The sequence below is a fragment of the Mauremys reevesii genome, unplaced genomic scaffold, assembly GCF_016161935.1.
Source record: "Mauremys reevesii isolate NIE-2019 unplaced genomic scaffold, ASM1616193v1 Contig4, whole genome shotgun sequence".
In the NCBI taxonomy this organism is placed as follows: domain Eukaryota; kingdom Metazoa; phylum Chordata; order Testudines; family Geoemydidae; genus Mauremys; species Mauremys reevesii.
Window position 1 is genome coordinate 845,293 of NW_024100851.1, and position 70,121 is coordinate 915,413.

At 53.7% G+C, this 70,121-nt stretch overlaps 6 non-coding genes across 6 annotated transcripts; 3 read left to right on the plus strand and 3 right to left on the minus strand.

Moving 5' to 3' along the window:
- The first annotated feature begins 22,582 nt into the window (after positions 1-22,582).
- On the plus strand, positions 22,583-22,655 carry TRNAK-UUU. The gene has a single exon. It is a non-coding gene; the product is annotated as a tRNA-Lys (tRNA).
- Positions 22,656-29,343: 6,688 nt separating this feature from the next.
- Positions 29,344-29,437, minus strand: TRNAI-UAU. The gene is made up of 2 exons: positions 29,400-29,437; positions 29,344-29,379 (listed from the first exon to the last, which is right to left on the minus strand). It is a non-coding gene; the product is annotated as a tRNA-Ile (tRNA).
- Positions 29,438-30,199: 762 nt separating this feature from the next.
- TRNAN-GUU lies at positions 30,200-30,273 on the plus strand. The gene has a single exon. It is a non-coding gene; the product is annotated as a tRNA-Asn (tRNA).
- A 2,390-nt stretch (positions 30,274-32,663) lies between these two features.
- TRNAN-GUU lies at positions 32,664-32,737 on the plus strand. Its single transcript has one exon. It is a non-coding gene; the product is annotated as a tRNA-Asn (tRNA).
- Positions 32,738-33,507: 770 nt separating this feature from the next.
- On the minus strand, positions 33,508-33,579 carry TRNAM-CAU. The gene has a single exon. It is a non-coding gene; the product is annotated as a tRNA-Met (tRNA).
- A 10,185-nt stretch (positions 33,580-43,764) lies between these two features.
- On the minus strand, positions 43,765-43,858 carry TRNAI-UAU. Its single transcript has 2 exons — positions 43,821-43,858; positions 43,765-43,800 (listed from the first exon to the last, which is right to left on the minus strand). It is a non-coding gene; the product is annotated as a tRNA-Ile (tRNA).
- Positions 43,859-70,121: the final 26,263 nt, after the last annotated feature.

Sequence of the window (70,121 nt, forward strand, 5' to 3'; positions counted from 1 at the left end):
CTCTGCCTAGGGCATGTAAGAGTCTAGTCTCCTGGGGGCTGCAAGGCTTTGGTCTCACTCCAGCTGTTGGGTTTAGTGGGCGGGTGCTGGGGGGTGTTGGCAGCCAGTGCTAGACAGGAGGTCAGACCAGATGATCCAGGGGTCCCTTCTGGCCTTAGACTTTATGACTCTATGACTGGATGTGGGCAGGTTTGGGAGCTTCTGACCTCCGCCCCCCCTCCCTCACTTATTTCTCCTTCATTTTCTGACTTCTGTTCCCCCCCCTCCCCCCTCTGCCTGGGAGACTTAGTGACCAACGATCCCTGGGTTCCTTTGCTCTCCTGCGATCGCTGACAGCACTCAATGCCAGTTTGAATCAAAACTTTCTGCCTCGTCCCCATTTCTACTAACCACCGCAGGGGTTTCAGTCTCGCTGGCTGGGATACAGGCAATGAAAGGGTTACTGTGCACAGCTGCAAACTGCCTCATTTCACAGCTGAGATAAGTAAGCAAGTACCTCTTAGTGGCAGTCAATTTTTTTCTGACCCCTGTATATTTACTATAAAAGTAAGAATAAAACATGTATCCCTGCTGAGTCTATATATCACTTGTATATTTCTAGAGGCTGGCAGAGAACACTGACCACAATGAACAGGGGAGTGCAGGAGTGGGGGAGTGAGATTTTCTTTGCTTTAGATCATAATGAAACACTCAACATCTCACCGCCTCCTGACTGCCTTTCCTGACCCCCAGGGGTCACAAATCACCAGCTGAGAAACACCAGCCTAGATCATTCTTTTGTATCGGCATTGACTACGCATGGGGAGAGAGTGCTACATGGTGTGAATGAGCCCAGTGCAATGACATACATGGACCAACCCTGGGAACTGTTAATTCCAGTAACACCCACGTTTTGAACTCTCTGCCTTACTTCACTGTAAAAAGAAGACAAAAGTTCATAAGATCTTACAATACCCTATAGCAGCAAGTTGATGAAAAGTAGGTTAAATTCTTTCAGCCATGAAGGCCATGCACAGGTGCAAGACGACCAACGACAGAAAATTCAATTAGTCCAAACAAAAGGGGGCTAATGATGTCGTTCAGGGCCAGCACTAAGCTCTGTGCTCGGTGAACAAGAAAACGTGGCAACAAAGCTACCTAGCCCAAATTTGGCCTTAGGGACATGGATTTAATTAGTAAACAAAATAATAAAAAATTAACTATGCCACCTACATAGAGATGGGGGGGGGGAGAGAAAATCATCTCCCACCTCACCCCTGACATGGCAACACTGCTACTAAACTGATATATTTCCTTTCTGAGAGGCTTTGTTTTCATTATATTTTAATTTGTGTTCCTTCCTCTTCTCATGATGCACGTTTATTAATTTGCACTTCATTTTGACCATAGTTCTATCCTGTTTCTCAGAAAGGCTCTAAGGGCTTGTCAGTTAAAATATGTTCCAAAGAGACCCATTGCTCCCGTGATTAGTGACTTTCTTAAAGTCTCTCAGTGCTTCTAAGTTAAACTAGTTTTCTAAAAAGAGCCCTCTTTTTAAGAGCAGGATTAGTAATGAAACTTACCCTCTTTCCCACAAGCCACTGCCTCTGTGCCGCCTTTACTGTCTGATGCAACACCTTCAAATAATTCTGCTGAGGATATTTCCCAGAAATTAATCATGGCTAGGAATGTATGGGGAGAAAAAAAAATTAAGATTCTATCTTAAATGCATAAAATTAATTTAAGGCATAATGTAAGTATAAAAAAAAAGTTTAGAGCAAAAAGTTAATTAAAAGAACCAAACAAACGTTGCATTCTTAAAGTAGTGCAGGTTATGCAAAAAAACAATATATATATATATAATTGCTGTTTTAACCAAATTAGATGCTAATAGCTGTTTTATTTATTTAAAGTGTAAAAATCAGCTACAACCTGTGTCACAAGAGGTAAATAGTGCACTAAAATAATTATAAGTTAAAAATGTGACTACATTACCAATTTAGAGTCACAACAAAAAAAGTCTATTTTTTTTTAAAAAACTCTAACTATACTAACAAACTTTCAAATAAATAGTTTTTAAAAAAAGCTCAGCCTTTGTATTTTTTTTTTAAAAGTATCAAGCAGCCACTCAAACACAGGAAAAGTTGTCAAAGACCTTAGTGGTTTTTAAAAAAAAGCTTTAAAATCAGACTATGCAAACTTAATTAAAAACACTATTAATATTACTGAAATTAAAACTGCAAAATAAAATTCTTAAAATGAATGTAGTCAGTTAAAAATGCAATAATTAAAGAAAGCAAAGGTAAAAATGAGTACTAAAAACTGCAAAACACTTTAAATGCTTATGTGACATTGTTGAGCTAAAATATTTAAGAAACAATCAGTTGAAAATATAGTGGTGCAAGAACAAAGTAACATCGCTTCCCATTGTTACACAGCTTCCAGGAGCTGGAGGATGCGATCCCCTGTCGTTAACATGGTTATTGGTCTGAAATCTCCCCATGGCCAGTCAGAGACAGACACGTACCTGTGTCGCTCCCCAGCCCCCGTCGCAGCGTCTCTAGGGGAAGGAGAAGATGGGAGAGGTGAGAATTCAGGCCCTCACATTCATGGAGAAATCCCCATTGCTTATTAATGGAACTGCTGTTAACTACGAGATGGTGACAGAAATCAGAGGCCGATAACGCAGCCGCTGCAAGACAGAGCCAGCCCCACAGGGCTGCTCCATGGGGAAGGGCGACTCGCTGAGCTGCGCTGTGAGATGGAGCCCAGGATCAGTGACATCACTAGAGTCCCCGACTCCTCCCCAGGGCGAGGGTCGCTCTAACCAGAGGAGACGCCACCCCCAGACTCCAATTCACCTTTGAATCCCAGCAGCACCTCCTGCAGCACGGCACTTTGCAGAGAGAAATCGCTGAGTCTCTTCTCTAGCTCCGCCAACGACGGCTCTGGCTTCTGAAACGTCCCATCCTCCCTGCTGGGGAAAGGAGGGGTGAAAAATAGGCCTGAGCCCCAGACCTTGAGCCCAGCAACTCCCAAACTCCAGGAAACCTGGATCTGACCTTTGCAGCCTGAGATGGTCGTTGTCAGGGTGAGTCACCTCAGCCCCGTGCTCCCCAGAGAGACGGGAAGTGGGGAGACACCAGAGCAAGGAACGGAGACATTGTTCAGGAGCTTTCGCAGGGACGCTCTGGTTCTGTGGGGGGCAGAGCCGCCACCCCCTACGCTGGGTTACTGCAGTAACAAGGGGCACCAGCACGGGGATCATGTGGAAAGGGAGAAGACACAGACCAGAGTGGGCAGGTCCTACATGCTGACAGTGGCCACAGACAGAGCCCAGGGCTCCAGCAGGGAATGAGCCTGGGCCCTTAAACACCAAAACCCCCGAACCCTTCAGCTGAAGCAGTAACCCTGGGGCGTCCAGCTCATTCGCAGAGGGGGCCACATTGCCCTGTCCGTTACGGCCAGTGCATCAGGTTAGGACTCTGTGCCCTGCTCCATTCACAGCAGAACACCCACTGCTCCCCATGGGACACCCACGTACGAGGAACAAGGGGAGAATCTGCCCTTCGCATTGGAAATAAAATTTTAGTTCTTAGTATTTTGCCAAGTCTTTGTCTGTCACATTCAGCGTCACTGAGGAGGAAAACAGCCCCTTCCCGGACACCCTGTAGGGCCCTGCTGGTTCTTCCCTGTGTTTCCTGCCTCTCCCACCCTCCTTTCTCCATTTCTCTCTCGCTTCCTTGTCGTTGTGTCTCTCCTCTGTTCTTCCCTCCCTACAGCAACCCCCTGTTCCCACCCCACAAAGGCTTCACTCCCACCCTCTCCCTGATCCACCTGCTCAGGTAATCAGCCAGGGAACGTTGAATGTTGACATCAAAGTGTTGCTATTTCAGTTGACGCCCCGATGACATTAACAGGGGACAGGAGAGTTCACGCTCTCAGAGCTACGGCTTCAGGCTGCTGGCAGCCCCAGCAAGGCAACACTGTCTCCGTTTACACTGGGGAGGTGCTGAGGGCCAGCAACTCACTTTAACAAATGTGAAAACTGAGATTCTGCACCCTCGGAATACGTGAAGCAGCCACATCAGTCCAGGAGACAGGCCTGGTCTGTCCCATCCGCCCTGGGTCTAGCAGCCCTGCTGGGACCTCCTTAGCGATCAGACAGTAACCGGCTCGTCTCCTACCTGAGTCAGCCACTAGGGAAGACAGAATCACACGCTCCCAGGGCAGGGGGCAGCTTCCTATTCAGCGCAGTTATCAAACCTAACGGCCCAAGAGGGGGAGCGAAATGGAGCCCAGGACTTACCTGCCCCCAGCGCTCCCAGCACCCTAAAGAGGGGGAGAAAGAGGAGGCCGTCAGGGGGAGTGTCCCTGGGTGGGGAGGCCTCCTGCTCTGCAGGGGTCACCACTGAGGCCTCGGGCAGTAGGGGAATCTCAGGTTTCCATTCCCAGAGCAGCTGCCCCCGTCAGGGACTTTCCCCTACGCAGTCCCAGCAATCCTGCGGGCGGGTCGCCACTGCGGGAATCTTCTCCCCGGGCACTTTCCAGGCAGAAGTTATTTCTCTGCATTGAGAATCAAATTCCCCCCAGTGCTGAGAGACCCAGAAGGCCCCTGGCCCCACTAAACCCAATAACCTGCCATGTGAGGGGCCTTGGGCCTGGCTCGGGACCTCAGCATGGTGGGGGAGGGGATTTCACCCTCCAAGAGCAAATGCAGAGAGACATTTCCAGGAGAGAAGGTCTTGGGGCTGCAGCATCCAGGACTCCCAGGGCCCATCCCTGGCGCCGCTGCCAGACCCACTGGGTGACCTTGGGCAGGGCTCTGCCCCTCCCTCTGCCTCACTTTCCCCATTTGCCCCAGAGGGATAATGCCCCTGACCACACTCTGTAAAGTGCTTTGGGGTCCAGGGCTCAGAAGCGCCTACAGAAACGCTGCGTATGATCCTTGCAATGACAGCCTGACCTGCAGGGGTTGGCTCAGCGGCTGCTGCCCCTTCTCTCCTCCCCTCTCGCTGAGCAGGGAAATCTCCCAGGACAGGCTGCAGACGCCCTCATCCCTTCTCTGGACAATGGCTCTCTCTAGCTCCTCCAGCCGGGCCAGCAGCCGCTGCTCCTGCTCCTCCAGAAACCCTCGCAGCTCCTGCCACTCCCAGACGATCTTCTGCCTCTCGGCTGCCGTCTGTTTCTGCAACAGGGAGAGGGCGGCTCAGTAACAGGGGAACATAGAACATAAGAACGGCCAGACTGGGTCAGACCAAAGGCCCATCTAGCCCAGTATCCTGTCTACCGACAGTGGCCAATGCCAGGTGTCCCATGGATCAAGTGATCCATCCCCTGTTGCCCATTCCCAGCTTCTGGCAAACAGAGGCTAGGGACACCATCCCTGCCCATCCTGGCTAATAGCCACTAATGGACCTGTCCTCCATGCACTTCTCTAGTTCTTTTTAGAACCCTGTTAGCGTCTTGGCCTTCACAACATCCTCTGGCAAGGAGTTCCACAGGTTGACTATGTGCTGTGTGAAGGAATACTCCCTTTTGTTTGTTTTAAACCTGCTGCCTATTCATTTCACTGGGTGACCCCTAGTTCTTGTGTTATGAGGAGTAAATAACACTTCCTGATTTACTTTCACCACACAAGTCACGATTTTACAGACCTCTACCATATCCTCCCCCTCCCCCCCCAGTAGTCTCTTGTCCAAGCTGAACAGTCTCAGGCTTTGTCTACACTGGCACGTCTCTCCTGCCAACAAACAGCAGCTACTCTGTGCGCCTCTTAGCAGCACGGCTGTAGCGGCACAGCCGTGTTGCTAAAAGCTGCGGCGTGTAGCCATAGCCTCAGTCTTATTCATCTCTCCTCATACGGAAGCTGTTCCGCACCCTTCATCATTTCTGTTGGCCTTCTCTGAACCTTTTCCAATTCCAATGGTTGTTTTTTGTTTTTTTTTGTTTTTTTTTGAGATGGGGTGACCAGATCTGCAGGCAGTATTCAAGGTGTGGACATACCATGGATGTATATACAGGCAATACGATATTTTCTGTTTTATTGTCTATTCCTTTCCTAATGATTCCCCACATTCTGTTTGCTTTTTTGACGCCGCTGCACATTGAGTGGATGTTTCCAGAGAACTATCCACAGTGACTCCAAAATCTCTTTCTTGAGTGGTAACAGCTAATTTAGACCCCATCAGTTTATGTCCATTTGGTATTATCTTTTCCAATGTGCATTATTTTGCATTTATCAACACTGAAATTCACCTGCTCGGTAACTGGGGAAAATCATAAATGCGCCTCGGGGCGGGTGGCAGAGTCATTTACCAGAACACAAGATCTCTTGCGGTGGGGGATGGGAAGTTCATTTATCCCAGGAAGGGAGGTGGGATCAGGGCCGGGGTGAGCTGTACATCACCTACAGGAGGGACACTTCTCCCCGAAACCTCATCAACTTGCACTGAGCCAAATCCTCCATCTCTGCAGCCCACGTTTCATCTCCTTCCTCCCCATCCCCCCCAGGAGCTAGAAAGGATCCCTGGTCACTGTGACGTCCAGACAGCCCGTGGGCAGGGGCTCTGGGCTAACACAGACTGACCCTCTCCTGCCCAGCAGCCTCCTGCATCCTAAGGGCATCACGTTACCCCCGTGTCTGACCCTGCAGGCTCCCTGGGCTCCAGTGGGGATGGGTCCCTGGCTGAGGCGGGCAGGGTGGGCCCTGCACTCACCAGGTCATTCTTATGCCAGGCAAACCTCAGTGGCGGGGGGCTCTGGGCACCTACCAGCAGCTCCTCGCTCTGCCGCTGCTCCTCGGCTTTGGCTGCTTCTCTCTCTTTTCCCAGGGGGGCCGGATGCTTTTGTGGGGCCTCCTGGAAGAAGCAGGGGAGGGAGGGTTAGAAACTGCTGCAAACCTCCCAGCTGCCAGATTTCAGGGCCCGTCCTGCCCTGCAGACGCCTGGGCAGGGTCTGAACATAGAGCCACCGGAACATCCCCAACCCCCAGCCCTGACCCCCCAGCACACCCCAAACTCCCAGCAGCCCCACAGGCCCCCCCAGCTCTGACCCCCCACCGCACCCCAAACTCCCAGCAGCCCCACAGGCCCCCCCCAGCCGCTCCCCGCCCCAGCCCGGCTCTGACACCCCCCCGCCCCACTCCCGGGCCCAGCCTGGGCCTGAGCTCTGCAGCCGAGCCGCGCTCCGGCCCCTGCAGCTCCTGGCTCCGCCCCGCCTGGGCCACTCGCCCCCGCAGCCCCGGGCAGGGGCGAACCAGGCAGCCGGGCCCGGCCCCCCCGGGCAGAGCGTGTCCGCCCCACGCGTGTCCACCCCGCTGCCCCGCGGGCTGCAGGGCTGGAGCAGCCCCGCGCTGCGCGCCCGGCCCCGGCCATGGCCCCGCTGCCGCACACAGGGCGGGGGCCGGGCGGGGGCAGGAAGGGCGGCTCCTCCCGGGCCTGGCCCCGCCCCGGGCCCTCGCAGGGGTTGGGACCCGCGGGGAAGCGGGACCCGCCTCAGCCCGGAGGGGGCAGGAGAGGGGCCGGGTCTCCCCAGGGGAAAAGCGGGGGCGGGGCTGGTGCTGCTGAACCATCGGACCAAGGAGCCCCCGGCCGAGAATGCAGCGAGCGCGGGTCAGTTCAGCGCTGGGGGGGGGGACCCAGCGCGTGTCAATCACCTGCCGCTAAAGCGTCTAAATCCCCTGGGCACAGCTCGCCAGGGCACAGCTCGGGAGGTGCACTGGGAATCCATCCTGCAGGAAGCCCCCCTCCCCCCATAGCAGAGTGGCGCAGCGGGAGCTACTGGGCCAATAACCCAGAGGTCGATGGATCGAAACCATCCTCTGCTGGCTCAGGTTTTATTCCAGCCCTGGAAATAATCCAGCTGCCTGCGTGTGTTCAGAAAAGAAGAACAAATTCTCTCCCTGTTCACCCTTCCACGGTGATTAAAGGAAGGAAGAAAGCCCCGGCAGAGCCCTGCCCCACAGAGTCCCCTCCTGGAGGGCGAGAGATGGGCAGTGACTAGGGCTCCAGCTCAGGGTTGCCAGGTTTATATAACTTTTGGTGATGCCCAGAACGGGTCCAAGTCCTGCCCCTTCCCCTCCCCCCCCATCTCTGCCTAAGGCTCTGGGAGGGAGTTTGGGTACATGAGGTGCAGGTTCTGGGATGGGCAGGGCAGGGGAGGCAGTTTGGATGCAGGAGGGGTGCATGCTCTGGGAGGGAATTTGGGTGCATGAGGTGCAGGCTCTGGGCTGGGGCAGGGGTTGGGGTGTGGGGGGGGCAGTGGCAGACTCAGGGAGGGAGTTCGGGTGTGTGCAGGCTCTGGGCTGGGGCAGGGGTTGGGGGCAGGGGGCAGTGGCAGACTCAGGGAGGGAGTTCGGGTGTGTGCAGGCTCTGGGCTGGGGCAGGGGGGGCAGTGGCAGACTCAGGAGGGAGTTCGGGTGTGTGCAGGCTCTGGGCTGGGGCAGGGGTTGGGGGGCAGGGGGGGCAGTGGCAGACTCAGGGAGGGAGTTCGGGTGTGTGCAGGCTCTGGGCTGGGGCAGGGGTTGGGGGGCAGGGGGGGCAGTAGCAGACTCAGGGAGGGAGTTCGGGTGTGTGCAGGATCTGGGCTGGGGCAGAGTGTTGGGGTGTAGCACCTTAACTTGGGAAGCTCCTGAAAGTGACCCGCACCCACATCTGGCAGCAACTTCTACAAGGAGGAGGCCAGGGGGGGATCTCCTGGGGCCACTGCCCACAGGCACCACCTCTGCAGCTCCCATTGCTGCAGTTCCAATGGCAGAGTTGGTGCTTGGGGCAGGGGCAGCGTGTGAGAGACACACCCCGCAGGGATGTGCCAGGTGCTTCTGGGAGTGGTGCGCCGTGCAGAGCGAGGGTGGGCAGGAATCCGCTTTAGCCCCACGGTGCTGCCGGTACTAGTGGCAGGAGCCCCCAGGCCCTTTCAAATCGCCTGGGGCCAGCTGATCTGACTTTCTGATAGGGAAGCCACAGGAGTGGTCATGCACCCCTCATGAGCAGTTCTGGGGAGTCTTTTGGGGGCTCCTGGAGTAGGCAGCAGAGAGGTGCAGCCTCACCACAGAGTCTGTTTCCCTGGAGGGGAGAGGGGGTTGCAAGGTGATATCCCACCTCTGGGCATCCAGGAGCCTCTGCTCCCCACTGTCATGCTGGAGCCTCCACATTTATTTATTGGCAAATAAAATTTGCAGAATTCTAAAATATTGTGCACAGAATTTTTATTGGTGCAGAATTGACTCAGGGAACTTGCTTGGATTGTCACTGCTTGGTTAACCACTCAGCCACCACACCAATGCACAGAGAGAGTGCCAAGCCCTACCGCTATGTGGGTGTGGGGGTGGGGGTGGGGCTGGGATTGGGTCATACACATTCAGACTGTGCGGTCCCCCAGCTACAAACCGCTGCTGATTTCCCATTTAGGACCTTAGCCGTTACTGACAAGGTTTGTCCAGGTTCTTTTCTTTATCTCATGCTGCTAGTTAGAAGGATCAGTATTGATTTTTTTTTCAAAAATACACAACCCCCTAAACTACTTTTAGCAATCAGAATAATTTAGTGTCCCCTTATTTTTGCCTGCCCCAGTACAAAAGAAGAGGCTTTTGTGGGTTTCCTGACTCAGAGGATGAAGATGACCGTGTGTCGGGCCGCACTGCTGTGAATCGTTGTCGAGTGGAACCCCTTGTTGGCATTGGTAGTGTAGACACGGCCTCAGACTCGGTGCTGGCCAGGGGAAGTATTGCCCCTAGAGTCACCCAGGGGTGGTGTGGGATTGTCCCAGGTTACTGGGTGGGGGCTCGAGCGGGTTCTGTGTTGTGTTGTTTAAAAGGATCCCCAAGATATTGAACCCTGGGCCATGTTGCTGCCGACTCCCAGTGGCAGAAGGGTCACAGAGAGAAGCGGGGGGAGGGGAGGAGCACCAGTGAATTTACGCAGTTATTCAGGGAGGCAGAGGACTGGCAGGAGGAACTACCTGTGCCAGCCCCCTGGGCAGAGAGGGGATCTGTGATGTCCTCGGCCCTGGAGATACAGCCCAGGGATGGGGCAGTAACTGGAGCGGGGAAGATTTGTGAGCTGGGAACCCCTCTCCCCAGGGATTTCCCCTGCAGGCCTGTTTCAGGGTCTCTCTTTGCTCTTTCCCTGTGTAACCCAGTGGGGCTCAAACTTTTGGAACTGGTGACCCCTTGCACAAAGCAAGGTGCCGAGTGCGACCCCCTCCCCCCCATCAATTCAAAACACATTTTTTCATATTTAACGTTATTTGAAATGCTTAATTTATAACCCAATTCTTTAAAATGAGTTTAACTTTTCTCACCACTTTTAAATTCAGCCTAGAACACACGTCGATTGAATTATTGTTATAAGCAGAAAAGGGTTTTTAAAATAGTTCCTGTGTAACACTGGGGGTGTGAAGACATTTGTCAATATCACTTTTCACAGCAGACTTTGCTCCATTGCCACCCTCACTGCTGCTGTCTGCAGAGCTGGGCGGTTTGTGACCCCCACATAATAACCTCACCCCCCCCACGAGGGGCTGTAACCCCCCGTCTGAGAACTCCTGGGCTGCCCCCTTCCCCTCTGGCTGGGACACTTGGCCCCTGTCCCATTCCCAGGGGGCACCTGCTCTCCTGGAGCTGGATCGGCCACTCCTGAGGGGAGCCAGAGCCGGGGGGGGGGGGTAGGGGGGGATGTCAGTGGGGCCAGCAGCGCTGGGAGCCACAGACACAGGGGGGCAGAGGCCTGGTCTACACTAGGCATTTAAATCGGTTTTAGGAGCGTAAAACCGATTTAACGCCGAAACCGTCCACACTAGCAGGCACCTTATATCGATTTTAATGGCTCTTTAAACCGGTTTCTGTACTCCTCCCTAACGAGAGGAGTAACGCTAGTATCGGTATTAACATATCGGATTAGGGTTAGTGTGGACGCTGATCGACGGTATTGGCCTCCGGGAGCTATCCCACAGTGCACCAGTGACCGCTCTGGACCGCAATCTGAACTCGGATGCAGTGGTCAGGTAAACAGGAAAAGCCCCGCGAACTTTTGAATATTTCCTGTTTGCCCAGCGTGGAGCTCCGATCAGCACGGGTGGCGATGCAGTCCGAAATCAAAATAAAAAAAAGAGCTCCCGCATGGACCATGCGGATGTGATCGCTGTAAGGGCAGGCAAATCCGTTCTATCCGTTCTATCAGCGCTCCGTTAGAATCCTTTTTTAAAAATCTCCAGACAGACGCCATAGCAGGGACTCAGCGCACTGCAGCGTGACAAGCGTAACGGAAAGCCAAAGAATCAAATGGATGCGCATGGACTGGAGGACTGAAGCTATCCCACAGTTCCTGCAGCCTCCTAAAATTATTTGCATTCTTGGCTGAGCTCCAAATGCTTCTAGGGTCAAACACAGTGCCCGCGGGTCAGGGCATAGCTTGGCAATCTACTCACCCCCACCCACCCCCAGAAGCGAAAGGTAAAACAATCCTCTGACTCTTTTACATGTCACCCTATCTTTACTGAATGCTGCAGATAGACGCGATAGTGCAGCACTCAACACCAACATCCTTGCTCCCCCCCCCCCCCGTCATGGGCGGCTGATGGTACAAAAAGATGGAAATCCATCCTCATCATCATCAGCATAAGCTGATTGTGCAAAATGATGGAAATCTATCCTCATCATCAGCCTCAGCTGATGGTACAAAAGGACTGGTAACCATCCTCGTCATCAGCCTATTGGCCCTAATTTTTTCTGGTGGATGGATGGTGCAATATGGCTGGTAACCATCCTCATCATAGCAACAGGGGGCTGAGCTCCATCAGCCCCCACCCTTCATGTGTAAAGAAAAGATTCAGTTGCCCCTGGACTAGCAGTGGGATGCTGGGCTTCTCTCCTACACACTGCTTAATGTCCTGTCTGGACTATCATAGCAGCTGGAGGCTGCCTTCCACTCATTTCTCACTAACAAGTCAGTGTGTCTTATTCCTGCATTCTTTATTAATTCATCACACAAGTGGGGGGACAATGCTACGGTAGCCAAGAAAGGCTGGGGGAAGAACGGAATCAACAGGTGGGGTTGTTACAGGAGCACCCCCTGTGAATAGCATACAGATAATTTCTGCAGGCTCTGACACAGAGCAGGTGGTTCTCTAGCACACTTGCCTATATTAGGCAGCACAGATTCTATTTTTAGATACCAAAAAGGAGGGATTGACTCAGGGAGTCATTCCCACTTTTTTTGCGCCCCTGGCTGATCGGCCAGGGGCACTTATGACAGCAGCCAATGGTACAAAACGATGGAAGGTACAATATGGCTAGTAACCACTCTTGGCTTTTGCGCCCCTGGCTGATTGACCAGGGGCACTAGCAGCAAATGGTACAAAAGGACTGGTAGCCATGATCATCCTCAGTTCCAATTTATGGAAGGGTTTGGATGGTGCAATATGGCTAGTAACCATCTCTGCTGTCATGCAAAACAAAAGCATGCTTCTGTGTAGCGCTGCTGAATCGCCTCTGTGAGCGGCATCTAGTACACATACGGTGAGAGTCACAAACGGCAAAACAAGCTCCATGATTGCCATGCTATGGCATCTGCCAGGGCAATCCAGGGAAAAAAGGCGCGAAATGCTTGTCTGCCGTTGCTTTCCCAGACGAAGGAGTGACTGACGACATTTACCCAGAACCACCCGCGACAATGATTTTTGCCCCATCAGGCACTGGGATCTCAACCCGGAAGTTCCAAGGGGCGGGGGAGGCTGCGGGAACTATGGGATAGCTAGGAAATAGCTACCCACAGTGCAACGCTCCAGAAATCGACGCTAGCCACGGACCATGGACGCACACCACCGATTTAATGTGTTTAGTGTGGCCGCGCGCACTCGATTTTATAAAATCTGTTTTACAAAACCGGTTTATGCAAATTCGGAATAGTCCCGTAGTGTAGACGTACCCAGAGATGGGCTGAGGAGGGGCCGCTTGTGCAGAGTCACTTCCCTGCCCACCCCCAGCGCTTGCCCCGCCTCCATCCTCTGGGCCCTGCCTTAATTCAGACAGTCCCTTTCCCGTCATATCCCCAGCACATCAGTGATTGCGATAGCAGGGGGCAGGTTTTCTCTGGGGCACTGAGCTTTGCCAGGGGGTTGGTGGCTCCTTTCTTTCCTCACCCTGGATAAACTCAGCTTTTTCTTCCATCCCTGATGATTCATGGAATAACAACAGCAGCATGAAGAAAGAGGTGGGCACAGCGGGTCTCAGGGTGGGAGCAGAGGGTGGGCTGGGCTGGGCAGGGGAGGGGACAGAGAGGTGTAGGTGGCAGGCAGGATGGGTGTCACAGGAGGAGCAGAGAGGTGCAAGTGGTGGGCTGGTCTGGGTAGGGTAGGTCAGGGGAGGGGCAGAGAGGTGTGGGTGGCAGGCAGGATGGGTGTCACAGGAGGGGACAGAGAGGTGTGGGTGGCAGGCAGGATGGGTGTCACAGGAGGGGCAGAGAGGTGTGGGTGGCAGGCAGGATGGGTGTCACGGATGGGGCAGAGAGGTGTGGGTGGTGGTTTGGAGGGGTGGCACAGGAGGGGACAGAGAGGTGTGGGTGGCAGGCAGGATGGGTGTCACAGGAGGGGCAGAGAGGTGTGGGTGGCAGGCAGGATGGGTGTCACGGATGGGGCAGAGAGGTGTGGGTGGTGGATAGGATGGGTGTCACAGGAGGGGCAGAGAGGTGTGGGTGGTGGATAGGATGGGTGTCACAGGAGGGGCAGAGAGGTGTGGGTGGCAGGCAGGATGGGTGTCACAGGAGGGGCAGAGAGGTGTGGGTGGTGGGCAGACCTTGGGGCAGAGGGTGTAGAGGCACGAGCAGCAGGTAAGGAGGAGGGAGGAGAGGAGCGAGCAAGAGGTGGACTAACTTCTAGGGAGCTTCCAGCGCTCATGCCCAGCCTCCCGACATGCAAGAGTCATGGGCCACCTGTTCTCTGGGTCGTCACTAACCAAGTCCCTCCCCAAGCTCTGTTGATGGGAGAAGCCCTCCTGTTGACACAGCGCTATCTGCACATGGGTTAGGTTGATAGAATTGCATTGCTTGGGGGGGGTAAATTTTTTTACAACCCTGAGTAATGTAGTTAAACCGACCTAATTTTGCAGCATAGACCTGTGCAAAGAATCACACACCCACCTTGGGAGCAAAACTTCACCTGCTCCTCTGCTTTACAGAACCAAACACAAGCAAAGCTTGTCAGGCCCCAGTGGGGGTTGGCAGACAGTCAGGTTTGGGCAGACAGGATGCTTTGACTAACAGCAGGCACCATGGCTTAGCTGATTAAAGCACCTTTTTAGTAACAAGAGATCCTGGGTTCAACTCCCCCTGGTACCTTAGGGAGTGGCTTTTGGGGCACCTGGCATTGGCTACTGTCAGAAAACAAGATTCAGAGCTAGATGGACTATTGGTCTGGCCCAGTGTGGCTTTTCTTATGGTTTAAATTACACTCACAGGCACTGATAATAGAGTTACTGAAAGTTTGGGACTTAAGAGCTGATAGGTCAGTGGTCCAGTCCCCTCCCAGATGACCCCCCTCCCTCTGGGACAGGGGCAGGTCTGAGCTCTCGCACCAAATGCTCATTGTGGCTGCCAGAATCTGTGGGCAGCTCATTTAGTTTATGCTGAGGGTTGAGTCCTGCTTTGTGCATCGTGTGTGAGAATGAAAATCCTAAACCACCCTTTGAAATAACGAATGCAGCAGGACGTGTTATTGTCCCTGCCCCAGAGCAGACAGACCAATGGAGAAATGCCATTGAGTCCAAGGTGATACTCCACTACCATTTTACCTTTTTTGCTTGCTAAACTCCTTCTTCTCTGCCCGGCCCAGGCTGTCCTCTGCCTCAGCTGCTGCTCCCGGCCTGCTCTAGAGTCAAACACGCAGGGCCCCCAGGGGAACAGAGGCTGGGACAGGGCAGCAGCCTGTGCTGGGCTGGGAAGATGCTGGGAGTTCTCGTTCCCTGAGAACTGGCCTGGCTCCCTTCTCAACAGCAAACAAATCAATTCCACGTCCCCTCCCCAGAAAAACCAGCCTGGAGCCAAGGGCAGCAGGGGACGATTCCCTCCAGTTCCCACCGAGGCAGGAGAGAACCCAGGGTGTTTCTAGCAGAGCTTATGGAACTGATGTGGGGAAACCAGCCTTTAATAACAGGCAGTTCCAGTTTAAGCTCAGTGTTTTTAACAATTTCTACAACATTAAATAACCCTTCAATCGTAGTGTCACCATCCATAAAATTGCTTCAGCCTTACAGGTTCCCAAGTGCAAAACTAAACATCTCTTCAAATCCAAGGGAGTGGAGATCAGTCAATGTTCAGAGTCATCCCACATAAAAGAACCATGTTGTGGTACATACTGGCCCCATCATGTGGCCATCACCTTTCCCTCCTCCTCCAGAGTCAGAATGTGATCAGCTCACACCCAGGGGGTGCAACACCCCTGCCTTGGTCTCTATGCCAGAGCTCCTATCAGCTCAGTGTCCTTCCCACAGGAGTTGGCTGCTGAGAGGGTTGCAATGGGGTAAATGAAGGCAGAGGAGGATTGTTCCTGCTGGGTTTTCTTTGTGTTGCTCTGTGATCCTGCTGGAGGAAGCATCATTTATGTTTGTTTCAGTGGCTTGGGTTGGTCTCAGGTTGTGACCCTGAGTACAGGGATTCCTGCACTTTCTGCTCTTAGCCCCTCAGGGAGTGGACAATGGAGCAGCTTCAGAAATTGGCTAGAAAGTAGCCTAAGAAAGTGTAACATAAGTGAAAAGAAAAACAGTATCATCACCTCCCTGTTCCCTCGTGGTTAGGATTTGGCACTTTTACTGCCAAGGCCTGGGTTCAATTCCCAGTCAGGGAAAAGTGACTTTAAACCAAAAATACTCCAGTTATTCTTCACTTGCAGTGTAAACAAATCCGTAGTATTTTCCTGATTCCCCCCATCTTCCCAGTGTCTCCATGGCAGGGCTGGCTCCAGGCACCAGCACAGCAAGCAGGTCCCTGGGGCTGTCAATGGAAAGGAGGCTTCAGCCTTCTCAGTCCCTCTCGGAGGGAAGGACTTGCTGCCAAAAGTGGCAGAGGTAGAGCTGCCGCTGACTGCAGCTTTTTTATTTATTTTTTTCCACTTGGGGTGGCAAAAACACTGGAACTGGCCCTGCTCCATGGAAGACAATTTGTTAAATCCCAGATGAGTGGAGTTAAATCAGTTCTCAGCCTGAGTCCTTAGGTCTTAATCCTGAGGAAATTGTCCCACCATGGGGCCATTTCCCTCCTCTCTTCCTAGGGAAGCACAATTTTCCTTGCACAGACACAGGAACAGCAAGATCTTTCTCTGTCCCTTGTGCAAAGCAGGGGCCAAATTCCATGGAAACAATGGACAAGCAGGGGCCCTGGGCACATCCAGCCCTGGCCGTGAGATGTTCCCTCCCCTCTTTCTTTATGCCCCTGTTGTTATTTCATGGATGGTCTGGGATGGGGGAAAAGCTGAGTTCACTCCAGGTGGAGGGGAAAAAGGACCCTGAAAATCTCAGGCCCCAACCCCTGCTACCAGGATCACTGAGGTGCTGGGAATCTGCATGGGAAAGGGACTGGTTGAATTATCAAGGTGGGGAATGAATAACAATCTACAACTAGATCCACCTCATTAACCACTGACACAGGCTAATCCTGCCGCAGATAGAAGGGAAACTGGGAGTGATTCTTTGCTGTGCAGCCATGGAAATAGTGACCCAATTGCACCGCAGTGAATGTGCTGAGGAAAGCTGGACTTCACAGGCAGGTGGAAAGAGCAGATCCTAGAAACACCTAGAGCTCCCCACAGCACTTCTGCCACCAGGGTCAGGTGCTGAGTGACTCACAGTGCCCCCCTCCCCCCAACACATTACCTTCCAGTAGGGGGTGGCAGCACCCCCCACCCAATGCAGGGGAGAGGGCTGAGAGTATCTCTGCACCCTGAGTCCAGGGCACCCACTCTCTCTGCCCCACACATCGAATCTGGCCCTGCTGCAAAGTGACCCTAAGAAGCAGCAGCCTCCAGGACAGCAGGTTTGGCCCTCAGAGCAGGGAATGCGTCCCCCATGCTGCTTTTAGGCCACTAGGTGCTCTGGAAACAGGAGGGCTCTGAGTGCAACGTATAGCACACATGGTTCATCTAGAGATGTAGCTCAGTGGTAGAGCGTATGTTTTACATGTATAAGGTCCTGTGTTCAGTCCCCAGCATCTCCAGGTTCTTTTCACGCTGCTGCTTTGCTCATGCCCAGCTGGGATGTGGCCCAGCAGTCTCCCTGCAGGAGTTTTAATCCTGCTCAGTGAGGGGCAAGTGCCAATTGCATGGAAGGTCGGGGGGGGTTTCTGCTCCTAAGTCACCTCAGTACATGTAAGATTCCCACCCGCTGTGCTGCTTGGGACAAGGGTAGATGAGAAGGGCGAATCCTCCAGCACTGGAGGGAAAGGTCCCATCTGCACAGACTGAGAGGCAAGGAAACAGAGGGGCAGTCAGTGCTCAGAGAGGAGAGAGGTCAGTGATTTACACCCAACAGGGGACACTGTCTTTTTGAGTATCACAGGGGTAGCTGTGTTAGTCTGGATCTGTAAAAAGCAACAAAGAGTCCTGTGGCACCTTATAGACTAACAGACGTACAGGAGCATAAGCTTTCGTGGGTGAATCCCCACTTCGTCAGATGAATGTAGTGGGAATTCTGTGCCTGGCTAGCCAACTACAAAAGCAATTTCTCCTCCCTTGATGCTCACACCTCAACTGCTAGAAGAGGGCCTCATCCTCCCTGACTGAACTAACCGCCTTATCTCTAGACTGATTCTTACCTGCATATTTATACCTGCCCCTGCAAATTTCCATGACATTCATCTGACAAAGTGGGGATTCACCCAAGAAAGCTTATGCTCCAATATGTCTGTTACTCTGTAAGGTGCCACAGGACTCTTTGTCTTTTTGAGGCAAGTGCAGCTGGCTTGGGATGGTGCTGACGATGGATAGAAAAAAGGCTGGAGTCAATGACTGATGAGACCACAGAAGGGGAAGGGGAATGGCAGCCCCACAGAAGGTCCTGGGTGCTTAGATGCCCCAGTTATTGCACCCTGGCCTGTCAGAGAGAGAAAAGACACGGAGGGACCCAGCCCCCCTACAGTGATCCCATGGACAAGAACCTGGCTGGGAGTTGGGTGAAGGTTCCCTCTGGGCAAAGGGGAGCTGAAATCCCTCAGTGTCCTGGAATTTAAGCAATGGAAGCTTCAAACCCTGCAGGGGTGTGGGCTGAGGTGCGTCAGCAGAAGGTTGGGCTGGACACGGGAGGCAGGTTTGTATAATTTTTGGTCGTTCCCAGAATGGGACCAAGTCCTGCCCCACCCCACAGCTGTGTAAGGCTCTGGGGGGGAGTTTGGGTGTGGGAGGGAGAGGGATTGGGCTCTAGGAGAGAGTTTGGGTGCAGGGTCTGATCTCAGTCAGGGGATTGTGCTGCAGCAGGGTGTGTGGGGGGCAGGGTCTTGGAGAGAGTTTGGGTGCAGGTGTGGGGTCTGGGTTGGGGGTGCAGGAGAGGGTGAGGGGTGCAACCTTTACCTCGGGCATCTCCCGAAAGCAACCCGCACCCCCTTCTGGCAGCAGCCCCTAAGTGGGAGGGCAGGGGGCGTCTCTGAGCATGGCTGCCCGCAGACTCCACCCCTGAAGCTCCCATTGCCACAGTTCTCAGAGTTGGCTCTCGGGGCAGGGGCAGCACGTGGAGACCCCACCCCCCACCCCAGGGGCCGCAGGGACGTGCCAGCCGCTTCCGGGAGTGGCGTGCCACATGGAGCGAGAGTGGGCAGGAAACCGCCTTAGCCCGCTGGTGCTGGTGGTGGCAGGGGTCCTCCGGCTCTTTTAACTTGGCCGGGGCAGCAGGCAGGACCAGGGGGGACACTCCCAAGGGCCTAACGTTGCTTTGCACAACAATAAATCTTGGAACAGGACAGAAATGAAATGGCAGCAGAACCTAAGGAATTAAAAGCCTCCGGATTCTTGTGTGTGCATTGACTCCAAACGGAAACTGTAATTTGACTCGCTTTGTGTCTGCAGCTGGTAAAATATCAAGGCAAAATCATTGCAGTGATTGTGACCGTGGGTTTGAGGAGGCTTTGGTCTTATTCAAATGTAACTAGCATGTTACACTTGTGTTTTTAAAGGTGGCTTCCCCAAGCAATCCCAAGTTGTTCTTCCCACAGCTGGCTGATGGGGGGCAGCAGGGGATCTCCCCAATCTGGGGGAATCTCTCTGGGCCCCACTGTTAGTTCTCCATCCTTTCTCCTCCTAATCACAGACACCCCTCCCCTCCCCATTATCAGTGTTTTGGAGCGACCCCTCCCTCCCTTGATGGGATACAGACTCTCTGTGACAGAGACTGACTGGGGCTCCTCTCTGCACAGCCCCAGTGGGGAAAGAAAGAGAAGGGGTGGGGCAGGGCGGGGAGGCGGGGGGAGAAGATGGGCAGGAGTCAAATGGGACTAAACCAGAATCGAGGAGATTTTCTTCCTGTTAAAATGTCCTGGAGTCTCATCACTGAAAAGCTGCATCTTGAGTTAGGTTTGATGCATCAGCCTTTCAATTACCAGGCAAAGGTGTGAACCCCAGAGACTGATAACTGCCTGCTTCCCAGCTTGTTCTAAAAAGCACCTGCAGTGGTGCAATTGGTTGGTATAAAGGGGGCTACTGCTGGGGTTATGAGTTCAAGCCTTGTCTGAAGCACTGGGGTTCATTATCCATGTAGTTTCCCCAGCTTGCTTTGCCCAATGCATAGGGAAAGGAGATTGAGTTTTAACATGTGGCAGTGGGTGTACAACTTGGAAACATCCCCCCTGTGCTGCCATTAGCTCCAGTACATTATTCACTGGCAGGGAGAATTGATTTATTTGCTCCTGTGAAAGCCGCCAGGACAGGTCTGTGGGCACCAGATCTCCCTGCTTTTTCCAGCACACCCCTGGCTCCTTCCCTGCCCCAGTCACTGCTGTAGGAGGATCCTATATGTACTGAGCCTAAACATTTCACTGGGCAGCCTTAGCACAGCTGGCAGCATGTCAGTCTCATAATTTGAAAGTCTCGAAGCTCAAGCCTCAGAGAAAGAAATGGTTCTGTTTCCTGCTTTGGATTTTCTAAAGGAATTCAGAGAAAAGAAAGTAGAGGAAAGTGGTTTTTAGACACCCTCCCACCCATCTAACACACAGAGGCTTTTCCAAGGCATTAACTTTTCCTTCTCTGTGCAGTTTGTATTCTCCATAGAGCAAAATAAACCAAAAACATGCAAGTCCAAGCCTAATACAGTATGAAACTCAATACAGATCAAATCTCACCCTCAGAGATCTTCCAATAAGCTTCTTTGCAGACTAGATTTATTTCTTGTGTAAGCAGAGTCAGGATGAGATCTACCCTGACATCTGGTGGTACATTATGAGGAGTGGGCAAAGGAATTTTAGGAATGTGCATTTGCATTGGTAAACCCACTCCACTTAGCATAACACACAGCAACATGGGATGGTTATTTTCACACTGTGGAATCCCCAATTTCTTTGTTATTGGGGCAGGAAGGAAAAAAAAGTGCTGTTACCTTAATTAGGTGAATGAGGAACTATGAGACTGCTTTATGACAGAAATGACTCAACCTACATTAAATAGTACTTGCTAGACAAGGGACATGGGTTCCAAAACCCAGTGAAGGGAGAGAGGCTGGGAACTGGTGTGTGTACCTGATGGTATGGGCCCCTTTTGAGGGTCTGGAACACCAATTGTACATCCTCCTTTGTCCACTGTTAAAGAGCAGAGCTAATTTTGAATCCTTTAGGAGTCCATCTGGAGGCTGCTGATCTGAATTCACGTTGGGCCAAGGTGGTACTGGTGCTCCTCTACTACAAGTTGAAACCACTAAGAGCTGAAATCACTAAAAGAGCTAAGCTTACTGAGCTGAGATCACTGAGTGGGGGAGCCTGAAGATCGATCGCTAAGCAGCTGGCAGAGCAGAGCAGTCTGCAGCACGTTGGCGCAGCCCGTGGAACAGTGAGCAGTGTGGCGCAGTTCACGGGGATGGCTGATGCGGTTCACGGGTTGGCTGGAGGAGCAGCACAGCTGGTGGAGTGGAGCCAGTCGTGGTGAAGGCTGCAGCAGAACTCCAAGGAGAAGCGGGGCAGTCGGCCCTGGCCCACGTAAGGTGTCCTTTAACACCCTGTGTATGCCCCCACCATTTCCACCCAGGCTTGGGGGGGGGTGGTAAAACTCTGCAGATAAACTTTTGAACTCTGGGGTGGCACTGACCAGAGACAGAGACTCTTGGGTTGTTGGACTTTGGGGTGATTGGACTTAAGACTCTAAGGGGGAAAGGACAGTGCCAAATGTGCTTGGAGGTGGGTTTTTTTGCTTATGGTTTGTGTATAGTCCTGTTTGTGGTGTCTCTCCAATGTGATGCCGCATTGTTTCCCTCCTTTATTAAAAGGATTTTGCTACACTCGGACTCTGTGCTTGCGAGTGGAGAAGTATTGCCTCCTAGAGGCGCCCGGGGGGGGGGGTGGTAGGTAATTGTCCCAGGTCACTGGGTGGGGGCTTGAGCCAGTTTTGCATTGTGTTATTGAAACAGAACCCCTGGATACTGAACCCGGCCCTTGTTGCTGCCAGCTCAGAGGGGCAGAAGGGTTACACTTGTCTGGGCCCAACCTTTTCACCTGGTATAGCCCTTGTTCCACCTCAGGTGGTAGCTAGGGGATGTCTCATGACTGCAGCCACCTTTGTTCTGTTCCACCCCCTTATACAGCTTTGGTACAAGGCAGGAATCTTTTGTCTCTCCTGGTAAAAGCCCCAGGTTTAAGATGGATTCCTGTACCAGGTAACATGGTCACATGTCCTGTGAGACCCCCAAGCCTTCATTCTTCCTGGCCTGACTCACAGATGGTGCAGGACAGAGCCATCTCCAGTCAATTGTCCTGGTTAATGGGAGCCATCAAGAGTCCAAACCACTATTAATGGCCCACACTTTGCATCATTACAACAGGACCTCAGAGTTATAGTTCATATTTCTAGTTTCAGATCCAAGAATGATCGGTTCATACAAATAGGATGAACACACACAGTAGATAATAAGCTTTGTAATGATACTGCACAAGAGACCTTTTGCATGAAGCATGTTCCAGTTACATCATATTCACACTCATTAGCATATTTTCATAAAATCCTATGGAGTGCAACGTCACAGCAGGGAAAGGGTTTTACTGCGGCACTTGGGAGCAGTTGAGTTTCATGTTCAGGCTGTGGTATGAGTTCCTCCAGGTTTCTCGTAAGCACACAGGGACCTTCGCGGGTGCTCTCGATACAGGAATGGCCCAGACACGATAAAGTGATGGAAATTGCATTTTCCTTTTTTATTTTTGTATTTCCAATGACATTTCTGTTTGTGATTTTGTTTTGCTTTGTATAACTGTGTTTTCTCCTGGATTTGTTATTTAACTAAAAAAAGAATAAGGCCTCAGGGCACTGGATGGAGGAGCAGGCTGGGGCTAGGACTGCTAAGAGAGCCAGAGTAGCAGGTTTTCTGTATTGTTTCCCACTCTCATTTTCTTGATTAGTTTCTCTTCTGCATGGAATTTGCTTCTTTGAAACATGAGCCTGGCTAGCTCAGTTGGTAGAGCATCAGACTTTTAATCTGAGGGTCCAGGGTTCAAGTCCCTGGTCAGATGTAAAGTAACCCCTCCCTGTTGGATATTTCCCCCAGAACTGATGAAGGCATCTCTCCAGGATGTTATTTGAATCACTTTTTTCCCCCAGGAATTCACCTTTCACTAGGAAGGGCCATGTACTGCCTGGGACTGAAGGGAAAACTTCCTCACATGCCCACTGGCCTTTCACAGTCTGGATTAAGAAAGGCCTCTGGGAGCTGCAGCAAACTGCTGCATGAAAACCTGGTGAGCAAAGGCAGGGCTGCCCGCACAGGGTCATCCACACCAGAGCTCAGCAGAGGTCTGGGGGTTCCCTATTGGTCCCATGGTGTAAGGGCAGCACTCGGGACTTTGAATCCTGCAATCTGAGGTGGAGTCTCGGTGGGATCTGAGGACAATTCCTGTGCCACAAACCCTGCTGGGTCTTCCAAGGCTCTGTCTTGCTCTCTCCAATGCCATGAATGCCTGTCTTTCACCCGCTAGCTGTTGTGACTTGAGCACAAGAGGGGACGTTTGATCCAGAAGCCTGGCCATGCCTGGAGTCCTGTAGGGAGGGATGCAAGCTCCATTTCCTCTGAGTCCTGAAGCTGGGCTGCAGTCTGGCCTAGCAGGCAGCCCTGTTGGTTCACCTACTGGCCCAAAGTCACTTGGGCGGTGTTGGTGTTCCCCAGGGATGCTGAAGGGCCTAAGGGAGGGAAGCTCAATGCTCCCCCCTATTAGTCAGGGCGGAAGGGGAGGGCTGCAAGAGTGGGCAGGTTGATGGCTGGGCCTTCTAGCGTTCGGTTGGGGTTGAGGTGGGGAACACGAACTGGGAGAAATGGTTGCTGGCCTGTGAGGAATGGCTCAGCCGGTGGCGTAAGTGGACCTTGTCATTACCTACAAGGTTGTGATGCGCAAGACACATCTGTGGGGAATTTCCGCAGCCAGGTATCTCCCCCTGCTCCACGAGTGCTGCTGAGACCGAACACGATGGCCTTCCACTTCTTGTGGGGCCATAGGACGTCCCCACCTAGTCAGGAGAACTGTGGCTTTTCTGCCGTATTAGAAGAGGGGTTGGGCCTGGTGGGCTTTGAAGCCTTGTATGGTTCTACTGTTTTGTTTTTCAATTTTCAGTGGTGGCTCAGCTGGAGAGCAGGTCAAAGCCCAAAGCCCTGCCCCGCCCCCTCGCTCCTCCCTTCCCCAAAGCCCTGCCCCCGCTGTGCCCTTCCCCAAAGCCCTGCCCCTGCCAAACCCCTTTCCCCAAAGCCCTGCCCCCTTCCCCGAGGTCCTGCCCCGCCCCGCCCCAAAGCCCTGCTCCTGCCCCCTCACTCTGCCCTTTCCCCAAAGACCTGCTCCCACCCCCCGAGGTCCGGCCCGCACGCTGCCCCTAACCCCGAGGTCCCCACTCACATCGCCTGTTCCCCCTAATCCCTGCCCCTTTCCCTGAAGTCCTGCCCCGCCCCGCCCCGTCCCTTCCTCCAAGGCACCACCCTCGCATTGCCCCTTTTCCCCAGCACCCCACCTCACTCTGCCCCTTCCCCGACTCCCCACTCCCACATTGCCCCCAATACACCCTCCCTGCACCCTTTCCCCAAGGACCCACCCCACATGGCCCCTTCCCCGAGTTCCCACCCTTGAGCTTCCCTTTCTCCTCGAGACCCCGCCCCTGCACCGCCCCTTCCCCCTGAGACCCCGCCCCTGCACCGCCCCTTCCCACTGGGACCCCGACCCTGCCCCGCCCCATCCCCCTGGGACCCCGCCCCTGCCCCGCCCCTTCCCCCTGGGACCCCGCCCCTGCCCCGCCCCTTCCCCTGAGACCCTGCCCCTGCCCTGCCCCTTCCCCTGGGACACTGCCCTGCCCCTTCCCCTGGGACCCACCCCTGCACCGCCCCTTCCCCTGGAACCGCATGCCTGCACCACCCTTCCCCTGAGACCCCCTGCACCACCCCTTCCCCTGGGACCCCCGCCCCTGCACCGCCCCTTCCCTGGGACCCCGCCCTGCACCGCCCCTTCCCCTGGGACCCCGCCCCTTCCCCTGGGACCCTGCGCCTGCACCGCCCATTCACCTGGGACCCTACCCTCACATTCCCACTGAGACTCCGCCTCTGCACCACCTGTTCCCTCTAATCCCTGCCCCGCCCCTTCCCCTGAGACCCCTGCACCGCCCCTTCCCCTGAGACCCCGCCCTGCACCGCCCCTTCCCCTGGGACCGCATGCCTGCACCACCCCTTCCCCCTGGGACCCCGCCCCTGCACCGCCCCTTCCCCTGAGACCCCCACCCTGCACCGCCCCTTCCCCTGGGACCTCGCCCCTGCACCGCCCCTTCCCCTGAGACACCGCCCTTCCCCTGAGACCCCGCCCCTGCACCACCCTTCCCCTGGGGCACCGCCCTTCCCCTGAGACCCCGCCCTGCACCGCCCCTTCCCCTGGGACCCCGCCCCTGCACCACCCATTCACCTGGGACCCTGCCCTAACATTGCCCCTAGACTCCGCCCCTGCACCACCTGTTCCCTCTAATCCCTGCCCCTGCATTGCCCTTCCCGAGACCCCACCCACATGCTTCCCTTTGCCCCGAGACCCTGCCCTCACAGCGCCTCTTCCCCCCAGTCCCCAGTGCCACACTGCCCATTTCCCCCTGAGTCCCTGCCCCCACCCTGCCCCTATGACCCCGCCCCTGCACCACCCATTCACCCGAGACCCCGCCCTCACATTGCCCTGAGACCCCGCCCTCCCACTGCTCCTTCTCCTGAGACCCCGCCCCTGCACCACCCACTAATAGGCCAGACCCCGGCGGGGGAGGGGGAGAAACATGCTGTGCTCTGCCACAGACTTCCCGAGTGTCCTTGGGCACATCACTCAGCCTCTCTTCTCCCGTCCAGGAAATGGGGCTGGTGGCGCTCCCGCCTCGCACGAGCTGGGACGAGAACTACCCTGTGAATTAGGAAGATGCTCCCAGTCCCCCTGCTCCCACCTCTAGACCCACCTCTGCTCCCAGAGCCAGGAATAGAATCCAGAGGTCCTAGCACCCAGCCCCCTCCCTGTTCTGACCACTGACCCCCACTCCCCTTTTAGGCTCACTGCCATTTCTATCCACCCACCCCACCTGTCCATCCCTTTGCTGCAGGTTTCTGGGGTGTCACCCCTGCTCTGCACTCCCCCAGTGCAGCCACAGGCCTTTTTTCCCCCAACCACACATCCTCTCCCCCTCATGCTGGATCATCTGCTTGGCCCCCTGCCCCCTCTCGGGGTGCGCTGTGCTGCGTGGCTGGGGATTGTGCAATGGCCCAGCACCAGGCAACACAGAACGTAAACCACAGGCCCTGCCCCACCCCACCGGAGCTGCCCTCCAGGTGCATTTGAGCCCAGCACCTTGCATCTGTGCTCTCCTGCCCCACGAGGGGTGAGCTGCAGTCCCCACCATGCTCTGCAGCAGAGAGAAGGGTCAAGCCAACCAGCCCATTTAGGATGGGGGAATCAACACCCTTTTTTCTGCACAGCCACTGACCATCAGCGGGATTCCTCCTCCCTCCTGTGCCTCAGTGCAATTAAATCTCCGCACCTAGACAGCCGGTCCATCCGCTGCACCCCAGTCCCCCATGCCTGAGCCTCCCTGCCAAAGCCCTGCACCTGGCTCCAGAGAATTAAGTCTCACATCTCGCTGGGAACTCAACTTCTTGTGCCCAGAGAGTCTCAACCCCCCTCAGTAGATGACCTGTCTGAGAAACACAGTGTCCGTCTTCTCTAAAGAAGTACTTGGAGAGCATTTGCTAGTGTGACCATGTGACCTAATGGATAAGGTGTCTGACTTTAAATCAGGCGGTTGAGAGTTCGAGTCCCTTTGTGCTTGTGCAGTTTTACCTTTGGGCTGAACGTCCTGCTCCCTTCAGGGCTAGAACCTCTTTTTGGTCACTCAGGCCAATGCTCTGGCTTCAGCTAGAGCCCCGGGAAGGAGTTGGGGGTTGGGTGTCACAAGGGCTGGGACATGAGCCCCAGGTACTTCCAGTCTCACCTTTGCCCTTCCTGACTTGCCAAAGAAAATGGGCGGCTGCCCGGGCTAGCGTGTGGAGCAGTTTCCCTCTTCCAAGTGTGCGCCTGTCCCTGTGCTGGAGGGGGGTTGCTACATAGCCCCTTGGGAGCCTGGGTGTTTCTCTGCTTCTCGCCAGCTGGGGAAAAGCCTCTTGGGGTAAAATCTCCTGCCCCACTGCCAAAGTGAGCACCTTGAGTGGGAATGGTAAGAAGCCCCACCAGGGGGGCTGGCCCTGCTTTCCTACCATCGTCTGATGTTGGCCACAGAGCATCAGCAGCCGCCCCGCATGCTGGTATGTGGGTGGCCTTCAGTGGGTGTTTGGCATGGCAGGGAGCAGGCTGGCTGGGGGTCTTTGTCGCTGTCTGCTGGTCACGCATAGGCATGGTCCTCCCCTCCTCTGAACAGCCAGAGTGAGTCTGTGCTTAGAAAGCAGAGACACAGGAGACTGGAGACAAGAGGGTGAGAAAGATTGAGAAAGGGCCTATGCAGACAGCCCACACCACAGGGACACTGCCTGGTTAAGGGATGTGGAGGCACCAAATTGCCCCAAATTTCCCGGTGCCCTGCGCAGCTGCGATCTGCTCCAGCGGGGAAACCGATCCCCTGGCTAGCTGAGCCGGCCAGGAAAGCTGCCCCTGCCCCTGCTCCACCTCTTCCCCACAGCCCCCACCCTGGTCTGCCCCCACCCCTCGTCCCCCCCCGGCGCCACCCCATCCCCCCCCCACTCCGCCCCTTCCCCTGAGCTACACCCCGGTGGACGGCAGGAGGGATCAGGCGCACCCGGCACTCACTGAGCGGTGGGAAGTGGAACGACCTGGCCCCAGCCTGCTCTGCTCCACTAGCTCCCAGCCACGCCACTGGTGAGTGCTGGGGGGGCGTTTCCCCCCCAACTTCCAAGGCTGGGAGCAGAGTGCAGCAGGCTGGGGCCGGATCACTCCATTTCCCGACACCCCGTGAGTGTGGGGTCGGGCCTGCCCTGCAATTACCGGGCAGCGGGAAGTGGAGTGACCTGGCCCCAGCCTGCTCCGCTCTGCCAGCTCGGGCTGGGGGACGGGGGTGCCGTGTAGGGCACCAAAATGTCTAGGGACAACCCTGAATAGATCATTTTCCCACAGGGGCCGATGGCTGTTAGAATAGAGAGATTCAGGCAGCCTGTACAGGCCTAGACTTTAAGAACTCAGGTGTATTTTTATCACTTAGCTAGTGACAGGGCTATAAAAGAAAGACCCAATATCCCAGTCTGCCTGCGTCTGGGCCTTCTCTCCCTCGGAGAGTCTGAGCCTTGTTTGTAGGCGAAGGCCTTTGGCTAAGCAGCGGGGGCAGCCATAAGCTGGGAAGCGAACGGTCCCATCCTCACCTCCCAAACCCATCACACTGAACTAAGGTGGGGTTGGACTGTTAGGAAGACGATCCTGTCCCGATAGTGCCCATCACCACCAGATAACAAAACAGATCTTAAGGGAGCATCCGGTCTGGCAAGAAATCCCTTCTCAATGGTTGTGGTTGTGAAACCCTCATTTCTGTAGGGTTTAGCTTTCTGGCCCCCACTTTTCTATTGTCAATCTGTCTGGTTCGCTAATTGTTTCTGTCTGCTGCCGAGTTAATTTTGCTGGGTGTAAGTTAATTAGGGGAGTGGGATGTAATTGGTTAGAGAATTCTGTTACAATAGGTTAGAATTGGTTAGTTACAATGACTGGTTAAGGTCTAGCTGAGAATATTACTGTATAAACTGGGGTCAGACAGGAAGTGGAAGAGGAAATTGGAATCATGCTAACAGGGGGATGGGAATAGGGAACAGGGACACAGACAAGGCTTTGCAGTGTCACAGCTGGGAAGGGGGATGTGGGGTAAACACTCTGCAGTGTCAGAGCTCATAGACTCATCGACTTTAAGGTCAGAAGGGACCATTGTGATCGTCTAGTCCGACCTCCTGCACAACGCAGGCCACAGACTCTCACCCACCCACTCCTGTAACAAACCCCTGGCCTATGTCTGAGCTAGCGAAGTCCTCAACTCGTTGTTTAAAGACTTCAAGGTCAGAGAATCCTCCAGCAAGTGACCCGTGCCCCATGCTGCAGAGGAAGGTGAAACCACCCCAGGGTCTCTGCCAACCTGCCCTGGAGGAAAATTCCTTCCCGACCCCAAATATGGCGACCAGCTAAACCCTTAGCATGTGGGCAGGACTCACCCGCCAGCACCCAGGAAAGAATTGTCTGTAGGGATGTGGGGTAAACGCTCTGTGGTGTCAGAGCTGGGAAAGGGGACACTGGGGAACAGACTCTGTCGGTGTATAGAGATAAGCCCGACTGGTGTGAAGGGCTTCGGAATCTGCCTGCTTGGAAACTTGTAAACATCCCTTTCTCTGCGCTTCCGACTTCTGGTCTTTTGCTGCTTGCTGCCTGTGTGACAAGAGCCAGGGAAGTGGGCAGGGGAAGGGAAAGCCCTGTAACAATGTCTCCTTGCTCCTCTCCCTCCAGGCTCAGGGGTCAAGGATGGGCAGGACTCCAGGCTCTGCTTGAGGGATCCTGGCACAGGGGCTGGTGGGGGAGAAAGGATGGTAGATTCTCATCTGCGCTCTGGAGAGGAGGTAATAAACAAAGGGGGCATTTTTGACTCCTCCCCTCCTCAGTGTCCCCAGGGCTGGAAGTCTACATTACGCACGGCCAAATGAGGGGGTGATGCCACTTGGTTAATGAAAACCAGTGCTCCAGGTGAGGTTTGAACTCACAACCTCAGCATAACTCCTCTCAGCACTGCCCTATAAGTACTGTGCACTAACCAATTGTGCCACTGGAGCACCTGCTGTGACTCTCTAAAACCCCTAGGTTGATACAGGCGAGGGGTGACCCCAAAACATTGTCAGTGGGGCTGAGAGCAGGTAGCAACAAGTGTTGGTACTTGGTGAGGTGGATTCTTCTTAAGGATTCCAGGCCCCATTTGACCCTTTTGTTCTTCCCTGTGTAATAACAGAGCTGGTTAAGACTCAATGGAGAGTCTTGCTGCAGACCAACAGATGTGAAGTCACTGATAACCAGCTCTAAGCATTAGTCCTGCTTTGGGACAGTGTCTCTCATGCAAGAAACTGCCCAGTCTGCGCTAGCAGTGAGGCTCCCTCACTAACAGCTGAAATCAGGGAGAGCTCTGCGAAGTGCAGGGCCCCAGGGGGGCCGGAACAGGGGGGAACAACACCCCAGGGCTTTAAAAAATGGGAGGGCTCTGCCTTGCCACTTTGTAAAGACCGTAAGGGTGAGTGAGGGGGAGGGGTGGAGAGCAGTGAGCGGGAGGAAGGATCTTGGGGTATGAGGCAGTGTAGGAGTGGGGCCTTGGGGAGGGGGTGGTGCAGGGGCGTGGCCTCAAGTGGAAGGGGTGGGGCTACTGCTTGGGCTCTGGTGGCCGCCACTTTTAGGCAGGGACACCCCGGGGGGGGCAAGTGGGGCAAAAAACCCTCCATACCAGTCCAGTTCCTTGCGGTTGCTTGTCTATCCACTGCATGCATGTGCTATACCGTACCCTGAGCTGATGCCCGGCTTTTGTGCTCAATACAGCCTTGCCCCTCTGTGTCTCTGTGGCGCAATGGGTCAGCGCTTTCGGCTGTTAACCGAAAGGATGGTGGTTCGAGCCCACCCAGGGACGATGCTAAGCCTGTGCTGCTTCCTTGCTTCCCCGAGGCCTGTGGGGGAGTCTCAAAGGTCCCATTTTGCTGCCTCTTGGCCTCAGTGCTTTCAGCTGGTGGTCTAAAGAGCGGGCTGGATGCCATTCAGAAATCCATCTGCCAGCAGCCGTGCCGGAGGCTCAGGCTTAATCCTCAAGGCCGAGCACAAAAACTTTCAGCCAGAAACATTTCGCTCCCTTCCCGCCTCCGCCCAAGTGGCAAGGGAGAAGCGGAGGAGACAGGCCGGCTCAAAGACGCCTCCCTCCCACTTCCCTGTACGCTGTGCAAAGCTCTTGGCCTGCCTCATGCCTCGTCAGGAAAGCGCGGCCATGCAGCCCAAGCCTGAGTCACGTCCGCGGCCTGGCCCGCCCCGGCTGACGGCGCGCAGAGCCACGCGAGTCAATGGCAGGTCGAGTCGGGAGCCTCGGCTCTTTCCCCTGACAGCCACACACACAGCGCTGCCTAGCGCCCCCAGAGCCTCCTCGTGTTCTCCGCAGCAGCCGCCTGCCGGGTGGTGGGAAAAGGGGACCAGGAAGCACTGCAGCCTCATTCCAGGACAGGAGGCCCTCACCACGCCCAGGCCTGCCTCTTGCCTTCAGCCCAGGCAGCCAGAGGTGCCAGGAGCTCCTGGCAGGCCGCTTCGCCTCAGCCACCTCTTGCCTCATGGCCTAGGCTCTTGGTGCTCTGCTGGTCACCAGCTCGCTTGAAGGCCCAGAGGGAAAAGAAACAAGCGCACGCGTAGCAGAGGATGGTTTCGATCCAGCGACCTCTGGGTTATGGGCCCAGCATGCTCCCGCTGCGCCACTCTGCTGCTTCTTCACACCCTCCCCCTGCCACCTAGCCGCCACTATCCGGATTAGTGCCTTACACGCTCTCGTGCTGGCAGACAGATGTGCAGGCTGCTAGGCAGCTGCCCTGGTCACAGGATTTTACAGCTTCTACAGGGTAAAAGGGATCTATTTGGGGTTTGGACCCCATTGGGAGCTGGGTAGCTGAGTGCCGGAGATGGGAGCACTTCTTAAACAGTTTTCAGTTAAGCCTTCAGCTTGTGGGGGACGAGGTTCAGCCTTGGATCCGTGTCTGCAGCAGGCAAGCGCGTCTGGCTCAATCGCCCCCCCCGCTGTATTAGCAGACTAAAACCCGGATCAAACGCACACGCCTTGCAAAGGAACAGGAGCCGGGATCTCGAACAAAAGTCAACTTTTTATTAAGATGACGTTCAAAGAAAAAAAAAGTGTACAGTACAGAGTTTCAGCATAGAAGTTTCTGGTGCTCAGGGAACAACGTACAGCTTACCCAAGGGATGCAAAATTCAGTTTAAGATCGGGTGGCATAAGGAATACATAATCTGCAATAGCCCTGACTGGGGGTAAAAGGTTAACGTACAGACACTGAGTTAGGAGGGTATGTTGTCCATATGAGGGCTACGTTCGGGTGTGGAATATAACGAGTGGTTACGACGATGAGGATGGATTGACCCGCGTTTGGTGAGTTTTAACGTTCGGTGTTTTGGAATCTTTGCCACAATCTAGTTGAAGCAGGGTCAGTATGAAGTCTGCCCTGCCATCTGTTGGTGATGTGTTGTCAAGGCCTTTTGGGGCTGATGTCATTTGCATGGTTACACCCACCCCGGATTGCATGATGGGAGTGCTTGTCCAAACGGTCATTTCAGCTGCTGCGATATCCCCAGTCTCTTTGTTATTGGGGCAGGAGTAATCCAGTGTATTTTCCTGTTGATTTTGGATCAAGGACAGAGTAACTGTACCTGGCATTTGAGGCCTGAGAGCGTCACCCTCTCCTGAAAAGTACTCACCATTTAGGGGTATGGGTTCCTAACGGCCCCCCTCATGGAGAGATGTAGAAATGGATGTTTGTTGGTGTCTTGCAGGTGCTGCTGCTGTTCTTTCTGCTGTTCCTGGTGTGGAAAGACAGAGGCTGTTTTGAAACTCTTAAAATTGTTGTTAGTGCTGCGGTTGCTTACCCTAAACTTATGCCGTTAGATCTTTTTCACGGTGTATTTTGGCACTGAGAGGTAAAAGGTGTGTTGTTAGGGAGTGAGGTAGCAAAGGTCAGTTGCATAGGTAGTGCATGTGTCCCCCTGGTCCCAGAGTCCAGAATTTGCATAAACCCACCCACTGTCCTGTGACGAACAATCTCGCTCTGCTAACTCTTCCAGCAAAACAGGCCAAAGAAAGTGTATGCGAGCGTTGTACCACAGCCCCGGTGCTCTTTTTGGTTCCTTCCCACAGAACTTTTGCTCCATACCAGTCCAGTTCCTTGCTGTTGCTTGTCTAACCACTGCAGGCATGTGCTATACCGTACCCTGAGCTGATGCCTGGCTTTTGTGCTCAATACAGCCTTGCCCCTCCGTGTCTCTGTGGCGCAATGGGTCAGCGCGTTCGGCTGTTAACCGAAAGGATGGTGGTTCGAGCCCACCCAGGGATGATACTAAGCCTGTGCTGCTTCCTTGCTTTCCCCGAGGCCTGTGGGGGAGCCTCAAAGGTCCCATTTTGCTGCCTCTTGGCCTCAGTGCTTTCAGCTGGTGGTCCAAAGAGCGGGCTGGATGCCATTCAGAAACCCATCTGCCAGCAGCCGTGCCGGAGGCTCAGGCTTAAACCTCAAGGCCGAGCACAAAAACTTTCAGCCGGGAACATTTTGCTCCCCTCCTGCCTCCGCCCAAGCGGCAAGAGAGAAGCGGAGGAGACAGGCCGGCTCAAAGACGCCTCCCTCCCACTTCCCTGTACGCTGTGCAAAGCTCTTGGCCTGCCTCATGCCTCGTCAGGAAAGCGCGGCCATGCGGCCCAAGCCTGAGTCACGTCCGCGGCCTGGCCCGCCCCGCCCCGGCTGACGGCCGCGCAGAGCCACGCGAGTCAATGGCAGGTCGAGTCGGGAGCCTCGGCTCTTTCCCCTGACAGCCACACACACAGCGCTGCCCAGCGCCCCCAGAGCCTCCCTCGTGTTCTCCCGCAGCAGCCGCCTGCCGGGGTGGTGGGAAAAGGGGACCAGGAAGCACTGCAGCCTCATTCCAGGACAGGAGGCCCTGGCCACGCCCAGGCCTGCCTCTTGCCTTCAGCCCAGGCAGCCAGAGGTGCCGGGGAGCTGCCTGGCAGGCCGCTTCGCCTCAGCCACCTCTTGCCTCATGGCCTAGGCTCTTGGTGCTCTGCTGGTCACCGGCTCGCTTGAAGGCCCAGAGGGAAAAGAAACAAGCGCACGCGTAGCAGAGGATGGTTTCGATCCATCGACCTCTGGGTTATGGGCCCAGCACGCTTCCGCTGCGCCACTCTGCTGCTTCTTCACACCCTCCCCCTGTCACCTAGCTGCCACTATCCGGATTAGTGCCCTACGTGCTCTCGTGCTGGCAGGCAGATGCGCAGGCTGCTAGGCAGCCAGGTGGGTGGTGGGGACAGACTGACACAAGGACACAGCCGGGGGGTTTGTGGGACAGACAGACACTGCTGGGGGTGGTGGGGGCAGCCAGACACACGGACACAGCCAGGGGGTTGTGGGACAGACAGACAAAAGGACACAGCTAGGGGTGGTGGGGACAGACAGACACAAGGACACAGCTGGGGGGAGGTTGGTGGGGACAAACAGACACAGCTGGGGGGTTCTGGGACAGACACACACAGCTGGGGGTAGTGGGGGCAGCCAGATACACGGACACAGCCGGGGGGTTGTGGGACAGACAGACACAAGGACACAGCCAGGGGGTTGTGGGACAGACACACACAGCCGGGAGTGGTGGGGGCAGACAGACAGACACAGCCAGGGGTTGTGGGACAGACACACACCAGGACACAGCCAGGGGGTTGTGGGACAGACACACACCAGGACACAGCTGGGGGGTTGTGGGGACAGACAGATGGAGTCGTGGGCGGGGAAAAGGGCAGCAATGGGCACCCCGGGGCTGGTATAAAATACACAGGACGGGGGGGGGGGCTTCCTGAGGGGACTATAGCAACACCCCCCGCAGAGCAGACCCAGGTTGCAGCTGGCTCCGCCCATCACAGCCCCCTGCCCCACAGAGACCCACACAACCCTCTGCCCCCTCGAGAGACTCCCAATGACCCCTGTGCCCCTGTCACTCCTCTCCAGAGAGCCCTCCCCTTTGTGCCAGCCCACTGCCCTCCCCCACTGCCTCCCCTCCTCCAAAGCTCCCTACAATCTCCCCTTTTGCCTTCCGCCCCCCAGCCCAGGCCAGCCCATTCCATTGGCCGGGAGGCTCCCAGTCTAGTAGCTATCAGGGCCCATGGGAGCTGCACCTGAGGCAGGGTGCCTGCCTGCAGATGCAGACCTGCCTGGCTGTGCCTCCACAGCACAGGGAGGGGGAGCCACAGGTGAGCAAGCCCTGGTCATCATCACAGGCCCAGTAATTCTCTGGATATTTAATTTCACTGAGGCAAAATGTGTGCAATGTTATGGGTTGAATGATTGAATGACATAATACCCACCTGCCCGCATTGTCCATCACTAAGTCCAGTAATTTTGTCAAGTGTTTGTTGCACAACATGGTGGTGCCTACCCCTACCTTGTGCTTCAGGGGGTGATGGGGTCCAGGGCAGCCTGTTATAGCCTGTTATAGAACTACCTAATTAGTAATTGGATATGTTGGCTGGCATCTTTTTTTACGTGTTCGCTCCCCCTGATGTTAGAACCTGGCTACACCACTGGGGAGGGGAGCTTCCTAGACCTCTGCAGCTGGGGCTTGGGTGAATTTTGTGATACTCTGCCCCTCCCCAGCTACCACCCTGCAGTCCCCACTCCTGCACCATGCTGGGCAAGGGGCAGCCCCATCCCCAGTGAGGCTATGGTGAGGGGTGGCAGCAGGGGAGGCCACACGTGATGGCAACCTCCCCCCTCGGTACCCACCATAGGGGAGGTGAGTGGGCTTTCTGGACCTGAGAGGGACCCTAGGAGCATGTGCAGTGAACTGCGGGGGAGAGGAGGGGTCCCTCCCCTGGAGCTTGCTGCTGCCAGGGAGGGTGGAGGGGAGTCCTCTTTGACCCTAGCCCTGGGGCAGCCTGTCTGCACCCCAAGTTCCTTATCCCCAGCCCTGCCCCAGAGTCCTCACCTGACAGGAAAAACACGCAACTTAAATTTGGTGGTCAGTTTAGAGTATCATAGAATATCAGGGTTGGAAGGGGCCTCAGGAGGTCATCTAGTCCAACCTCATGCTCAAAGCAGGACCAATTCCCAACTAAATCATCCCAGCCAGGGCTTTGTCAAGCCGGGCCTTAAAAACCTCTAAGGAAGGAGATTCCACCACCTCCCTAGGTAACCCATTCCAGTGTTTCACCACCCTCCTAGTGAAAAAGTTTTTCTTAATATCCAACCTAAACCTCCCCCACTGCAACTTGAGATCATTACTCCTTGTTCTGTCCTCTGCTACCACTGAGAACAGTTTAGATCCATCCTCTTTGTAACCCCCTATCAAGTAGTTGAAAGCAGCTATTAAATCCTCCCTCATTCTTCTCTTCTGCAGACTAAACCATCCCAGTTCCCTCAGCCTTTCCTCAGAAGTCATGTGCTCCAGCCCCCTAATCATTTTTGTTGCCCTCCACTGGATTTTCCAATTTTTCCACATCCTTCTTGCAATGTGGGGCCCAAAACTGCACGTAGTTCTCTAGATGAGGCCTCACCAATGTTGAATAGAGGAGAATGATCATGTCCCTCGATCTGCTGGCAATGCCCCTACTTATACAGCCCAAAATGCTGTTAGCCTTCTTGACAAAGGCCAGAGGAGGGGGTGTCAGTGCCTGTGCGGACTTCTGGGAAGTGCATGGGGTGGAAGGGGATGCTGGGATGCTCTGGAACCACTCCTTCAAAGCCAGTCAGGACTCTGGGGGAGCCTCCTCTCTGAGCAGACTGTCTCCAGGGCAAGAAGCTTACACCTCCCTGGGTCTGACCTCAGAGCATTCAGCCCTTCCACACCATGCACTTTCCACAGTGAGTCCGCCCAGGCGGGGTCCTGGGGTAGCCAGAGGTCCCTGCACCCCAACTCTGCAGTCAGATGTGACTCTCAGCCAGACTGTAAAACAGAAGGTTTATTAGATGACGGGAACACAGTTTAAACAGAGATTGTTGGTAAAGAAAACAGAACCCCTCTGTCAGGTCCATCTTGCGGGGTGGGCAGCCCAGAACCAAGTTCTGGGTCTCTCCCCATTTCCACAGCCAGCTCCAAACTGACACTCCCTCCTCTGGCCTCTGTGTCTTTTCTGGACAAGGAGGCCACCTGATCTCTTTGTCCCCAACACCTTCAAGTAGCATCTTACAGGGGAAACTGAGGCACCCACACAGTATTCAGAGAAAATATTAAGAATATTCCCACTTCATCACAACAGGTGCAACAAAATATAATACTGTATATTGAAGTAGGCAAGTGCTGCTTCTGACTTTCCACTTTTAATTGACCCTTGTAATCTTGTGGCACTGACACGTTGTAGCTTCATTTTATATCGGCTTACAGGGTGGGAGCGGGGGGGCACCACCATTTTGGGCCCCACAAAAAAATTATACAAACCTGCCGCCTATGTCACCGGTCCTTAGTTTCTGCCTGGTAAAGGCAAGTCAGTGGGGTCCATCCGTCAGAAAAAGAGTCCCAGGACTTCTTGCTGGGTGCCAGGGTCCAAAAGCAGCGCATTCCCTCCTGGAAAGGGCTGTGTTTCGAATGTCCGTCCAGTGCGCGTTGAAGGGAACGATCTGCGTGCCAGGGAAGCTGCGTCCCTCCAGAGGCGCTTGAGAAGCCAAAGGGGCCGTGGGTGAGTTTGTGATGAGGTGAGTGTGAAGTGTGGAAGGGGGAGGGTGTCAAGAGGAGGTTTTGAGAGGAAAAAAGGTGCTGCTGAGCTGGTAGGTGAGGGCAAGGTCCCAGGCGGGTGTTGTGTGAGGAGCTGTGTAGGCCCGGAAAGGCGTCCTGCTGGGCAAGGGCAGGTGAGGAGGGCCAGGGCTGTTGCTGCGGCCAAAGCCTTTGGGAAGCAGAAGAGGGCCAGGGGTGTTGTTGCCTGCTGGGGCCCATGCGACGGTGTAGGTGTACGCTGACCTTAGCTGGTCTGTGGGAGCTGGGGCCACTCACTGTGCCCCTTTCCTCGTTAGTATAGTGGTGAGTATCCCCGCCTGTCACGCGGGAGACTGGGGTTCGATTCCCAGATGGGGAGGGTGACCCCTTTTGAAGGGGGGAACAAAGAAATCCCTGGCCTGCCCACCACATGCCTTGCATTCTCCTTCTACGGCCACTTCCCTTCGCACCCCGCACTGATGACTTTCACCTCCAGAGAGACAGTTACCTCGCAAGGACACGCTCGCCCTAGCCAAAGCCTCCCCTGGCCTTCCGCACGTGGGGGCCTGCAATGGGCACGTTTCAGAGCGGCAAAGGGAAATAGGCTGGCCAGGGGCATGAGGACAATGGCCCAGACAAACGGGGAGGGACTTGGTCCAGGGGTGGAGGAAGACAGAAAAAGGGACAGGCATGGGATTGGCTTCCTCTCTTTTTTCCTTTGCTCAGCATTTGACCTGTGACTGTAATAGGCAGACTTGAGAAAGACCTGTGGCCGCCGGCGAGGTAGGTGGCTGCCCCGAGAGCGCAGAGCTGAGCATTTTCCGCTGGGCTGCTGCCTGCACTCCCAGCGCCTGACCGTGATCGTATAGTGGTTAGTACTCTGCGCCGTGGCCGCAGCAACCTCGGTTCGAATCCGGGTCACGGCATTAATTTTTGGTGGGGAGGGGCTATCCTGCAGCGCGCCTCGTGGCTCAGCCTGATGGCGTCCGTTTGCAAAGAGAGCCATCAGCCGGTCCTCAGTTTCTGCTTGGTAAAGGCAAGTCAGTGGGGTCCATCGGTCAGAAAAAGAGTCCCAGGACTTCTTGCTGGGCGCCAGGGTCCAAAAGCAGCGCTGTGTTTCGAATGTCCGTCCAGTGCGCGTTGAAGGGAACGATCTGCGTGCCAGGGAAGCTGCGTCCCTCCAGAGGAGCTTGAGAAGCCAAAGGGAAATAGGCTGCCCAGGGGCATGAGCAGTGATTTCCCAACCCCCCCCCCCCAGTTTTGTGAACTAGTTTCATGCCAAATCTGGTGGCTGAACTTCGCGACTTTGTCCTCACCCACAAATATTTCACATTCGGGACAATATATATCTTCAAGTCAGCGGCACTGCTATGGGTACCCGCATGGCCCCACAGTATGCCAATTTTTTTATGGCTGACTTAAAACAACGCTTCCTTAGCTCTCGTCTCCTAATGCCCCTACTGTACTTGCGCTACACTGAAGACATCTTCATCATCAGGACTCATGGAAAAGAAGCCCTTGAGGAATTCCACCATGATTTTAACAATTTCCATCCCACTGTCAACCTCAGCCTAGATCAATTCACTCCCTTCATTTCCTTGACAGTACTCTGCTGATAAGCGATGGTCACATAATCACAACCCTATACCGGAAACCCACTGACCGCTATACTTATCTACATGCCTCCAGCTTCCATCCAGGACACACCACATGATCCATTGTCTATGGCCAAGCTCTAAGATACAACCGTATTTGCTCCAATCCCTCAGACAGAGATAAACACCTACAAGATCTCTATCAAGCATTCTTAAAACTACAATACCCACCTGCTGAAGTGAAAAAACAGGTTGACCGAGCCAGAAGAGTACCCAGAAGTCACCTACTACAAGACAGGCCCAACATAGAAAATAACAGAACACCACTGGCCTTTACGTTCATCCCCCAATTAAAACCTCTCTAGCGAATCATCAAATTTCTACAACCTATCCTGAAAGATGATCCCTCACTCTCCCAGATCTTGGGAGACAGGCCAGTCCTTGCTTACAGACAATCCCCAAACATGAAGCAAATCCTCACCAGCAACCACAGAACAACAATACTAACCCAGGAATCTATCCTTGCAACAAAGCCCGATGCCAACTCTGTCCACATATCTATTCAAGTGACACCATAATATGACCTAATCACATCAGCCATGCCATCAGGGGCTCGTTCACCTCCACATCTACCAATGTGATATATGCCATTATGTGCCAGCAATGCCCCTCTGCCATGTACATTGGCCAAACCAGACAGTCTCTGTGCAAAAAAATAAATGGGATGTAAAGCAGACGTCAAGAATTATAACATTCAAACACCAGTAGGAGAACACTTCAACCTCTGGCCGTTCAGTAACAGATTTAAAGGTGGCAATTTTGCAACAGAAAGCTTCAAAAACAGACTCCAACGAGAAACTGCTGAACTTGAATTAATATGCAAACTAGTTACAATCAATTTAGGCTTAAATAGAGACTGAAAATGGCTGAGCCATTACACACATTGAATCTATTTCCCCATGTTAAGTATCCTCACACCTTCTTGTCAAACTACCTTAAATGGGTCATCTTGATTATCACTACGAAAGTTTTTTTTTCTCCTGCTGAGAATAGCTCATCTTAATTAATTAGCCTCTTAGAGTTGGTTGGGCAACTCCCACCTTTTCATGTTCTCTGTGTGTATGTGTGTGTGTGCATATACATATATCCTCACTATATGTTCCATTCTATGCATCCAATGAAGCCATTTATCAACATTGAATTTCAGCTGCCATTTTGTTGCCCAATCACCCAGTTTTGTGTGATCCCTTTGTAGCTCTTCGCAGTCTGCCTGGGACTTAACTCTCTTGAACAGTTTTGTATCATCTGCAAATTTTGTCACCTCACTGTTTACCCATTTTTCCAGATCATTTATGAGTATGTTGAACAGTAATGGTCCCAGTACTGACCCCTCTGGGATACCACTATTTATCTCTCTCCATTCTGAAAACTGATAATTTATTCCTACCCTTTGTTTCCAAGATTTTTACCAGTTACTGATCCATGAGAGGACTTCCCTCTTATCCCATGAGTGCTTACTTTTCAAAAGTCAATTTAAATTAAATACATTTTTTTTAAATTATATATATTTTTAGAAATCTAGACCTGTTATGTGTAACTTGCATTATCCTTATGTTAAATTTGCATTATCCTAACAAAACATTTACTTTATTCACATCTCTTTTATATATCTCATTGGCCCTGACACCCACCCTGTGAATTCAAACACCCCCCCTAATTTCAATTCCTGGGGAAACTACTGGGCGCCGCCTCCTGCCTGGCGAGAAGCCGCAGCACCGGGGGGGTCACAGGGCGTGATGGGCTTCCGCGCGCGGCTGTTTTCTGCCGGTCGCGGGGTGACGGTTCCTGCCCGTGGCGGCCGGGGGCTGCAGGGTCCCGATGGCAGCTGGAGGCTCTGGCATCCACCTGAGGCGGCTGGGAGCTACGGGGCCATCTGCAATAGCCGGGGGCTGCGGCTTCTCCTCACCCCCCATGGTGACTGGGAATGCCAGGCTCTGCCTGCGGTGTCTGAGAGCTGGGGGCTCCCTCTCTTGCCTCAGGCAGATGAGGACTGCCTGGGGCGGCTGGGAGCTCCAGGGTCTTCGGCGCTGCAGGGTCTATTAGCAATGACGTGGGGCTGCGGGGTCCTCACACCATCAATGCCTGTTGGGAAATCCTGGGTCCCTCCGCAGCAGCTGGGAGCTCTGGGGTCCGCTCGTAGGAGCTGCAGGGTCCATACGCAGTGGGGTGGGGCTGTGGGGGCTCCCCGGCCACCCATGGCTGCTGGGAGCTCCAGGGTCTGCCTGTGGGAGCTGTGGGGAGATGAGGGGTTTGGGGTGGAGGAGGGGCTCCAGGCTGCAGGGTGGGGCCGAGGGATTCAGAGTGCAGGAGGGGGCTGGGTTGAGGCAGGGGTGGGGGTCCAGGACGGGGTGATGGCTCTGGGGTGGGGGCAGGGATGATGGGTTCCCGGTGTGGGAGGAAGCTCTGGGCTGGGGCAGGAGTTTGAAGTGCAGGGGGGTGAGGGCTCTGGGGTGCAAGAGGGGGCTCTGGATTTGGGGGGGTTCAGGGCTGGGGCAGGGGGTTGGGGTGCAGACTTACCTCGGGCGGCTCCTGGTCAGCGGTGCAGCAGGGGGGACCTACTGGCCACTTCCAGGGCACAGTGCGGTGCCCTAGGACACGTAGGGACCAGCCTGCCTGAGCCCCGCAGCACCGCTGACCGGACTTATAACCTGGTCACCCCACTGGGAGCTCCAGGGTCCCCCTGTCCCATGTGGTACCTGGGAGCTCTGGGATCCACCCACAGCAGCTGGGAGCTCTGGGGGCCTCCCGCTGCTCACAGTAGCTGGGAGCTGTGGGGTCCATCCGTGGTGCCATGGGCCTGTGGGAGCCCCTTCCGCCACTGGTGGCTGATAGCTGTGGATCTCTGACAGTCACGAATTCTGTGATTCTGTGACCCCCTTTATATAATCTTAGCCTTAATCGTTGTTGACTGTCTCTCTCAATCTAGTGGTCTGCTCTAGCGCAGATGGGACAGGGAAGACAGACGCTCACCCCCCAGCACAGATTTGGGCAGCAATGGCTCTTGGGCTATTTGCTGTGCATGCAGAGGACTTGTCCAGGCCGGTGGAGCAGCCCAGCCAGATGAGGAGCTGGAAGAAGGAGACCTGAGCAGCCTGGACAGCCCTTTTCTCCACAGCCACTGCCTGTCAGCAGGATTCCTCCTCCTCCTCAGTGAGACTAAATCTCCCCACCTAGACAGCCGGTCCGTCCGCTGCACCTCAATCCCTCATGCCTGAGCCTCCCTGCCAAAGCCCTGCACCTGGCTCCAGAGAATTAAGTCTCACGTCTCGCTGGGAACTCGACTTCTTGTGCCCAGAGAGTCTCGGCCCCCCTCAGTAGATGACCCAAGAAACACAGAATGGCTTGGAGAGGCTTTTCCATTATAACTGTGTGGCCTAACGGATAAGGCGTCTGACCTCGGATCAGGCAGTTGTGTTTGTGCAGTTTTACCTTTGGGCTGAACGTCCTGCTCCCTTCAGGGCGGGAACCTCTTCTTGGCCGCTCAGGCCAATGCTCCGGCTTCAGCTAGAGCCCCGGGAAGGAGTTGGGGGTGGGTGTCACAAAGGCTGGGGCATGAGCCCCAGGTGCTTCCAGTCTCACCTTTGCCCTTCCTGACTTGCCAAAGAAAATGGGCGGCTGCCTGGGCTAGTGTGTGGAGCAGTTTCCCTCTTCCAAGTGTGCGCCTGTCCCTGTGCTGGAGGGGGGTTGCTACATAGCGCCTTGGGAGCCTGGGTGTTTCTCTGATTCTCGCCAGCTGGGGAAAAGCCTCTTGGGGAAAAATCTCCTGCCCCACTGAAAAAGTGAGCACCTGGAGTACGAACGGTAAGAGGCCCCACCAGGGGGGCTGGCCCTGCTTTCCTACCATCTTCTGATGTTGGCCACAAAGCATCAGCAGCTGGCTGTTGGTGGTTTTCAGTGGGTGTTTGCCATGCCAGGGAGCAGGGAGCAGCCTGGCTGGGTGTCTCTGTGGCTGTCTGCTGGCCACACATAGGCATGGTTCTCCCCTCCTCTAGCCCTGCCCTTGGTTGCTCTGTGGCTTTTAAACCTTTCCTTGGAGCTGTCAGCACCAGCCGCCTCTGCTCCAGGTGCCCAGAGGAGGAGAGGTGCTGGGCTCCAGCCTGGGACTCTTCCTCCCTCCTGCCTAGCCCTGACTGTGAAGCCTGGCCCTGGAACTCCTTCCTTCAAGTGCCATGTGGGCAAGAGGAAGAGGGTGGCAGCTGCAGGTACAGGGACCAAAGTTGTGGACATCAGGTGAAGCAGCGAGAAACCACCATCCGGTCAACCCGCAGGAATCTCTAGCCAGACTGTTAAGTTCTGGGACCCCCAACCTATAGTGGCCAGTCCACTGAACAAGCTGGATCAAAGACCTATCTCCAGTGGGCATCAGTCAGGGCTGCTGAATTAATTTTGCTGGGTGTAAGTTAATTAGGGGAGTGGGATATAATTGGTTAGAGAATTCTGTTACGATTGGTTAGTCACATTTCAGTAAAATGATTGGTTAAGGTCTAGCTGAGAATATTACTATATAAACTGGAGTCAAACAGGAAGTGGAAGGAGAAATTGGAATCATGCTAATGGAGGGGGATGGGAATAGGGAACAGGGACGGCTCTATGGTGTCAGAGCTGGGAAGGGGGACACTGGGGAACAGACTCTGTCGGTCTATAGAGATAAGCCCGACTGGTGTGAAGGGCTTCGGAATCTGCTTGCTGGGAAACTAACCCCAGTAAACATCCCGTTGTCTGCGCTTCCGACTTCTGGTCTTTTGCTGCTTGCTTCTGCGTGACAAGAGCCAGGGAAGTGGGCAGGGGAAGGGAAAGCCCTCTAACAATGGCTCCTTGCTCCTCTTCCTCCAAGCTCAAGGATGGGCAGGACTCCAGGCTTTACTTGAGGAATCCTGGCACAGAGGCTGGCAGGGAGAAAGGATGGTAGATTCTCACCTGCACTTGGGAGAGGAGGTAATAAGTGCAGGGGGCATTTTTGACTCCTCCTCAGTGTCCCCTGGGCTAGAATTCTACATTCCACAGGCCAAATGAGGGGGTGACACCACTTGGTTAATGAAAACCAGTGCTCCAGGTGAGGCTTGAACTCACAACTTCAGCATAGCTCCTCTCAGCACTGCCCTATAAGTACTGGGCGCTAACCAATTGCGCCACTGGAGCACCTGTTAATTATGCTTCTCCGAGACCCCTAGGTTGATACAGACAAGAGCTAGGGGCTGTGTGCGAGCAGGGGTAGGTCAGGGTGCAGGCAGGGGGTAGCTAGGGGCTGTTTGTAGGCAGGATGGAGCTCAGGGTGCCGGGAGGAGGGTAGCTAGGGGCTGTGTGCAGGCAGGATTGTAGGTCAGGGAGCAGGCAGGGAGTACCTAGGGGCTGTGTGCAGGCAGGATGGAGCTCAGGGTGCCGGGAGGAGGGTAGCTAGGGGCTGTGTGCAGGCAGGATTGTAGGTCAGGGAGCAGGCAGGGAGTACCTAGGGGCTGTGTGCAGGCAGGATGGAGCTCAGGGTGCTGGGAGGAGGGTAGCTAGGGGCTGTTTGCAGGCAGGATTGTAGGTCAGGGAGCAGGCAGGGAGTACCTAGGGGCTGTGTGCAGGCAGGGGGGAGGATGACTAGGGGCTACTCCAGAGATATACAGAAGAAGCCTCGTGCTGCCCACAGTCCTTGCACCCAGGGCGCCCCGTGGGAAGATGAGCCGCTGGGACACCAAACGGCTCCATGTCCAGGGATGTGACAGGCTCCTTCCATGAGCACAAAGCAGCAAACCCCGCAATGGCCCCAGCTCCCCATGGTGCGGAGGGTGAGCGCTGGCAGGGGAAGGCAGGGCACACAGGGCTGGCTCGGGGCTTTGCCAGCGTGAACAGCGGGGAGATGGCAGGCAGCTGGCAAAGCGGAGCCCAGGGCCAGCTGTCAGGATGTGGATTTTCACGCCTGTCTGGAAAGGCCTAGACGTTAACAATGGAGGTAGATGAGTCTCATGTAGCTAGTCACAGAGGTAGGGAAAACAGAATCACAATCACTGTTTGCCAGTGTCAGGGCTTCTCTTACTGGGACAGTCTGAGGCCCTGCTCTTTGGCTACGCCGCAGGGGCAGCCATAGGCTGGGAAGCGAACGGTCACGTCCTCACCAGCCACACTGAAATAAGGTGCTATTGGGCTGTTGGGAATACAGTCCTGTCCTGATAATGCCCAGCACCACCAGGTAAAGATGGTTAAAGAAAACTGAGTTTGGTAGCGTCCTGTCTGGCAAGAACTCACCTATCAATAGCAGGGGTGTGACACCCTCATTTCTGTGTTGTTCTAGCACTGTAGTCCCCACGTCCCTAGTGTTTGTCTGTATAATCGCTGTCTGGGTCTGTGATTGTTTCTGTCGGCTGTAGAATTAATTTTGTTGGGTGTAAACCAATTAAGGTGGTGGGACATAACTGGTTAGATAATCGTGTTAGGATTGGTTAGTTACATTTCAGTACAATGTGTGGTTAGGTCTAGCTAAGCAGAACTCAAGTTTTACTATATAGTCTGCAGTCAGTCAGGATGTAAGGGGGGAATTGGCATCATGTTTTGCTAAGGGGGGGAATGGGAACAGGGACACAGGCAAGGCTCTGCGTTGTCAGAGCTGGGACAGGGACACTGAGGAAGGAAACTGGAATCGTTGCTTGCTGGAAGTTCAACCCAATAAACATCTAATTGTTTGCACCTTCAGACTTTGGGTATTGTCGCTCTCTGTGTACACGAGAAGGACCAGGGAATGGGAGGGTGAAGGGATAAGCCCCCTAACACTAGCTAACATCTAACACATTTGAACCTCTTCTTTTCACACCGTTGCTCATTCTCAGGTTCTGCTTTGTCTCCAGACAGATCAATTCTCTTTCAGGACAGCCTTGCTCTTTCTGTCTGTTTCGCTCATGGATGTTTTGGAGTAAACACTCCCCTTCCCTCTATTCTCAGACAAACACTAGTATTAACTGTTTGCTGCTGGTGGGTTTAGAAAGCATTTGTGGAGTGGAAGATGCCATTTCTGGGGGATTGTTCCCAAGCTGCAGTACCTTGTGTTCCAACATCTCCCAGCTTCCTTGGTGAAAATAAGACCAAAATTTCTTTGCAATATACAAGAAGAAAGGAGCTTTTCACCCCAGATGGCACTTGAACCCACAATCCCTGGTGTAAAAAGCCAATGCCTTATCCATTAGGCCACTGGGGCCCTGAAGAGCACAGGTAAGAGGGATGGAAATTCCCTCTTAGGATTGTACATTCCTCACAGCTCAGTGGTTTGAGCATTGGCCTGCTAAACCCAGGGTTGTGAGTTCAATCCTTGAGGGGGCCACTTAGGGATCTGGGGCAAAAATTGGTCCTGCTAGTGAAGGCAGGGGGCTGGACTCAATGACCTTTCAAGGTCCCTTCCAGTTCTAGGAGATTGGTATATCTCCAATTATAAAATAAAATAAAAAGTCAAATACGCCATTTAATGGCCTTACAGAAACGTCTGCATCCCCTGGCAGCGAGGCACCTGGGCAGGTCGCTGACAGAGCAGAGCACCACCTTTCTGCCAGCCATCTTTAGAGAAGAACCCCACCCTAGAGTCACCCCTCCCTCCTTCAGCACCTCCATGGCTGTGGCTCTGAGTGGCAGTAGGATGATTAGGGGGTGAATCCGGGGCTGGAAGGGGGGTAAGGTCGGCCTGTAAGGAGTGACCAGGTGGGGCAGACCCATGGGGAGGCTGTGGGCTGCTGGTCGGTTGTTGGGATCCGAGCTCTAGATCAAAGCTGCACAGTGACCTGACACCCAGGGTTACAGGGCTGACATAGTGACCCCCTTACTGGCCTCGGTGACCCCCAAACCCTTGTCACTAAGGGCATTGAGGAGTCTCTGTCCCTTAATAACTTCTGGGAGCTCCCCAGCAGGCTGCGGGCGTCAGCCGCCTCCTGCCTCACAGGTTAGACTCTTGGCGCTGTGCCAGCCGCCCCCTCACTTGCAGGCCCCGTGTAAGAAGCAGGAGGCGCGGTGCTGGCAGAAGAGGGTTTTGATTAATCGACCTCTGTGTGATGGGCACAGGACGCTTCCACTCAGTAGCATGGCTGGGGGGGAGCGAGGGGAGCAGCTAAGGGCGCCGGGTTCCTCCGGTGGGGGTGTGGAGCAGCCGTTCGTTTTCCTGTTCGCACTCCTCTGCGGTGTGAAAATCGGGGAGGGGAGGCAGAAGCCCCACTTCCCTCCAGAAATGACGCCCAGTGGGGGAAGCCAGGACAACAGGGTGGGGTGGCAGGTGGTGGCCAGACTCTCACCGCCAGGGTCTAGTCTAGCTCAGGGTGCAGCTCAACTTCCTCCCCGCGCCACTGGCCCCCAGTCCCCTTCCACCACCAGGTCAACCCGGGCACTAGGGCAGGAACAGGGTGAGGCAGCAAGTCAAGCTGAGCAAGGCAGGCAAAAGCGAGTCTTGTCTTCATGGGCCGCTCACAATGACGTCCTTTTTGTGTGCAACTGCTGCAAAAACATCCCTGGCAGAGAAGCAACAGTCAAAATGCTACTTTATAGCTGCCAAAGTAGCTCAATTGGGAGAGCGTTAGACTGAAGATCTAAGGTCCGTGGTTCAATCCCAGGCTTTGGCAGACCCTTTCATCCCTGCTTTGAGGGGGTTGGACTAGACACCTCCTGAGGTCCCCTCCAACCCTGATATTCTATAATTTAGGGGGAGGGCTAACTCAGTGGTTTGAGCACTGGGCTGCTAAATGCAAGGTTGTGAGTTCAATCCTTGAGGTGGCCATTTGTGGATTAGTCCTGCTTTGAGCAGGGGGTTGGACTAGATGATCTCTTGAGGTCCTTTCCAACCCTGAGATTCTATGTTGACAAGACCTGGGTCCCCTACATGGCACTTCACATTTATAGCAGCTACCTTCTCATGCAAATCTGTACCAGATTCAAAGTCTGTGGCACCTCCTTCTGGGGGTTATCTTAATGCTGCCACATTTATTTTCAAAGAGGGTGTTTTCAAAAGAAGGTGCTCGCTTCTAACTCCCAAGGCCATCAATATGTCTGATGTTCTTCAATGAGCCCACTTGACAAGTTTTATTGCTCTTGAGTCTGGCTTCCATCCCCCTCCAACTGGTGCAGCTGTCTGGAGGTGCTGCCTTCCACGCCTTGCTCATTCACACCTCATTCATTCAACGGGGCACTTGATTAAAGGGGAGGGGGAGATCTTATTCTACTCCTAGCAAAAAGATATTTTTCTCCTACCTTAACTATCCTTTTGAGCTATAACATTATACCAAGGCTCAATACAAAGTTTCTATATAAGGATTGGATACAAAGTTCCCATATCAAAGGACTTGACACAAAGTTGCATGAAAACAGAGGTCACACATGGGTAGCCCCAATACAAGGTTATATGAAGAGGCATAATACAAAGTCATATGAAAGTTATGCAAAGATGCTTAATACAGAGATTTATCTACACAGCTGGAAGCTCACATCAGGTTTGGAAACTGGAAACCCTACTCCAGACAAAGAAAACAAGGGAAGTCAGTGGAATTTGTGGGATACTTGTCACAAAGAATAGTCCATGATTTTAACCCCAGCTCATTTTTAAGCAGTAACATCCCAAGATCAGCTTCCTTGGATTAAAGTGGCAGGAGACTTATTATTATTGTAACCCTTCTGCTGGGCTGAAACGATAGCAGCAAGGGCCGGGTTCAATACATAGGGGTCCCTTCCCCACAACATAATGCAAAACCAGCTCGAGCCCCCACCCAGTGACCTGGGAAAATCTTACACACACCCCTGGGTACCTCGAGGAGGCAATACTTCCCCTCTCACAAGCACTGAGTCTTGGTGTAGCAGAAAAGGTTTAATAACATGAGAAACAACAAGCATTAAATTGGGAAAATGCCTCAACTAGAGTTCATAGGTCAAACCGTGAGCAAAGACCCACTCCAGCAAATTGGGCTGTGTCCTTCTCTCTGGGCCCTTGAGTCCAGCAACCCCCAAATCACCCACAGTCCCCAAAGTCCCACAATCCAAAAGTCTCTGTCCCGGGTCAGTGCAGCCCCAGAGTTCAAGAGTCTCTCTGCAGAGGTCCCCCTCCCCAGCCTGGGTAGAAAGGGGCACCTTACGTGGTTTCGGGGCCAACTGCCCTGCCTCTTCGTGGGGTTCTGCTTCCACTAGTCGTCCCCGCAAACAGCTCAGCTCCACTTGCTCTGTGGACTGCTCCGCTCTGCCAGCTGCTCTGGTCCACCAACTGTCCTGTGAGCCACTCCAGCCATCCTCACGAGCTGCTCAGCTCCACTCACCCAGTGGCTGCACAAACTGCTCCACTCCGCTCTGCCAGCTGCTCTGCTCCACAGTATTGCTTCAGGCTCCCCCACTCATTAGCATCCCATGCTGCTTTGCGGTATGCTAAGTGGGGTGGGAGTGCCAATGCAAATAACCGAAACTTCTTTCCGCACTCCCCATAATTTACCACCAGATGTCAGGGTGGGGCTCATCCTGACTCTGCTTACATTATTATAAATCAGATTCATTACCTTAGTGCCTAAGGACTAACAGTGGGTCCCCATTGTGCTAGGCAAAGTACAAATGATAATTGTAGCTGGCCCAGGCCCTGAAAATTTTACAATCTAAATAGACAAGACAGACACAGAATGGGGGAAGGGGTAGAACCCACTGTTAGAATATATCAGAGGGGAGCCGTGTTAGTCTGGATTTGTAAAAGCAGCAAATAATCCTGTGGCACCTTATAGACTAACAGACGTATTGGAGCATGAGCTTTCGTGGGTGAATCCCCACTTGGTCAGAGGCATGTGGCGGAAATTTGCAGGGGCAGGTATAAACATGCAGGCAAGAATCAGTCTAGAGATAACAAGGTTAGTTCAGTCAGGGAGGATGAGGCCGTCTTCTAGCAGCTGAGGTGTGAACACCAAGGGAAGGGAAACTGCTTTTGTAGTTGGCTAGCCAGGCACAGAATTCCCACTCCATTCATCTGACGAAGTGGGGCAACCTGAACTATTATTATTATTATCACGCCCGAGGACTGGTGGGGCAGCCGCAAAGAATGCAACTGACTCTTCGGATATGGCCATATTTTCTTTTTACCCCACTGGGTGCAGCACCAGGTATGGAATGGCTGATGGTGGCAGAAGGGGGAGGAGATTAGGAAGCCCCTCCCCCAGTGTTCTTCTATTCCCATCTTACATCCTACAGGATTTTCAGTGGGTGGCTAGGTGGAAAGTGCTTGCAGGATGGCTTCATCCACATCAGCGGCCGCTCTCACAGCAGTGGCGGCCACAGCAGCGTGCCCCCCCCCCCGCCCCCTTCGGCTCAGTCTGAACAGAGGTCAATGTACCACTGGGTGAGACAGGCCAATTTTAGGGAGCTTCTTCTGATGGTGAGCAACTGTCCCCAGAACTTACTGCCGGGAGCCTTAAAGTATCTGCCAGTGGCACAGGTACTTTTAAAGTACCGAGACGTGCAGTGGCACATCTTTCATGGGAACCGGCCGGCGTGTGCATGGCCGACGTATGCAGAGCAAAGGTTGCCCACAGGCGCTGTGTCAGGCTCTGCCACCACGTGAGACAATGGGCCACTTTCTGGTGGCTGGTTTGTTTCCCCGACAGGTGTGGGGACTTTGGCAGCTGCCATCATGTAGGCCAGACTCGGTTGGACAGGATTCTTTTCAGCTCACCTCAGGCTTGTTCCTGGCCGAACGAGGGCAACCACAGGGCTCCAGCAGAACCAGCTGCAGCTGCAGCAAGGGCGCCCTCAGCAGGGGCTGCCGTGTAGTGGGCGGGTGTCACCTGCTCAATGTCAGAAAATCCCCTTCAGACTAAACCAGTTTGTTTCTCAAAATCAAAACAAGTGGGATGAAAGTTCTTTGCAAAAATATTTTGTTGCAAAGCAAAAGCATCTCCTGTTTGTCAGAGTGTATTAAATTGTCTCATCACACACAAAGAGGAGACACTTAGACCACAAACATTAGATAAGATGCTTCAGTCTGAGCTAAGTAGTTGCTGCTCTTAACAATTTCAAAATAAAAAAATACAAATCAAATAGACTATTTCAGCTATTCTATTATGTCATAATCTGATCGGAGTAAACATGATAGGACACCTCATATTATGCACTACTCCTAGTGACACTCTCCAATGGATCCCCGTCCTCCACCCACTGTGAGGTAGGTAGGAGCGGATCATTATTATCCCTACTTGAAAGAGGGAGAAGCTAAGGCTGAGAAAGGAGAATTGACTTGTCTTAGGTCACACAGCCAGCCAGTGGCAGAGTTGGGAATAGGACCCAAGAGCCCTGATTTTCAAACTAACCATCAGATCTTGAATTTCAGACATTGAATGACCTGAATAAAGTGCTCTCGGATGAGCTCCAGACCAACAACAGTGCACAGTAATTATTCAGCAAGGATTTGAGGAGAACTGCAATGTTAGAGAGAATCATGAACTGCTCAGAGACCATTAATGCAGAGAAGCAGCAAAATTCATCAAACATAGAACTGGTTCTGACTTATTTACTTGGTCTTAAAAGAGAACAACAAGGACCTGAGTCTCCTCCCTGTCAATAACCCCCTGCTCAGCCAATCAGGGTAGAGACTGAGGATGGGAGGCTGAGGGTTCTCAGCCAAAGGATGGCCCAGGTCACTGGTGGGGATCACTGCCCGAGCACTATTTCAGCCCCACATTTTTGGGTGGACCTCCCAGAGTGGTAGCTGCCGAGCACTCCCCCGCAACACACACACACACACACACCACCTGGTTTTGGGAGGGGAACAGGTGAAAGGAGCAAGAGACAAAGAGAAAGGAGGGAGGGATGGAGGAAAAGGCGAAACAAAAAGGACAAACCCTAATGACCACAGTGATTCTATGGGACAAAATCCCAGGTGCAGAATAAAATTCTGCCTCCTTAAGCTCGTGTTTTCCATGCCTAGAATTCAACTGTCACCAGATGGATCAGACTGAACAGGTTTCAAGCCTTGAGGAGGCTCTTACCTTCTAAACAGCGACGGCTGTTTTCTAGTAAAATCAGGAAAAGGGAAGGAGAAAACTCGAAAGAGGTTCCTCCTGGTGCTCACGTCCGTGAACCCGAATACTCTCTCAGTCCTTAAAGAGAGACCTGGAGAAGGAGACTTGCTGAAGCAAAGCCACAGGGGTCTCTGAGGTTTCCCTGACCCCTCGCCCCTGTCCTGCCTGGCTGATGTCAGCATCTCTCTGTGAGGTCACCACCTCCCCACCACCTTTGGCCAATAGTCTGAGGTCCTGCAAAAGGCCTTTGTGATGTCACTGCCACACCCCTCCCTTGCTGGGCTAATGTCCTGCCCCTGGCCAGGCACTTTGGAGGTTTGAGCTACTCCCTGTGGATCACCCCACTCAAGGAGCCTTCATTCTAGGAAGCAAGCCGGCTAGACAGTAAACCATCAGACGCTTCTCCCAATGCTACACTCCGTTTTTCAGAAATTAGTCGACTTTATGGCCAGAAGAGACCATTAGAGCATCTAATCTGACCCCCTGCATATCACAGGCCTCCTGTATGACACAATAGCTACTTTTGGGGCAAACACATTCCAGAAAGGCATCTAGTCTTCATTAAATGACATCAGGAGATGGAGAATCCACCACTTTCCTTGGTAGCTTGTTCCTGTGGTGATTCATACTCACTGTTGAATATTTGTGTCTTAGTTGTAATATGAATTTGTCTCTTTCCACCTTCCAGGCATTGGGGCTTGTTATGCCTTTCTCTGCTAGATTAAAGAACCCTTTCCTACCCAATCTTTTCTCTCCATTAAGGCCCTTCTACACTTCTATGAAGTCACCTTTCAATCTTCTTTTGATAAGCTAAACAGGTTGAGCTCATTCAATAGCTCACTAGAAGGCATTTTTCTTCAGCCCTCAGAACATTTGGTGGCTCTTTGCTGCCCCAGCTCCAATTTCACAACATCTTTTTCAAATGAGGACACCAAAACTGGAGGCAGTATTCCAGTATCAGTCTCACTGATGCCCTGTCACCTCCTGTGATGTTATTGACATAATCTGTAACTGTATAGATCACCGTTGCAACCACTGTTCTTTATTTGCAGCTAATATGGTAGAAAGGTTGTTGTGTAAGGGGTCTATGGAGAGGTTCTGATTGGCTGATTATAATGATGCTATCTCTAGATGTGTATCATTTTTGTAGTTGACGTTATGAATATTGGCTCTATGCTGTTCATATTTCAAACTTGTGCTCTGCTTCTGGGGAACACCCCAGACAAGTTGGTGTCAGTTCTGTCTAGCCTGCTTGATGGCTCATTAAAGACCATCGGCTATAAAATCGACCCATTGAGAGAAGGCAGATACGCCTTGTGACTCAGCAAGGTATGCAGGGACCTGCCTATGGACAGAACTTTAAGGTTTTCTATGCCAGGTGCTGTATAGAGTGTCCTTGGGACAAAGACTACATGGCAAGTTACTATAAAAGGCTGATGCCTCGCCTCCATCTTGTCTTCAGTCCTGCTTCATACCTCTGGATGGACTTTGCTACAAACTGAAGCTCTCTACAAAGGACTGAATGACCCCTTATTTTTTCTCTGGCCTAGCAAGAATGAATTGAATTTTGTGACTTTCTGGAAAGTGCAGCGAGATTAAATGTGGGGAATTCAGTCTCTGTGTTTGTGAGCTGATGTTTTCCTCTCACAGGTCAGTGCCTGCATTGAAATACCAAGAGGGATCTAAGGGCTGGTGTACGCTGGGCACTGAACTGGCAGAGCGACGTCTCTCAGGGTGTGACCCCTCCCAACCCATATAGTTAAGGTGACCTAAGCCCTGGTTAGATAGTGCTAAAGAAAAGGAAGAATTGTTCTGTCCATGTAGCTATTACAGGGATGGGAAAATCCCTCCAGTCACTGTCGACTCCAAAGTGCTATAGCAGTGCCACAGCAGCATTTTAAGTGTAGACAGAGTGAAAGTAGATCTGGTACCAGTTTGCACTCTGGATGCTCAGGCACTAAGACTAGAGTAATAATAACAACAGTGCAGTGCCTGCATAGTTGGCAGGATTTGAACCTGTATAGGGTGACCCCAATAGATACCTAACCCATTCCCTTAATGACTTGGCCACAACTACTTGATATAAAGCTGTTCTATTACATGATGATTCTGTTCTCACTGAATTGTCACTTCAAATTGCTCAGACCAGGTTCCCCAGCACACTCACGGCTGTGCATTAGTGTACTTGTGTCCTTGGGTGAACAGCGAGAATTCCTGCCCATTTCCCTTCCAGCTGGAGCAGGATGAGAGTGTGTTTGTGTGAATGACATTGCTGAAGATTGTTGTTCATTCCCCACTCTGACAATTCAGACAGTCCCTTTCCTAGTCAAATCTCCAGCACATCGTTCCAATAGCAGGGGGCAGGATTTCTCTGGGGCACTGAAATTTTTTCCGGGGGCTGGTGCATGAACTCAGCCTTGCATTCCACCCTTGATGTTTCATGGACTAACAACAGCAGCAGAAAGAAAGAGCCGAGCCAATATCTCCCTGGCAGGGATGCAGGTGCCATGATCCCGCTGTCTGACCATCGCCAGTGCAGGAGAGAAGGGTTCACTGAAATCGAATGCCCTGGCTCAGACCAGAGTCACAGGGAGGTTTTGCTGTTCATGGATCTGTGCAAAGGAAATTGTGTCTGTGTGTGAAATTGAGGCGGGAAATGAAATGTCCACATGGTGGCCCAATGCTCTAGGGAATGTGGGTGAAGGACTTGGGCTGAGAAATGATTTAACAGGGGTTTGTATTTATTGCCCTGATTAAAATCTATGGCTAAAAGGCAGCCACTGTTGTTAGTACTTGTACCTGTGTAGGGACACCCCAGTGGGTGTCAAGTCCATTGTCTTCACAGGGGCAGTCAATTATTTTATCAAGGTACAAATTTCTTGGTCAAGGCCTAGGCTCCAGAGAAAACAATACACTGCTGATAGGAAGAAGTACATCAAAAGATTTTGCAGCCACCATGGGCATAACTATGATGTGTCGTGTTTCACTCTTTATACCTGGCGCCTCCTCCTTTCCCTTTAGCCTTGTAGTTGACCAAGGGCAAAGCTGAACATCTCCTCAGACACCAGGGAGTGTTTATGTCCATTCCTGCGAGCTACACAGGGGTTTGATGTTGCTGCTTTCAGTCCTCCGGCTCTGCCGGGATAAGGAACAATTCAGGCTGTCACTGAACTGAAGGAGGAAGATCAGTTTTTGACAGGGAGAGGGACGCCTCATCTTAAAGGTGTTTGTCTGGCTGGCAGTCCTGGTTCCCAGGTCTCGCCCGTGCGGCTCCAGCAGTTTTGGGACTGGGTCACTCCCTTGGCCCCACCTGCTGCCCCCAGGCGCTTTCCCCCCCGCCCAGGGGCCCCGTCAGTGCAGCGGAGCTGAGCAGCGTCTGCCTGCTCGCTCCAGTGGCTGCCGGCCCCTCCCCATGGCAGGGCAGGGTGGGGCTGGGCCTCCATGCGCTGCCCCCGCCCGAGCCCCTGCAGCCAATGGGATGCTGCGGGGTGATGCCTGGGGCAGCAGAACGTGGAGGCCCCTCAGCCTGCCCTGCCTTGGAGCCCCAGGTAGCGCCGCACCTGACCCCCTTCCTGAGCCTGCACCCTGTCCCCTTCCCACATACCCCTCCTCCCTGCAAACTCCCCCAGAGCCTGCACCCTCTCTACACAAACCCTCCCACCCACCCCAATCTCCTCCAAGTGCCTGCACCCCATCCCTCCTCCTGTTCCCCCTACTTCCTGCCCCAGCCCAGAGCCTGCACCCAGCACCCAAACTCCCAGAGCCGTACAAGGAATTTTTGTGCCCGAGGCAAGGGCCGGCTCCAGGCTCTTTGGCTGTGGGACCTTAAGTCGCTGTTGGAGAGAAGGACCCACTGCCGAATTGCTGCCGAAGAAGTGGCAGCGGTAGAGCTGCTGCCGAAGCGCCGCTGATCGTGGTAGAGCTGCGCCCCTCCACTTTGCGCACCCGAGGCAAGTGCCTCACTCGCCTCCCCCTTGTTACAGCGCTGCAAACTCCATCCCAGAGCCTGCCCCCCAGAACCCCTCCCCCACCCAAACTCCCTACCAGAGACCAGCCTCTCACCCCTTCTGCACCCAAACACCCCCCAAGAGCCAGCCCCCCAAACCCCACCCCACGGCCAGCACCCAAGACCTCCTCCCCCCACCCACACTCCCCCCCCGCGACCAGCCTTTCACCCCTTCTGCACCCAAACTCCCCAGAGCCTGCACCCTCCTGCACCCCAATCCCCAGCCCAGGTCCTGCACCCTAGACATCCTCCCCCCACCCAAACTCCCTCCCAGAGCCTTAGGCAGGTGGAGGGTGGAGTTTTGGGGGGCGGGTTCTGGGCGGTATGAGTGACATTATTGGCCCACTGGGAGGACTGGAGGACTGGCCCTGGCCCTAAGGTAAATTGAGGTTGAGACCCTGCTTTAAGGGATTGGAGCAATGCTGGAGAGGCTGACGGGCAGGGAGCTGGGGAGCTGTGTGTGCCCCAAGGAGAGTTGTTGTTGTGCTCTGGTGACACAGAGCGGGGTGGGAGTTTGTAAGCTGTGGTGTTTGTACAGAGATAAAGTTCACTAACCCCAGGTTAAAAACTGTCCCTGTTCTGGGCTATCCATGACACTCTCTGTTGAGAGTATAGATCAGTGGGTGAATGTTTCCTTGCAGAGTGATGGCATCCTAGTTCCAATCCAAGTGATTCCCTTTAAAAACTTTTTTGAATGAAAATCAATTTCCAGACCCATCTCCAGTATGTTCAGGAGTTCGCTGAAGGTGGGGGGGGGGGCTTGAAATGAATTTAAACACTCAGCATTTTCCTGTGCAAATGAATAAAGACCTAACAGAGCTGTCCAGCAGCTGAAATCAGTTCCAGTCCTCGGCGTCTCTAAGGGTACGTCTACACTACGGGACTATTCCAAATTTGCATAAACCGGTTTTGTAAAACAGATTTTATAATATCGAGTGTGCGCGGACACACTAAACACATTAAATCGGTGGTGTGCGTCCATGGTCCGAGGCTAGCGTCGATTTCTGGTGCGTTGCACTGTGGGTAGCTATCCCGTAGCTATCCCATAGTTCCCGCAGCCTCCCCCACCCCTTGGCATTTCCGGGTTGAGATCCCAGTGCCTGATGGGGCAAAAATCATTGTCGCGGGTGGTTCTGGGTACAGCCTCACCCTTCCCTCCCTGAGCAGCAGACAACCGTTTCGCGCCTTTTTTTGCTTGGTGAACTGTGCAGACGCCATAGCACAGCAAGCATGGACCCTGCTCAGCTCCATACCGCAATCGTGAATGTTTTAAACACCTCGCGCACTCTCGTGCAGTCTATGGTGAACCAGGACCTTGAATCCGAGGCGAGTAAGAGGCGGATACGGCAGCGCGGCGATGACAGTGATGAGGACGTAGACACAGAATTCTCTCAAACCGCGGGCCCCTGCGCTTTGGAGATCCTGATGGTAATGGGGCAGATTCTATCCATTGAACGCCGATTTTGGGCCCGAGAAACAAGCACTGACTGGTGGGACCGCATTGTGTTGCAGGTGTGGGACGATTCCCAGTGGCTGCGAAACTTTCGCATGCGTAAGGGCACTTTCATGGAACTTTGTGACTTGCTTGCCCCTGCCCTGAAACACCATAATACCAAGATGAGAGCAGCCCTCACAGTAGAGAAGCGAGTGGCGATAGCCCTGTGGAAGCTTGCAATGCCAGACAGCTACCGGTCAGTCGGGGATCAATTTGGAGTTGGAAAATCTACTGTGGGAGCTGCTGTGATGCAAGTAGCCAAAGCAATCACTAAGCTGCTGCTACGAAAGGTTGTGACTCTGGGAAACGTGCAGGCCATAGTGGATGGCTTTGCTGCACTGGGATTCCCTAACTGTGGGGGGGCGATAGATGGAACCCATATCCCTATCTTGGCACCGCAGCGCCAGGGCACCCAGTATGTAAACCGGAAGGGGTACTTTTCAATGGTGCTGCAAGCACTGGTAGATCACAAAGGACGTTTCACAAACATCCACGTGGGATGGCCAGGGAGGGTTCATGACGCTCGCGTATTCAGAAGCACTACTCTGTTTAAATGGCTGCAGCAAGGGAATTACTTCCCAGACCAGAAAATAACAGTTGGGGATGTTGAAATGCCTGTCGTTATCCTGGGGGACCCAGCCTACCCCTTGATGCCATGGCTCATGAAGCCATACACAGGCAGCCTGGACAGTGGTCAGGATCTGTTCAATTACAGGCTGAGCAAGTGCAGAATGGTGGTGGAATGTGCATTTGGCCGTTTAAAGGCACGCTGGCGAACATTACTGACTCGCTCAGACCTCAGCCAAACCAATGTCCCCTATGTTATTACTGCTTGCTGTATTCTCCACAATCTCTGTGAGAGTAAGGGGGAGACCTTTATGGCAGGGTGGGAGGCTGAGGCAAATCACCTGGCTGCTGATTACGCGCAGCCAGACACCAGGGAGATTAGAAGAGCACACCAGGAAGCGGTGCGCATCAGAGAAGCTTTGAAAACGAGCTTCATCAATGGCCAGGGTACAGTGTGACTGCTGTGTTTGTTGATTAACACCCAACCCCCTTGATTGACTCAGTCCCTGTAAGCAACTCCCCCTCCCCCTTCGAGTACAGCTTACTTATGCAAATAAAGTCACTCTCATTTAAAAAGCATGAATTCTTTATTGATTCATTATAAAAAGAGGGAGAGAAGTAAGGGTGTGGTTTGGGAGGAGGATAGGAGGGATGGAGAAGGCCATTAAAAAAAAAATCAGAGTAACGACATCCTTCTGGTTGGGCTGTCCACGGGGGTGGAGTGGGCGGGTGCACGGAGCCTCCCCCCACGCGTTCTTACACGTCTGGGTGAGGAGGATGTGGAACATGGTGAGGGTTGAGGGTGGTTATACAGGGGCTGCAGCGGCACTCTGTGATCCTGCTGCCGTTCCTGAAGCTCCACAAGACGCCGGAGTATGTCAGTTTGATCACGCAGCAGCCCCAGCGTTGCATCCCGCCACCGCTGATCTTCCTGCCGCCACCGCTGATATTCCTGCCAGTCTTCCTGCCGCCACCTCTCATCTCGGTTGTCCCTCCTGTCCTCACGTTCATCCCTCCTGTCCTCACGTTCACTGGCCTCTTTCCTGTAATTTGAAACTACGTCCTTCCACTCATTCAGATGAGCTCTTTCATTGCGTGTAACTTCCATAATATCCGAGAACATCTCATCTCGCGTCTTCTTTTTCCTCCGCCTTATCTGTGCTAGCCTTTGGGATGGAGGAGGGATGGTTGAAAAATTTGCAGCTGCATGAGGGAGATAAATATTTAGAAAGATACATTTTACAGAACAATGGTTATACTCTTTCGCAGTGAACATCACTATTGACCTAGCACATGTGATTTCCCTACAAGGTCGCATTTTTCATCTTAATAGTGAGTGCTTGCAGCCCTGGAGTTACAGATCTCACAGACACAGGTCCAGGCATCACAATTCAACTTGCATGCGGCCATGGTAAGCCACTGTCTTTCGGCTTCTGTAGTGATTTACCCCTCCCCCACCCACGCATGGCTAATACCATGCTAGCTCCCTGCTAATCAACAACCTTCCCACCCCCCCACCCACTGCGTGGCTGGTAGCTTGGGGAAGATCGCCGGTGACCAAACACAAAAGATCATCGGCATTTCACTCCTCCCCTCCCCCCGCTTCGCTACGTGCAGGAAAGTGTTTTTTTTAAGCTGCTGCATTCCACAAACCCAGTAGAAAAATGGCCACCCCCCTTACTTAAATTCCTGATTTTTAACCAGGTTATCCTGAACGATATCACTTTGCTGAGGATAACAGAACAAGATAAAGAGCGGATGCTTCTTGAATGCCAGCAGTCACCGGGACCATACGCTGCTATGCTTTGCCATGCAATGATACCTGATTACTTGCTACATGCATGGCGTGGTAAAGTGTCCTACCATGGTGGGCGGAACAAGGCTGCCTTGCCCAGAAACCTTCTGCAAAGGCTTCTGGAGTACCTACAGGAGCGCTTCATCGAGATGTCCCTGGAGGATTTCCTCTCAATCCCCGGACATGTTAACAAACTTTTCTAAGTAACTATACTGTCTGCGAATGCATCCCAAGTCCTCAGGGCAAATCAATCATTAAAAAAGGCTTGCTTAAAAAACAATGTTTGCTATTTGCAAAGGTACACTCACCAGAGCTCCCTTCCATGGCGTCATTGTCTGGGTAGTTGCTTGGGAGGGCTGGGAGCAGGGTAATTCCGTCAGGGTGATAAAAAGCTCCTGGCTGCTGGGGCTCACGGAGTGCTGTGTGCTCTCTGCTAGGTCGTCCTCCTCTTCTTCATCTTCATCTTCCCCGTCTGCATAATCCTCAGCCATGGCAGAGATTACAACCCCCACCTCGGAATCCACGGTCAGGGGTGGGGTACTTGTGGCGCAGCCCCCTAAAATTGCATGCAGCTCAGCATAGAAGCGGCATGTTTTTCGACCTGCCCGAACCTTCTGTTTGCTTCTTTGGTTTTCTGGTAGGCTTGTCTGAGCTCCTTAACTTTCACTCTGCACTGCACTGAGTCCCGGCTGTGGCCTTTATCCGTCATAGCCTTAGAAATTCTTTCAAATACTTTTTGATTTCGTCTTTTGGAACGCAGTTCTGTTAGCATTGAATCCTCTCCCCATATAGCGATCAGATCCAGTACCTCCCGTGCAGTCCATGCTGGGGCTCTTTTACGATTCTCAGGAGACTGCATTGTTAACTGTGCTGATGAGCTGTGCGTGGTCACCTGTGCTGATGAGCTCTCCACGCTGGGGAAGCAGGAAATGAATTTCAAAAGTTCGCGGGGCTTTTCCTGTCTACCTGGCCAGTGCATCCGAGTTCAGATTGCTGTCCAGAGCGGTCACTGGTGCACTGTGGGATAGCTCCCGGAGGCCAATGCCGTCGATCAGCATCCACACTAACCCTAATCCGATATTTTAATACCGATACTAGCGTTACTCCTCTCGTTAGGGAGGAGTACAGAAACCGGTTTAAAGAGCCATTAAAATCGATATATGGTGCCTCCTAGTGTGGACGGTTGTGGCGTTAAATTGGTTTTACGCTCCTAAAACCGGTTTAAACGCCTAGTGTAGACCAGGCTTAAGAGGGACACTCGGTAGCTGAGGCATGTGGGACACCTCTGTGGTGAGGACAGGTGAAAAAATGCTGGATTCAATGAAAGCTGAGACCATAGGAGGAGAAGGTGAACGGCAGCACCACACAGGGTCATAACACTCAGACACGGGGCTCCACTGTCACTACCCCTGTGTTTTCCATCATTTATATCTTAAGGAACACACCCTCCCCCTCTCCCCAACACACGACATGGGACACAGCCTCTCGGTGACTCACCCAGATGGGGGCTTGTCTCTGCATCTCCCCATCAGGGGAGCAGAGAGCTGAAAAGGCCACAGGAGACCAATGGAGCTAGGCAGGGATAGAAAAGACTTCCCCTCCCTTCCCAAGAGTCCCGTTAATCTCACCTATGGGACATTCCAGCACAGGGTGGGTTCAAAGCACCAACCTTTCCCTCAGCAACGGAAGTAGGCTCCCCACCTCTGCTGCTGCCATCCTGCAGCCTTTAATACGGATTTGTTTTAGCTAATGCAACCCCCCCCCCCACCGCCCACTCCGCTAATCCATCCATGAAACATGGAGACAAGCTTCTGAAAACAGGGTCCAGGGGTGCAGGGGGGTAGTGCCCAGTACTTACAGAGCAGTGCTGAGTGGAGTCATGCTGAGGTTGTGAGTTCAAACCTCACCTACAGCACTAATTTCCTTTAAGCAAATAGCTTCTGCCAATCATTTTGCCCTGCAGAAAATACAATTGCAGCTCAGAAGACACCGAGGTCCCCTTGCTTTACAGAGAGCAGGGCAGAGTCCACAGATCTACCAGGCTCTGCTCTCCACCAGCCGCCTGTGTCAGGAGGGGTCAGGCAGAGCCCAGAGCACTGCCCCCAACTCCCCCTCAGGTCTTGTCTACACTACAAGACTATTTCGAATCAACTTAGTTCGAATTTGTGGATTCGACCTTATGAAGTCGAATTTGTGTATCCATACTAAATACACTAATTCGAATTTCTGAGTCCACATTCACGGGGCCAGCGTCGACTTTGGAAGCGGTGCACTGTGGGAAGCTATCCCACAGTTCCCGCAGTCCCCGCTGCCCATTGGAATGCTGGGTAGAGCCCCCAATGCCTGCTGGGGGAAAAAATGTGTCGAGGGTGGTTTTGGGTAACTGTCGTCATTGAACCGTCAATCACGCCCTCACTCCCTCCCTCCCTGAAAGCGCCTGCGGGCAATCTATTCGTGCACTTTTCTGGTCAGTGACAGCGTGGACGCCGCAGCACTGCAAGCATGGAGCCTGCTGCGATCCTCGCCGTTTTCTCCTCCTCGCACTTTATCATCCACCTCTTCCACATTCAGCTGCTGAGAAATTGGGCTACTTTTCAATGGTTCTGCAAGCACTGGGGGACCATAGGGGATGTTTTACCAACATGAACGTCGGGTGGCCGGGCAAGGTTCATGATTCGTGTGTTCTCAGGAACTGTGGGCTGCTCAGACGCCTGCTGGAAGGTAGTTTCTTCCCGTACCACGAAATAACTGTTGTGGATGTGCATTTGCCTATAGTGATCCTTGGTGACCCAGCCTGCCCGCTAATGCACTTGCTCATGAAGCCCTATACAGGCGCCTGGGACAGCGACAAGGAACTCTTCAAATACCAGCGAGCAGCGAGCAGCGTGACCTGTGACTGTTCAGTTTCTTTACAGAGAAGCTGAACCTGCCCCTGTTTCTTTACCCAGTTACTGTTGACTCTCCTCTTCGGTTAAATACCCCGTTCTCCCCGTTTCCCCCACTTCCAAGACACGTGTAAAAATAAAATACATGTCACACTGTTACTGAGGAGAGGTTTCTTTATTCATGACTTTTTGTTAAAGGGTTGAAACTGGAACGCAGACTGTGCTGGGTAGGGTGTGCACTGATGTAAAGACCGCCTCTAAACTCAAGGAATGACAGGCTCCTGCTCCTCCAGCGGTCCACATTGCTGGACTGCTTGTTTCAACGGAGCCTGCCATCCCTCCTTTTTGGGATTCTGTGTGCAGGGGGCTATGTGGCCTTGTGGCGGAGGAGGACGGATACAGATTCCTCTGCTGCGTGACTCAGCGGTCCAGGACAAGGACCGCTGTATAAGATCTGTAACCGCCCTCCCCCGCTAAAAAGTCACATCCCCACCGCCCACACAGAACCTGGAAACCACCTCCCATACCGACCACGGTGCCTACTGACTGCACTGTGTGTGTGACCCGCTGCTGATCCGGCCCCCGTGTCTGTATCCTGGGAAAGGTGCCTGTCCTATGCAATTAGCAACGCACTTCCCCACGCACCCCATTCAAACACAGTCTTCAGTGAAAAAACATGACGGAAACAGTACTTAACAGCAAAGTATTTTTATTACTTAAGTACACAGTTATGGGATGGGACTGGGATTGGGACTTGTTTGAGTCCGGAAGGAAGGACTTATGCAAACGTAGGGTATGAGAGCTTTTGGTTACTTGAGCACTCTGCTGGGGTGCAGTGACAGTATTCACGGCCCAGGGCGGGCATCCTCCTGGTTGTTTAGGGTGAGGGGGGTATGTGACTTTGTGGCGGGGGAGGGCGGTTGCAGAGATACTGCCGGGGGCTCTATCCTGCAGCGGTCCTGCAGAACATACACAAGTCGCCGGAGCGTGTCCGTTTGCTCCCTCACTAGTACAAGCATTGCTTGAGTCGCCTGCTTGTGTTCCTCACGCTACCTCTCCTCCCATTCGCTGTGTGAGCGCTGGTACAGAGAGACTTTCTCCCTCCACTGCCTCTGCTGGTCCGCCTCGGCTAGGTAGCAGCCCACACATTCATCGAAAATCGTGTCCCTTGTCTTTTTCTTTCGCCGCCTAATCTTCGCCAGCCTCTGCGAGGGGGATGCTGTGGAAGGTCTGGAGACAGTGGAAGCTGTGAGATGGGAAACAGTTAGTGAATTCCTTGCAAAGATACTTTTTTGCGAACAATTAACTGAGTCTAGGCTGTCTCTGTGAATTTTTTGTTGAGACCCCTGTGCCTGCTGTTGCACAAATCATTTGCGCGGTGGATTCTGGGTAAATGTCGCCAGTCATTCCTTCCTCCGGGAAAGCAACGGCAGACAATCATTTCGAGCACGTTTTCCATGAAATGCCCTGGCACACGCCATAGCGTGGCAACAATGGACCCTATTTTGCCTTTTGTGTATGTCACCATATGTGTACTAGATGCCGCTGACAGAGGCGGACCAGCAGCGCTACACAGCAGCATGCTTTTGCATGACAGCAGTGATGGTTACCAGGCATACTGTACCGTCTACCATACCATGAACTGGTAAGAAGACGGTAATAAGATGGTCATGGTTACCTGTCCTTTTGCACTGCGCCATTTGGTGCTGTCATAAGTGCCCCTGGCCGATCAGCCAGGGGCGCAAAAGCAAAATTTGGGAATGACTCCCCGAGTCAATCCCTCCTTTTTGGGTATCTAAAAATAGAATCAGTCCTGCCTAGAATATGGGCAACTGTACTAGAGAACCACTGTATCATAGAACCAGAGAGCACAGCTGCTCTCTGGCCAATCATGCATAAATTTTGATCTGAATGCTATTCACAGGGTGTGCTCCTGAAACAACCCCAGCTGTTCATTCCATTCATCCCCCAGCCTTCCTGGGTTCCAATACCATTGTCCCCCCACTTGTGTGATGAAGTAATATAGAATGCATGAATAAGACACAGGTAGTCGTTTGTGAGAAATGAGTGGAAGGAAGCCTCCAGCTGCAATGATAGTCCAGAGATGACATTAAGGGGTGTGGAGGAGGGAGCCAATCATTCCTCTGCTAGTCCAGGGGCAATTGAATCTTTTCTTTACAATGAAGGGTGGGGGCTGATGGAGCTCAGCCCCCTGTTGCAATGATGAGGACAGTTACCAGCCATACTGTACCATCTACCATGAAAAATTAGGACCAGGCAAACTTGATCAACCTGTCCCAAGCAAGTTGGTATGGTTACCAGTCCTTTTGCACTACCCCATGTGCCAATAGGCTGATGATGAGGACAGGTAGCAGTCTTATTGTACCATCAGCCACCCATGGCAGGGTGGGAGAAAGGATGTTGTTGTTGAGTGCTGCAGCAGCGCGTCTATCTGCAGCATTCAGTACAGATACGGTGACATGTAAAAGAGTCAACAGAGGATTGTTTTCCCTTTAACTTCTGGGGGTCGGGGGGGGGTGCGTAAATTGCCGAGCTATGCCCCGACCCACCGCGGACACTGTGTTTGACCCTAGAAGCATTTGGAGATCAGCCAAGGATGCAAATGCTTTTCGGAGACAGCAGGAACTGTGGGATACCTTGCGTCCTCGTTCCCCCCTCCCTCCATGAGCATCCATTTGATTCTTTGGCTTTCCGTTACGCTCGTCACGCAGCTGCGTGCTGAGTCTGTGCTATGCCGGGTCTGTCTGGAGATTTTTTAAAAATACTTTGGACCAGGCGTAACATTACAGTAATTCCCCTACTTAGATGCAGGAGTCTCCGAGCGAGATAACCATGAGGATGGGCACTGAAGGAGATAGAGAGCGCATGCTGCGTGAAATCTAGCACGAACCACGGACCTATGCAGCCGTGCTCTGGGAGGCAGTGCTCCCTGAATACCGCATGAAAGCCTCGCGCGGAAAAGTGTGCTATCACGGAGCACCCAATAAGGCAGCTCTCCCCAGGAACCTCCTGCTGATGCTTATCGATTAACGGCAGGAGAGCTTCGTGGAGATCTCCCAGGAGGATTTCTGTTCTATCACCATATATACAGAGACCTCCTTTTCACACACTTCAGATTCCTGTTATATTAAGAATAAAAGTTAACATGGTTAAAGCACTTACCGACTGCTCCTACCCCTGATTCAGGATCCAGGTTCATGGCCGGGGAGGGTTGGTAGGGGATCTCTGTGATGGTGATGAAGAGATCCTGGCTGTCGGGGACACCAGCGTTGTAAGTGCTGTCGCCTGCCTCGTCCTCCACAAACCCTTCCTCATCTTCCCCGTCTGTGAACATCGCCGAGGAACTGTCCGTCGACACTGTCCCATCGTCAGAGTCCACGGTCACTGGTGGGGCAGTGGTGGCAGGCTCCGTAGCATCCGTTGGCTGCTTTGATTTTTTGGTAGGCTTGTCTGGGGGTCCTTGATTTTCACGCGGCGCTGCGTTGCATGACGGCTGTATCCTCTGTCTGTATCATGGCTTTGGAGTCCTTCTCGTAGGTCTTTGCATTCCGTTTGTTGGAGCGCAGCTCCAAAAGCACAGACTCCTCACCCCACACACCGATCAGATCCAAGAGTTCCCGGTCAGTCTATGCCGGGTCCCTCTTTCTATTCAGAGATTACATGAACTCCTCTGCTGGAGAGCTCTGCATTGCTGCCGGTGCTGCAGAGCTCGCCCCGATGTCCAACCACAAAATGAGATTCTAACTGTCCAGAAAGGAAAAGGAATTCAAATTTTCCCGGGTCGTTTCCTGTGTGGCTGGTCAGAGCATCGAAGCTCGGACTGCTGTCCAGAGCGTCAACAGAGTGGTGCACTGTGGGATAGCTCCCGGAGCTACTAAGTTCAATTTCCATCCACACCTAGCCTAATTTGAACTAGCCATGTCGAATTTAGCGTTACTCCACCTGTCGGGGTGGAGTACCAAATTCGAACTAAAGAGCCCTCTAGTTCGAATTAAATGGCTTCCTGGTGTGGACGGTTGAGCGGTTAGTTCGAATTAACGCTGCTAAATTCGATTTAAAGTCCTAGTGTAGACCAGGCCTCAGTCTTTGCTCCCCAAACCACCTGTGTGCTCACCCTCTTCGCTGATGCTCTGTGGCCAACATCAGTAGACCGTAGGAAAGCAGGGCCAGCCCACCTGGTGGGGCCTCTTACTGGTCCCACTCAAGGTGCTGACTTTTGCAGTGAGGCAGAAGATTTTACCCCAAGAGGCTTTTCCCCAGCTGATGAGAAGCAGAGAAACATCCAGCCTCCAAAGGCACTAAGTAGCAACCCCCCTCCAGCACAGGGAGAAACTGCTCCACACGCTAGCCCGGGCAGCCGTCCATTGTCTTTGGCAAGTCAGGAATGGTAAAGGCTGGACTAGAAGTACCTGGGGCTCATGCCCCAGCCTTTGTGATGCCCACCCCCCAACTCCTTCCCGGGGCTCTAGCTGAAGCCAGAGCATTGGCCTGAGAGGCCAAGAAGAGGTTCCAGACCTGAAGGGAGCAGGACTTTCAGCACGAAGGTAAAACTGCAGCAATACAACCATAAAGTGACTTAAACCCTCAATCACTTGATCCAGAGTCAGATACTTTATCCATTAGACCATGTAGACACAGAAGCAAAGCTACTTCACGCACTTCTTTAGAAAAGGTGGACACTGTGTTTCTTGGGTCATCTATTGAGGGTGGGAGAGAAGTAGAGTTCCCAGTGAGACGTGAGACTTAATTCTCTGGAGTCAGGTGCAAGACTTTGGTAGGGAGGCTCAGGCATGGGGAATTGGGGTGCAGCAGACGGACTCGCTGTCTAGGTGCTTAGATTTAGTCTCACTGAGGAGGAGGAGGAATCCTGCTGACATGCAGTGGCTATGCAGAAAAAGGGGAGGGGTTCATGGGATTTTCTTTGCCTCTCGTTTGCCTGCGTGCTCACTCTTGTGGTGAACGGTGAAGCTATTTTTCAACAACCCCAGGTAGCTCAGTGGGTACAGCATCAGGCTCTTAATCTGAGGGTCCAGGGTTCAAACCCCTGTCCAGGTGCTCAGCTTTTAAGTTGCCTTGTGTGCCAGGACCCAAATTCTGTTCACAGCCACATGTGGATTCCCAGAAGCAGTAGCCATTTCCTGGAAAGGTTCCTTTCCTTAGCAATCAGGAGAGAGGCCACATCCACAGGAACAGGTGTAGAAAGCGCAGTCTCTGGCTGCCAGGAAGTGCTGTGGGCAGGGGCGGCTCTACCGTTTTGGCCGCCCCAAGCAGTCATGCGCGGGAGGCGCCCCGGAGCCGCGGACCTGCCGCGGGCATGACTGCGGAGGGGGCGCTCGTCCCGCGGCTCGGCTGGACCGCCCGCGGCTGCGGACGGTTCGCAGGTCCGGCGGCTCCGCTTGAGCTGCCGCAGTCAGGCCTGCGGGAGGTCCAGCTGAGCCGCGGGACGGCGCCCTCTCCGCAGTCATGCCCGCGGCAGCTCCAGTCGTCCGGGGCTCCGGACCTCCCGCAGGCATGACTGCGGCAGGTCCGCCGGCCCCAGCCTGACGCCCCCCCCTGGAGGCAGGATGAGCTGGGGCCCCAGCCTTTTCCCGCCCCCTAGATTTTGCCGCCCTAGGCACCAGCTGGTTTTGCTGGTGCCTAGAGCTGCCCCTGGCTGTGGGGCCAGGTGCTGAGAAAGCCCAGAGGGAGAGCAGCAGAGATGGGGGGAAGGGAGAGAGAGAAGCAATGAGCAATGAGGACAGAGGGCAAGTGTAAGGAGAGTCTGGTTGGGCTATTGTTGGGAACTTCCCTGGCTTTTACATGACCCCGGTGGAATTGGCTGGCAGAAGGATCTGAATCCCCACCCCGTTACCCAGAGGCTGCCTGACCCCAAGGACGCTCTTTCTACTCTCCTGTGTGGCAGAGACCTCGTAACCCCAACAAGGCTGGGCCCAGGAATCCTGGGGGGTTTGATGACCCCCAATCTTGTCATGATCACTTGAACAGGGCTACAGTGTCTCCACTCTGGGCACTTCCCTGACCCACTCCTCATTGCATGTGCTTCAAGCAAACACCATTTATTACCCAGCAATCATTGTAAAACAGAAGGAAAGATGGGAAAGGAAAACACGTCACCCTGTTCTGTGGCGCAGGGAGATCACAACCAGCGTCTCTGGAGGGTCAGGGCAGGTCACAGTCTCTCCCTCACATGTCCCAGGCCTCCTCCCCAGGCCCTGGCTGTGCTGCAGGGACACCACGGGCTGGACCCTTGCTCTGGCAGTGGCCACATGCTCTAGGTGACAGGCCCCTTGTTCCCAATGTCTGCCCCTTACATAGTGCTGGTCCCATGGTGTAACGGGCAGCACTAAGGACTTTGAATCCTGCAATCTGAGCCCAAATCTCCATGGGACTGTGTAGTAAAACTCCAGAGCTCAAAGTGCTCAACTTTCCTGTCTCCTGCTGTGCAAGAGTGAATCTTTCTGCTCCTGCTGGGTGACTTGCCCACTGGAGCCAGGTCTTTGGCCAGAATGGGTTGGGGCTCTAGAACTTGCTACCCTGGTTGCTGATGCCTGCAGTCCTGTGGTTTGACCTGGTGGTTGGGATTCTCGCTGCTTCACAAGTTTGGCCCTTGTGCTTGCTGCTGTGCTTTTCCTCTTGCCCACATGGTGCTTGAAGAAAGCAGTGCCAGGGCCAGGTTTGATAGGCAGGAGGGAGGCAGAGTCCCAGGCTGGAGACCAGCACCTCTCCTCCTCTGGGCACCTAGAGCAGAGGCGGCTGGTACTGACAGCTCCAAGGGAAGGCTTAAAAGCCACAGAGCAACTGAGGTCAGGGGCAGAGGAGGGCAGGACTATGCCTATGTGTGGCCAGCAGATGGCACAAAAACACCCAGCCAGGCTGCTCCCTGCCATGCCAAACCCCCACTGAAGGCCACCCTCAGACCAGTATGCAGGGCGGCTGCTGATGCTCTGTGGCCAACATCAGAAGATGGTAGGAAAGCAGGGCCAACCCCCCTGGTGGGGCCTCTGACCGTTCCCACTCAAGATGCTCACTTTGGCAGTGGGGCAGGAGATTTTACCCCAAGAGGCTTTTCCCCAGCTGGCGAGAAGCAGAGAAACACCCAGGCTCCCTAGGCGCTATGTAGCAACCCCCCTCACAGGGACAGGCGCACACAGGGGCAGGCGCACACTTGGAAGAGGGAAACTGCTCCACACTCTAGCCCGGGCAGCCGCCCAGTTTCTCTGGCAAGTCAGGAATGGCAAAGGGGAGACTGGAAGCACCTGGGGCTCATGCCCCAGCCTTTGTGACACCCACCCCCCAACTCCTTCCCGGGGCTCTAGCTGAAGCCAGAGCATTGGCCGGAGCTGCCAAGAAGAGGTTCCCGCCCTGAAGGGAGCAGGACTTTCAGCACAAAGGCAGGGCCTCCCAGAGGGGGCAAAGGGGCAATTTGCCCTGGGCCCGGGCTCCGAGGCCCCAAGAGAAGAGCGGAGGCTCCCGCCTCCGCCCCTCTCTTGGAGCCTCGGCGCATCAAGCGCCGAGTCTCCTGCCGAGCCCCTGAGCCCCACCCCGATCCGAGCCGCGTGGGGAGGGGGCGGGGCAGCTGCCTCCGCTCCGCGTGGAGCTCACAGCCCCGCCCCTCCCCACGCGGCTCTGAGCGGGACGGCTCAGGCC